Source organism: Schistocerca cancellata, chromosome 5 (genome assembly GCF_023864275.1).
Source record: "Schistocerca cancellata isolate TAMUIC-IGC-003103 chromosome 5, iqSchCanc2.1, whole genome shotgun sequence".
In the NCBI taxonomy this organism is placed as follows: domain Eukaryota; kingdom Metazoa; phylum Arthropoda; class Insecta; order Orthoptera; family Acrididae; genus Schistocerca; species Schistocerca cancellata.
The window spans coordinates 691,762,757-691,834,845 of record NC_064630.1 but is presented as its reverse complement, the minus strand read 5'-3'; the positions used below and the strand labels follow the sequence as shown (position 1 = coordinate 691,834,845).

The following is a 72,089-nucleotide window of genomic DNA, read 5'->3' as shown; positions in this document are numbered from 1 at the left end:
GCAAATGCATCAAAGTATATTTTATAAAACTAACGCTGCAACACACCTGGAAACCAGATATTAAATGAAATAAGCATTTACGCAAACCAAAACATAAAAATATCAGTCAGTAGTCATGTGACATTTCATAAATTAGTAGAAATTCTCTCAACTCTCGTAGAAAGACACTTGTCATAATCAGGTGCGCAGATGTAAGTATCCTTTCAAGTAATGAGGGTGTCGCATTTGCAATGTTTTCTCTAAAGGAATGTCAATGGCGAGGATAATGGCCTCCCTTTTTTTTCACCTAATGGCTTTCTTTTGTCAGACGACTACCTCTCAGCTGGGTGCCCAAAACGCATTACGTGCAGGTGGTCAATCAACTTTCTTACGGAAATATTTACGACAGCAGTTTCCGCTACAGTGACAGTCTCATATAAAAATATTTCACAGGTCAAGAATTTGCGTTGCAAATGTGTAGAAGCAAAATCGTACAGCATAATACACATCGTCGTCGTAAAAATATCATAACATCTCAGTCAATTCTCAAAATTGTCGTAGCTTCCTCCAATAATTTCAAAACCTAAAAAAATTCTCTGCTCATGTCAAAAGTGTCATCTGCCTCAAACGTACTTTAAAAATCGTGACCCCATACCAAATATATCATTCAAAGCTCTCATAATATCACAATGGGTCCGAAAAAATATGAACAGTTTACAAAGTACAGACAAAATACAATTTCGTAAGTGTGAAGTTATCCAACGGTGTAATCACGTAAACATCTGTCACTGACGTAATAAAAAAGTTTGTCTCTCTCAGTTAAATTATCAGATAGCTGTGTAATTTGTGTTAGAGAAATATGGTACCGATGTGTAAAGTTGTATAAGCAAATACCATATTAGCTAGGGCTCCTTGTGCTTGCCAAACACATGATACACAAAGTAAGCGTGCACCCCCCTGAGGATTATTGTAATTATACCCTCAGGTGTTACAGATTACAGCAATGGAATGAAATGTATCACGAAAAACTTTCTTTGTAATTCAAAAATCTTTAAAAATAAATGTTTTAAGTACAAAATTAATCACTCAAATACGTGTCCTGTAGCGCTAGATGTGCGTCTTGCTGTAAGATAATCTCTGTGGAAGTGTCATAGTTATCGTCCTCCAAAAGCTAAGTTCTGCAGAAGTCAATGTACTTACCTCATGATAAACAAAAGTGAAATGCTTTGCGTATAGATATCTTACTTATTACGCTTATTGCCATGATGAAGAAATTACTGTGCTGTAACGTATTGTTGTGCTACAGAAAAGGCTGTCTCCTTGTAGCTATACCACAAAAGTTACCACTAAAACATGTTTTGCTTTCCAGAAGAATTCAGAAAAACCATGCAGATATAAAACAGATACTCCGCAAAAGCAACAATGTAAATTGTGTCACACATTAGTAACGTCATGATATAATCGTGTAGCTGTCACATAAACTAACCACTGTGTCATCTGGTATCTCACAGAAAGTACTTTAAATCCGGAATGTATTTTCAAGTACACCAAAATGTTGCATTAAAATCTCATTAGCAGTACTGGTAAATGTTCTAAGTATGTGAGCCTTATAGTCGTTACGTAATCGTGCAACTAACAAGCAAGAATGTACACACACAATAACACTGTGTTGTCTGTTCGCAATAACAATGCATTCGTAATTTCTGTTTGAATAAGTTCTCTTGGTTCTTGACTGGATATTTAACTTTAAACATTGTTGCATGGTAACAGTTTCTAAAGCATACTAGTAACGTGAAGTGAAACGTTTTATGGCAAATACAAAGTTAAACAGCAGATTATCTTTCAATAAACGGTTTTGCATGTGAAATGTGGTGTAAACCTTTACTCTTCCTAGTACGCAGAGTTTCAATTTCAACGCAATTATCATGTGGTATACATCGGTAAAGAATACTGGAATTTTGCTCAAGGTTAGCGTCTATGTTATTTTTCCCTGAGCCAGCGGGCGCACGCGGCAGCCTGCGGTGCGTGTCATTGTCTGTTCCTTTGTTGGCGCGCGTCGTTATTGGGATTTGGAGACCTAACTTCTGCAAATTCACCGTGACGAGAGTGCGCTGCTCTGTTTAAATCCCGCCAGTTCTGATGCAGTTCAGGTCTGTCGTTACGATCATATCGTCTGTCGTCATGTCGGAAGTTCCTGTAGTTTCTTTCTTGTCGGTCACGTGGTGGAGAATTTCTCCCTGAATCGTAACTGCGCTGGACCATTGCGTCTGACGTTATTCTGTCTCCCGTGATAATAATGGTTCTGGTTGCCAAATTGTCTGTTTCTATGATTGTCTCTGTCATATTCATTACTACGGAAATGCGATCTTTCTCTGTAACTATTACTCTGCCAGTGGTTGTCATATGGGTGGTGTCTGTTTTGGTCACGATTTGTGTTGTAAGAATAGACTTGTCGTGTCCAGTTATTGTTTCTGTCGTCACGGAATTGTGACGGATGTGACCTGTAGTGATTATTTTCCTGTTTTCGCATCCCGCGACTGTCTGTGTCAATTTCTAATTCTTGTAAGAGTCCCTGAAAAGCTTCAATGTCGTCTTTGCAACGTCCTGCTAAAATAATATGTCGTAAATGTTCAGGTAATTTGATTAAACAAATGCGGATGAGTTCTGAGGGGCTGTATGGGTTTGACAGGTACTGATTCTTGTGCAACATGTCTTCAAAATATTTGACAAGACTGGAAAATTCAGATTGTTCAAAGTGTTTCATCATCATGATGCTATGTTTTACTCGGTCTTGTGTAGCTTGTGACCAATATACTGAGAGGAACACATGGTAAAATTCTCCTTCACTGTGACAATCGTGAATGACCGATCGCATTCTTACAGCTGGTTCATTCTCCAAGTAGCCACACATAAATTCTAACCTGTGCTCCAATGACCAGTTGGGAGGAAAACAATGAGAGAATTGATGGAGCCACGCTTGTGGATGAATGTCGTTGGCAGAATTCTTAAACGTTTTGAATTTACGTGTAGTAATGAACAGCTTATAGTCAAAATCATCGTGTCGGCGAGTAGCATATCGGTCATTGTTACGTCGTGTCGGCGGTTCCATCTCAAAATTCGGTGTACCTTGCCAATTTCTTTCATAACTTCCGAAATGCCCTGTGTTATTATTTTGTGGCAGTTCCGTATTTCTATGTCCCTCTTCCCGTGTTGAAGCGTGAGTGTCCTCTGAAATACGTAATTCTTGTATTACCTGTGTCAGCTGATCTTGTACTTCCCGGATTTCTCTTTGGTGTTGCGTATTAATTTGATTCAGATTTTGTTTCAGTTTCCTAATTTGTTCGCACTCTTCTGTGTCATTAAAGACTACCGGTTTTGTGTCATTCAGATTATCATCTACCTTTGTAGATAAGTTAGTGACCTTATCCAAAGTTCGGCTACTTTCTGTGATAATGAACTAATTTCCTCCATGTGTCTTTCTGAACCAATTTTCAGAGTATCTACTGTGTCCTTTAAGTTTTCCTGAGTTTTTGCAAGTTGCGTAACCGAATCGGTAGATGCAACTGAGTCCATTTTAGCTTGCAAGGTCTCATGATTTTCATGAACAATAGTTTGCAGTTATGTTATGGCTGCTTCGTGATTCTGTAATGCATTTTCATGACGCGAAAAAATAGGTTGGAAATGCTCACAAATTTGTCATTACAGACTTTTTGACATTTCGATTCAATGTTATGTAACTCAGTAGTTAAATCTTCACGAGTTTGTTAAAGTGTGGTGTCTAACTTCCGAAGATTTTGTTCCATTGTCTCTAACTGTTGCTGTGTTTGTCTCTGGTGTTGTTCCATTGTGTCTAACTTTTGAAGCTTTTGCTGTGTTTGTCTCTGATTTTGTTCCATTGTGTCTAACTTTTGAAGCTTTTGCTGTGTTTGTCTCTGATTTTGTTCCATTTGTTGCATTAGTTGTAATAACAATGCATTAGTGTCTGGAATCTGTTCCTCTACGCTCTTCGGCAGTGCATTTGCACCGGCAACATTCACATTTTGACAAGCTGAAAATGTGTCTTGACTTATTTGAGAAAACGGTGAGGACGCAAAACCTGAATCTACAGTATTTGTAAAATTGTGTCCTGTCATTTCGGATTCCTGAGGCGAGCTATTGCCGACCGATCGATCGATAATGCTTCCCTGTTCACAACCTGTTTCACTGTCTACACCATTATTTGCCGCCCGCTCCATTTCCCTATGCACAATTACCAAATTACTTCTTGGAATGTCTGTTAATTCACTACACAGTGGTGCTGATAAGCTACGCTCGTCGTCACTATTATTTCTCAGTTTACTTTGGAGCCTAGTGTTAGGTTTTTCACACGCCATTATTGTGACAATATTTCACACGATAACACAGAAAAACACAATTTGAAGAGCAAAAATAAGAGAACACATTAACATAGCACTGAAAATAATATCTAGTTAATTGCAGCTGCGAAATACTTGGTGCAAATCTACATGCATGCCACAACTGTTTTACTGTGCAACAATGAAAAACCACAACTACCAAGGAAATTCTCTCTATACTTACGCGCTAGCAATAAACAAAAGCTACACTAAATACACAAACTACAAGAAAAAATCAGAAGATTCCAGTGAGATATCCCTGGCTAAGGGTCGACATATGAAACGTCCCCTTAGGAACAATTATACACGACTGTGCTGATAAACCTCTTACACTATTTGCTTTTCAAACAGCTGAGCAAAACTGAACGTACTCAAACATTCACTAAAGTGACACACAATATTTTTAGCGCAACGCAATCTGACTATCAAAGATCCCTGCAAAAGAATGGCCCTGAGTAACATTAAACTATACCTTTCAGAAATCATTTACCTCACAAAAATCTTCATTACTCGAACTACTGCAATACAGCGAGCACCACTACTGCCAGCTAAATAAAAGATTCAAACTACGGAAGGCACTAACTACTGATAGGGATAGTTAGCAAATGAAAGATATTAATAGAGAACAAACAATGTATTTACCTTAATAGTCATAATATATATAGCAGTTAATGACAAATTTCAAAACTCCTCCATCTCTCTCCCCACATCCACCACTGCTGGCGGCTCACCTCCAACTGCGCAACGCTACGCGCTGTTCACATCCAGCTGCCGCTGCCCAACACTACAATGGCAGACAACAATGCAAACTAGCCACATACTGCACACAGCACAGCCAGTGATTTTCATACAGAGCGCTACGTGGCGTTACCAATAAGAAAACATAAACATCCTACTTACACAATGTGCGTTCGCCGCGATGTCACCAAACACGGATGCGATCATAATGATGCTGTAAACAGAACCTGGATTCATCTGAAAAAATGACGTTTTGCCATTGGTGCACCCAGGTTCATCGTTGAGTACACCATCGCAGGCGCTCCTGTCTGTGATGCAGCGTCAAGGGCAACTGCAGCCGTAGTCTCCGAGCTGATAGTCCATGTTGCTTCAAACGTCGTCGAACTGTTCGTGCAGATGGTTGTTGTCTTGCAAACGTCCCCATTTGTTGACTCATGGATCGAGACGTGGCTGCACGATCCGCTAAAGCCATGGGGATAAGATGCCTGTCATCTGACTGCTAGTGATTAGAGGCTGTTGGGATCCAGTACGGCGTTTCGTATTACCCTCCTGAACCCTCCCATTCCATATTCTGCCAACAGTCATTGATCTCGATCAACGCGAGCAGCAATGTCGCGATACGATAAACCGCAATAGCGATAGGCTGCACTTCAACCTTTATCAAAGTCGGAAAGGTGATGGTACGCATATCTGCTCCTTACACGAGGCATCACAACAACGTTTCACCAGGCAACGCCGGTCAACTGCTGTTTGTGTATGAGAAATCGTTTGGAAACTTTCCTCATGTCAGCACGTTGTAGGTGTCGCCACCGGTGCCAACCTTGTGTGAATGCTCTGAAAAGCTAATCATTTGCATATCACAGCATCTTCTTCCTGTCGGTTAAATTTCGCGTCTGTAGCACGTCATCTTCGTGGTGTAGCAATTTTAATGGCCAGTAGTGTATATTGCTAAATCTGATTCAATCTACAGTTTTTACCCTCTGCAGCTCCCTGCAGCGTCCTGCAGTTTCTTTTCTGATGTCTTAAGATATGTCCTGTCATCCTGTACATTCAACTCTAAAATTATTTGAGTTCAATAGATATATAAAATACCGTTAAAGTAGGAACAAAATTCATACGCTACCGGCATCAGAAGATCACTATTATATCTGTATCTGAAAACATTAACGCACTTTGTCCGGGTATCAGGCAGCCATTTTGAGTGCGTCATGGAATGAAAGGCAATGGCACATTCGGTAGGACCCGTCAGTCGGGTAGCGGCGTTAAGTTAGTTTGCTCTCCTGGTACTATTCGAGAGGATCAGGCTGTGTGCTGACGTCGGCAACGACACATTAGTATTTTTTCCATGTTTCCCTATGCCAGCAATATTATTTTCTCTAAGAACAAATATAATACCAGTGTTAGCAAAATCACTTTCTTTTCTAAAAAAAATATAAAGGCAGTAGTGATACAGAAAACAGTTCTGTATACATGTAACGTCAGTCCATAGAGTTTCAAAATGAAGAACAATCAGTCGCAATTAAGTTACTCTTCTTTTTTTTTTATCCTTGCCTCATCAGCCTTCTGGCTGGTTTGATGCGGCCCACCAGGAATTCTTCTCCTGTGACAAACTCTTCATCCAGAATAGCACTTCCAACCAAGATCCTCAATTATTTGTTGCATGTGTTCCAGTCTCTGTCTTCCTATACAGTTTTTACCCTCTACAGCCCCCACTAGTACAATAGAAGTTAATTGCTGACGTTTTACGAGATGTCCTTTCATCCTGCCCCTTCTTCTTATCTGTGTTTCCCATATTGCTCTAAGAATGGGCTTGGTGAGGAATGCCCTTTACGCCAGTGCTAGTATGCCTTTGATGACCTTCTTGCTCCCTCTGTCATTGGTTACTTTACTGCCTAGGTAGCAGAATTCCTTACCATCAGTTATGATGTTAAGTTTCTCGCTGTTCTCATTTCTGCTACTTTTCCTTATTTTCGTCTCCCTTCGATTCGCTCATTAGATTGTCTATTCAGTTCGTCAGATCTTGTAATTCTTCTTCACTTTCATTGAGGATAGCAATGTCATCAGCGGATCTTATCATTGATATCCTTTCACCTTGAATTTTAATTCTACTCGAACTTTCCTTTTATTTCCATTGTCTTTTCTTCGGTGTATAGAGGGAACAATAGGGGTGACAGACCTCATCTCTCTCTTACACCCTTTTTAGTCCGAGCACTTCGTTCTTGGTCTTCCACTTTTATTATTACATCTTTGTCTCTTGTACATGTTACATAGTACCCGTCTTTCCCTGTAGCTTACCAGTATAACTCTTAGAATTTCGAACATCTTGCATCATTTGACATCGTCGAACGCTTTTTCCATGTTGATGAATCGTATGAACATGTCTCCATTTTTCTTTAGTCTGGCTTCCATTATCAACCGCAACGTGAGAACTGCCTCTGAAGTACCTTTACCTTTCCTTAAGCCAAACTGATCGTCATCTAAAACATCCTCAATTTTCTTTTCCATTCTTCTGTTTATTATTCTTGTCAGCAACTTGGATGCCTGAGCTATTAAACTGATTGCCCGATGAATCTCGCACACGTCGGCCCTTTCAACCTTTGGAATTGTGTGCATGATACTTTTCCGAAAGTCAGATGGTATATCGCCAGACTCATACATTCTACATACCAACGCGAATAGTCCTTTTTGTTGTCGCTTCCCCAGTGATTTTAGAAATTCTGATGAAATGTTCTCTTTCCCTTCTGTCTTATTTGGATCTTTATTTTTCCAAAGTTCTTCTAACTCCTACTCCAATACTGGGTTCCCTACCTCTTCTAAATCGACTCCTCTTTCTTCTTTTAACACATCAGACAAATCTTGCCCCTCCACTTATCTGCTCTATCCGCTGCATTTACACATGGAATATGCATTACACTCTTAATGTTACCAATATTACTTATAATTTCACCGAATGTTTTCTATATGCTGAGTCAATCCTTAGGACAATCATTTCTTTTTCGATTTCTTCACTCTTTCATGCAGCCATTTCGTCTTAGCTTCCATGCACTTTCCGTTTATTTCATTCCTTAGCGACTTGTACTTCTCTATTGCTGAATTTCCCTGAACATTTTTGTACTTCCCATAGATCAACTGGAGTATTTGTTCTGTGACCCATTGTTTCTTCACAATTACCTTCTTTGTAGCTATGTTTTCTTTTCCAATTTCTGTGACTGCCCTTTCTAGAGATTTCCAGTGCTCTTCAAATGTTCTGCCTAGTTAGCTATTATTTTACGCAGTATCTATAGCCTTAGAGAACTTCAATCGCGTCTCCTCATTCGTTAGTACTTCCAAAACCCGCTGCTTTGCTTATTGATTCCCTGACTAATCTTTTAAACTTCAGCCTACTCTACATCACTATTACATTGTGACCTGAGTCTATATCTGCTCATGTGTACGCATTACAGTCCATAATTGACTGTGGAATCTCTGCCTGACCATTATGTAATCTAACTGAAATTTTCCCGTATCACCCGGTTTGTTCCAAGTATACCTCCTCCTTTTGTGATTCTTGAACGGAGTATTCGCATTTACTAGCTGAAATTCAGTGCAGAAGTCATTTTTCTCATTTCTCTTTCTTAGTTCCAAGCCGTAAGCCTTTTTTCTACTCCTACAACTGCATTCCTGTCTCCCATAACTATTAGATTTTCATCTCCCTCTAGGCACTGAATTATCCATACAATATCCTCATATACTTTTTCTATCTCTTCTTATTCATCTGCGACATCCGCATCTATATCTATCTTTGTCGGTGTTGATTTGGTGTCGATTCTGGCAAGAACAACCCTATCACTGAACTATTCACAGTAACACACTTTCTGTCCTATCTTCCTATTCGTAACGAATCCTACTCCTGTTATACCATTTTCTGCTGTTCTTATATTACCCTCTACTCATCCGACCAGAAACCCTTGTCTCCTTTCTATTTCACTTCACTGACACTATAACTAGACTGTACCTTTGCATTTCCCTTTCCAGATTTTCTAGCTTCCCTACCACATTAAAGCATCTGACGTTCCAAACTCCTAGTAGTCGAACATTATCCTTTACTTGGTTACTGAATCATTTTCTCTTTGGCACCTACTCCTTAGCTTTCTTCTCTTGGAGATCGGGAATTTTTTGCCATTGGGGAGATCATTACGACACTTTTTCAGTTACAGACCACATGTCCTGTGGATAGACATAATGTGTCTTTAAAGAAATTTTTCAGTTGCCTTCTTCATCCTCACGCCTTCGATTATTGCCGATTCTTCCTCCTTTAGGGGCAGTTTCTCAGCCAAATGGGAAGAGACTCCCTGATCCTCAGCCTGTTCCTCCATCCTCCTTAAGTAGACATTGAATCGAATTGGGGAAAAGATAAATTTATGGCGCAAATTTTCTAAGAAAAGGGTTGCACTGAAAGGACACAATATTAAATATAACGGGATGAAGCAGAGCTGGGGACTTGCATAGGATAGTCTTGCGTGGAGAGCTGCATCAAATCAATTTTCGGACTGAAGACCAATGCAGAATTTATGGGTTAACAAAAAAGGGAAACAAACCTAAAAAACAGGTAGGGTAGATTGAAATATTTGTAGGAACGATTCTGGGCTCTTGCGTTGCATATGTACGGGAAAGGTACCCAAGACTCTACTGCGACCATTTGTAGAACATTTCAACGACGTTCGGTTGAATTCAGAAATGCGCTGTTAGGATTTTCAAAAGTCGGAGTAGTATGCACAAAAGTCTACCTGGTGCTTGGGTAAAACAACATCTATAAGAAAGGCAATTTTATTCACGTGAAACCTCTTTTAATAAGCTCAGAAATTTAGATATTTAAGAAAGTTCGTTTCCAGAACTTAGGGATCGTGAGATTAGGATAAGAGAGATGGTATATAGGGAGTCATTTTTTTGTAGTTCAGTACGCAAATGGAAAAGAATAGGAAGTTACTAATATAGGTACGGAACACATTCCACCATATGCCGTCCAGCGGGATGCTGGATGTATTAGTAAATGCAGATTCAAAAAGCGCAATAGCAACTTTCCTTCAGCCGAACAGAAGCTGATAGCGACAGCTCGTCGGTGCTGCTGCATTAACTTCACCCTGGGCAGACACAACGCTGGGAATCGCCGGGGCTCGTATTTCACGTAGCGGGCTTTGGCGGTCCGGACGTAAGGCGGCGGGACTCTGGCGGCACGGCGCGCGGCTGTCAGAGCGAGATATCTCGCGGCGCCGTAATTGCTTTCGGCAAGTTGTCAGCGCCGCTCTACCTGTTGACGCCAGCGGGGACGTCTGCTGGACGTGCTGTGAATGCTGGCGGAGGCCCGCAGGGCTTAGGCGCGTCGTGGCCCAGTCGCAGCGCCGGCTGGGCGGCCCCGCAGGCTTCACGGCGGCCTATTGAGGCGGGTGCCCACATTCAAAAGCTGTAACGTCATCAGCATGGTCTTCTATCAAGTGGTATACCTCAATACAAAAGCATAGATTCAGCGCAAGTAGTCTATTAATCAGCGGTCTAAAGTGTGGTGTACCCCAAGGATCAATTCATGGACCGTTATTCTTCATCCCTTTCCCTGCCTTTACCCAAAGTTTGATGGACAATGTTTTCGTATTTTGACAAATTAATTTTATTTGGTTTTTTTCCCTTGCTGTCTGTGTTGCTTAAGCGACTGTATTATTTTCGCAAAATGAAGATCAAACCGTCTTCAGGAAAAGTCGCGATTTTTATCCCTAATTTATTGAAAACTGACATTTTTAGGTCGTAGCTGTGTAGGAAATGCAGGTTGGTTCATGCAAAGAAAACAGCAACCGGGTGATGTTGATAATACTATTTATTCACGCTAATAGCTCCGTTACCGCCTCTTCATGTTTGGATGCACACCTTTTGATGTTTACATTAGCTTTAGGCTATTTATTGCCCTTGTGATGAACGTTCTTTGGGCTGCTGATATCCTACAGCAGAAAACTACAACGATACCTACACCACAATTGAGCAGCAGACGCAACACAGTCTCATTGACTACTTCATGGTGGTAAACGACCGCAGTCACAAGAAATTTTATCTAAAGCATCTTACCATCAAAAAAGCCTTTATGCGTGTCAGATCGGCATCTGCTAGACACGACGGCATCACAGTCCAAATGATGAGGCTTATTATTGACCCACTGCTGTCCACTATAACAGATATCTTCAGCCACCCCTTAAACACCGCTGTTTTCCATCATGCCTGGAAGCAGTGACTGTTAAGCCATTACGAAAGCACCCTCTACTTACCGATCTATTTCCCTTCTTCCTGCACTGTCCAAGATGTTAAAATATATAGTCCATGACTAGGTAACAAAGGTAACAAACTACCTAACTAGAAATAACCTTCTAGACGAATAGCAGTTAGGTTTCAGTAATCATTACAGTACAGCATCTACCTTAATGAAGATAACAGATGACCTGAAGCTTGCCGTGGATGCATTAGAGGCAACTATCATGTGCTCCTTAGAATTCAACAAAGCCTCAGACCCGTCAACTTCAACATTTTACTTCCAAAATTAGCAGCCTAAATTTCTTGTGTGCAGTGCGATGTAGTGGCTTTGTTCAGGCTTAACGTCTCGTCAGCAACGCGTCATGTCCGTCGCCATCAAGTCACTATGGAAACAGGTAGTATCAAGTACCCCCAGCATTCCGTATTGTATCCTATATTCTTCTCATTGTATGTGAATGACGTATCATCAGTTTTGTCCTATTGCTAATATCACGTGTACGCTGATGACGTCCACTTATATCGAAGTGCAAAACCAATGAACTGGAAGACAGCTATCGAGAACACCAACACCGACCCGTGTGCACTACCCAAATGGGAGCAGTATATAGGGATATACCAGAACCTATCCAAAACCCAAGCGGAAGATTATTCTAGGTTATATAACACGAATTATCGGCAATCTCTATCCTTTAATGGGAAATATATACCAGAACCTATCCAAAACCCAAGCGGAAGATTATTCTAGGTTATATAACACGAATTATCGGCAATCTCTATTCTTGAATGGGAAAAATATCAATTTCTGTTCTACAGCAAAGCGTCCAGGAATAATATAGATCAAAATCTAAATTGAAATGAGCACGAAACCATTTCGTTTTAAACGTGTAAAATTCACGAATAACTTGCGTTAAGTCGTGACCGTGAACAAAACACAAGCCTAGACGCTGCGTGGTGCGGGCGTCGACATTACTGTCGGTTTCTTTTCGCACGGTCAGCTCTATGTGGGTCTCTCCCGTATTAGTAAAGAAAAAATGTTCTTCGTTCATATCCCCAATCACGTTACTTCCGACGCATTCGAAGTCGCTTTTAAATCCCACACGTACGACGTCCCGGATTCAGCAATAAATCACTAACCAGGCAACATCTGGTTTCTCAGCTAATATCTAATAAATGGACCACGGTAGGAAACGTACATCTCAGAAACACACTAACAGACACTGTTCGAGAATACATCTATTCTATTCAGATTATACATTTGGCAGGACACGTAAGATTGGAAATCTTTCGACGCATTGGGCTGGGATATCAAGCATTTACAAAACATTTGACTGTCTTCAGGTCAAACATGGCAGTAAACCTGGAAAAAATCAGTGTGTTCTCACAGTTTTGACCTACTCCTGTGATACCTGAATACTTCATGAAAACACAAAACGGGAACTTAGAACAACACAGCGAGTCATGCATAGGTCTACGATGGGATTTACAAGGAACCGCAAAAGAAAGGCAGAAGACGTATGACCAGTTACCGATGTCAAGTACTTCCTAGAGAGAACAGCCATTACGAAATGGCAATGGGCAAACCATGTGGCCAGAAGAAATGACGACCGTGAGACGAAGACGGTGTTGGAATGAAGTGGAAGAGACAGACCATGAGGAAGACTACCAGAATGATTGGACAAATATATGTGAAACATCGCCACAGTCAACTAGCTGAACATCTCCCGAGACCATTCCTCATGGAAGGAGTCTCTGAGCTCAGTGAGTGGAGAGGCCACATCACTTAATGATAGAAATGTTTACTGAAGGTGACGATGGTGATGGTGATGATGACACGAGTTTAGCATATGTCCGCAATCCTAAACTGGCTTGTATTTGTCTTTGGAAAATGGGCATTACTTCAAGACGCTTGTCACCTAGCAGTCTCAAGTATCTCTACTCAGAACTCGACAGCCAAAACGCACCTAATAGGAAGGTGATGATCTTTGCATAAGGCGAATTTTGTACAGGGTGTCTGGAAATTTCCATTGTGACCTCCTCGCATTTGTTGATGGGAGTGAGTAAATAATATTTTGAATAGGAATCCATGTCCGGAAACGTACCATTTCCGTTCTACGGCTGTTTCAGTTTATTTAATGCAGTCACTTCCACTTGAGGAATTGAACTAGGCGTGGCGCAGTACACTTATCAGGTAACATCTGGAAAGGAAACACAACGAATCATCCATTTATCACTTAAGCAAAACTGCGTGTTTATATCATTTCAAAACAAAAAGGAACCCAGCATACTGTATGTACAGAACAGTACTGTTTCATTAAAAGAGCGACTCGATTTGGAGACCACCAGCATTGTTACAGACATTGTACCTACGAAGCATGTTCTGGTACACACTCTCAGTCCCACATAGTGTCCCTTCAATTTACAGTAAAGCGGCCAGAAGTCGTGCCAGCAGATCTTCCTCTGTCTCTACAGGAGTCTCGCAAATTACACTTTGCATACTACCCGACAAGTAGTAGACAGGGGTTAAATCGGGCGATCACGGCGGCCATGTGGTTGAACTACCTCGGCCTATCCATCTATCACCATACCGTTTGTTTAGGTATCTTTGAACCGGATGTGGGAAGTGAGGTCGTGCACTGTAATGTTGAAACCACGTTTCCTGAGGGAGATTCAGTGACACAGCTTCCAAGAACGGGTCCAGTACGTTTTGTAGTAAAATCAGATATGCAGGACCAGTTAGCTCGAGTGGAAGAAGGTATGGCCCAATCACATGACCGTCCAGAATACCTGCCCACGCGTTAATATCGAACCAGTGCTGACATCCCTGAACATGGCACGAGGGTTTTCGTCTGCCCAGACATGGTTGTTTCGCGAATTCAGAACACCCCAAGTGAACTTACATTCACCTGTGAAGAGAACACTACATGGAAACTGGGAAGTGACTATGCAGCAGCGCAGGAACCATGTGTAGTAGACAATGCGTTGTGGAAAATCGGCTGGACCCACAACGTGTAGCCTTTGTAGGTGGTACAGATGTAGTTGTTGTTCACGCAGAGCGTCCCAGACGATACTGTGACTAACAGTCATAGCACGCGCGGTTGTTCCAGTACTCATTGACAGGTGCTCTTCAACGCAGTGCAGTACACCTTCTTCAAATCTGGGCGTGCGGCTTTGCTGTGGAGCACCACAGGCCTACCTCCTCACAGTGAAGGTACCTGTAACTTGGGTAAAAAGTCTGCCCGCTGGCGTGCCACGTTGCAGAAACCATTTGTAATACAGCCGACTAGCAGTTCTTCCGTAACTTCGAGTTTCGCCATTCACAAGTGAAAGGGTACAGTACCGCCCGACATTGAAAATAGGTACAACATACTTCATTATTTTTGTCAGAACAACACATTTTTTTGTAAAATAACTCAATTTCAATTAATACAGCGAAGCCGGATACCAGTGTGGGAAAGAATGACAATTTATTTATTTAATTGATCACATGTGCACTCCCACAAAGTAAATCCCTACATCCAGTTTGGTGAGATCTGTGAAATGAATGAATGTATGGTCGTCTGCTAACCGCAGATAGTGAAGCTGAATATATGATCATCTTTGAGACGATCCTTTGGCCACCTTTGGTGGGACCAAAGAGATGAAATTTACCTGAGCTTTGAGCGCCTGAAATGTGGCTGACCAATACGGTAGCAAGGTGCTCCCCCACTTCAGCAGAGGTGCGAGAGGACCTGAAGAACGGCCATGTTTCAGCACTCTGCCGCTGGATCTTGTGCTGTTAAGACCTGTCTTAGTTGTGCTCCGTAAAGACAAAAGAGTAGAGACATGGTGTGCATGTGGAATATTTAAGAGTAGTTTGAAATAATAATTTCTCTATTTCAGGAACTTTTGCGGGGAGAATTAAATGTCAGGCAGGTAATATTAATGGGATCGTAGTAATCTTCGGAAGTGACCAACGGTCACAATGAAACCACGTGTAGCAATAAGTTGAAATACTTCCGTGTGCATAAGTTAAGCTGAATTACTAGCGTATGTACTATAAGTTGAAATGTTTAAGAAACAGCGTGTGCAGGACTTGAAATTAGAGGCGAGTACTTCCACGTGGTGAATACTGTGTGAGTCTCAATCTGTTTATGAGACAAAGGATAAAGAGAAGTACTTGTCCATGGTATCAGTTGAGGATTCGTGTGTGTGATGAATATGTTCTTAATATTGCTCGTCAAGACATGTTTCCATGTGACGCTTGATTCAAACTATAACACTCTGAGAGAGAAACAAGGTGAGTCAGCCGTCTATCCAGCAACGCCACTTGGCTTGCATTGCACAGGAAGACGTGCATATATCTCCAGAGTTCATAGTAGGAAAGTAGAATTACGAAGTGGGGCAGTGTCGTGTGAAACTGGGATAAATATTAATTGAAGTGGGAAAGCGGAAAGTGATAATGTTGTGACTATTCCCTGTCTTGTATTTCATGTTGCAGTGTGGTGTATGTCATGTAATTTAAGTATGTGTGGTTTGCATTTCAGAGGTAATGGGTATGCATGTTCCTTTTGTACCGATCGGTCTGGAGGAAAGTTTCGTGATGATGGTTGTGAGGGTCGAAGTGTGAGATATAGGAAAAGATCCACCATCCTATCCAGAAAGTGCACTGTAGCGTTAAATAATTACGAGACCATAAGATAGAGATTCACCAATGTAAAGCCATGCCCACTGGGCGGAATTTCTCACGTGCTATTGTTGTAGGATATGGAATTTGTGTGTTTAGGTTATAGAATTTATCGGAATAAATAAGATAGTGAAAAGAAAAAGATTGGTGGCCTTTTCCTTCGAATTGTATGTTGTCATGATATCCAGAATTTATAATGTGTGCGCCACTCATATTCAGTGCGATGGCCACGTGCTGATAAAAGCCGTTAAATAAAAAAAAAAAAAAAAGGGAAAGATAATGTGGTACTGCCAGTGCGTCGTGAACAGTCAGAGTTCTGTAAATTACTGATAGTCAGATGTGCGTTTCCGTTGGGTATTATTCATATAGGAGGATAATTTGTAACTTAGTTGTGAATACGAGAGTTCATGTTACTCGATAAATAAGAATGAATCCACTCGTTTGGCAGACCACTGATGTTGCAGGCCTGACTGCTTGATGCCACAGTATGAGCAAGGCATGTGGGTGCCTCTCACAAGGAGCATGTCTAAATATTCCGAAAACGTGTACCTAATAAATTTTACTGTATCGGAGACCCGCAGGCATTGAACAGGTCTCACAGCAAAGCAGAGGTTAAATGAAGGGCTTATTTCAATAGTGCAAGTCCATTTTTGTTCATATTGTTATGCAGAGTCCTACAGTTAAATGAGCGCTGAAAAATGTGCAGTTGAGATACCAGAAATATTCAATCATATGGCTTCTTGCTAGAGATGGAGCTCTCTTTGTGTTTGTTTGGGTAGTTGATTTCAGAAGCGTTATAGGCAGAAAAATGGAGGTAATGGATTTGTACCACTATTGAAATAAGCCCTTCAAATAACATCAGGTGACCGTCTGACGCAGTACACGTCATCCAGTCTACCCTATTGCATAACAGTAATTGCAAGTCTGAGACTTTTCTCATTTCCTCTGCAGACGTGACGCGTCACTCTTCAGAACTGAAACCGTTGTAGAACAGCAAGGTACGTTTTCGGACATGGGAATTTATGCGTTTTTAATTTATTTCTTCGCTTCGAGTTTCAGGGTCGCAGTCCATTTCCGAGGCAATCATTCTCGCTTGAATCAGTCGAGCTGTCAGGCTGCAACCTAACATCATCAATGCCCACAGTTATACAAAGATTTCCGATGACTGTAATAAGCGTAGAATGAAAGCAAAGGGATGACTGGAGCTGGTGGTGTACTTGTTCATCTGTCGCTCAGAACAGAGTGTAGCGTACAGTACCAGCTTGGACTAGGTATGGCGGTTGTCGTTGAAACAACTGATTTTCGGTTATATCGTTTTTTTTATGCCATTTTAAAGTCAGTGTTATAACCGCTTGAAATAATTTGTTTTTTGAAATAACGAAGTTTCGATTTTTTGTTCGTATTATTTCGTGTAATAAACGTAGAAACTGAAAAAGATTAAAAAATTTTGACTCCCTCAGTACTAACATACGCTGAATCAAAATATTAAGTTAAATACTCGAATAAAAGAAAACTTATTCCACCCACCGTTCGCTAATTTTCTCAAAAATGATAAGTAGTTGAATACGACAAAAAATCACCAGTGTACACCTATTGATTCTAATTTTCGAAGCTCCGCTCAAAAATCATGTTGCAATCAGGGGTCGTACCACTCTTTGGACATTACGAATAGTCGGCGCTATAGGATGAAAACTGAGATTAAAGAACTCTGATTTCGTGTAGATTTGCCCGTTTTCAAGGGCTACAAGCAGCAAAAGGCATATTACGTACACACAGCAAGCAGATTTCTCTATTTATTATATTTATTGTATAGTTGAATGAACTGTAGTTAAGTCTTCATTACTCTATCCACAGTTTCCTTCCTCATTTTTTATGCCACGGTTCGCGCGGCTTCCACCGCCGGAGGTTCGAGTCCTCCCTCGGGCATGGCTGTGTGTGTTGTCCTTAACGTAAGTTAGTTTGAGTTAGATTAGGTCGTGTGTGAGCCTAGGGACCTATGACCTCAGCAGTTTGGTCCCATAGAACATACCAAAAATTTCCAATTTTCCTCATTTTTATTTCGTAAAAATGGCAGGCAAATCTTTAACCATTTAAAGCAAGTAAAGCACTTTACTTCAGCTTTACGTTACTTCGTAAAATATTTCCAGACTAGGGGTGGTGCCAGTCTGCAATACAACGCATGTCAAGAGACGACAGCGAGAAAATACCGTATAGGTGTACACCAGACGAGGGTAAATTTTGCACTCTGCACGTACCAGCGTACTATAAGACTCGACACGCAGAAACAAAGACATTATTGTTTCAGCACTGCTGTACCAATTCTTATGCCATGTGTTTCATGCTTTTTTCTGTCGGCATTGCCACTAAAATAGCCTTGCCCGCTTTTCCTATTTTCTATCACAATGCAATATTTCAAACTAATGCTAATTTTGCTAATAAATGTTAATCCTTTTTTTTTAAAAAAAAAGGTACATTTGAAAATGACAGATTTTAGTACTACTGCTATGATGTTTCGGTTTTTTACTCGGTTATTTGTAAAAAATAAGAAACGGCTGTTATACACGAACCCAAACAAATACAAGTTATTCAGAAGTACAATACCTGCATTGGTTTTAACCTGTCGGTTTTTCCAATCCCTAGTTCATACTCTTAACATTCCGGTGGATTTAAATATTCTCCACTTTGCTGGCTAGTTTTTTATTTTATGTCAGAGAGTACGCCGGAAAAAAATTCCAGCAGGAAAGCATAAATTTGGAGCTTTTTACAGCAGGAAGGTACCTTCCGCGTATGCAAGCCGCGGACGGCGCGAATATGCGCGCTGGGACAAGTGTTTCGGCGCGCAGTGGCGTTCCGCGCCGCGAACCTCTCGGGTGTCGGGCCTTTAATTACGGCTCTCCCTGGCCAGCGCTTCCGACAAACTGGCCGCCGTCGGCAGGTGGAAGAGCAGTGCAGGTAGCGCCAGCCGGCACGCACCGCGTGCGCGCTTTACAACTGCAGTTTATGAGGCGTAGCGGAAGCCGCAACTATTCGGGTGGTAACAAAAAGCTCGCGCCGCACGGGACGGACAAAAGCACCGTCCGGAATTTGCACCCTGCGACGCTCCGGCGCAGCGGCAACAAAGGCGTAGACAGGCCATTAGCGTATTGTAGTCGCGGGCGCTGCGTCCGGTGGGCCGACCCGCTACTAGCTGTCACTGAGGGTTACACGCACTGAAACCGGCGTCACGTCATTCGCCTGAGACTCCTACGCTTCTCTGCAGCTATTACCTCTGGTACACGAAGTGAATCATGGGTTGCGGAAAAATGGGGAAAGAATTCACGCGAAGCGGTTGAGATGTAATTTTACTGAAGGCTGGTAAAGTTAAGTGGAATTACAAGAAATGAGGAGATTCTTCGCAAAGTCTCAAAGGAAAGAAATGTGTGATAAACTTTAAGAAGGCGTAGGTAGGAATTACGTTAAGACACACAAGAGAGATAAACTGGAATACAATATGTAAAAAGGGAAAGCGGGGTAGATGATGAGATGGGATATATGATACTTCGAGAAGAATTCGATAGATCTCTGAAAGTAGGAACAAAGACCCTGGGGGGGGGGGGGGAGTAGACGATATTCCGTTAGAACTACTGATAGCCTTGGAAGAGCCAGTCATGACAAAACTTCTCCATTTGGTGCGCAGAATGTGTGAGTCAGGCTAAATGCTCTCAAGACCTTAAGAAGAATCTGGTAATTCCAGTTCCAAAGAAAGCAATTGCTGACGGATATGAAAACTTGCGAACTATCAGTTTAACATGTCATGCTTGAAAAATACTAACACGTATTCTATTCAAAAGAATGGCAAAACTTGTAGCAGCCGTAAATGTAGGAACAAGCGAGGCAATTGCTGACTCTACGACATAGGAAATAGGTTAAGGAGATCCAGACCTACGTTTATAGCCTCAGTGGACTTAGGGACAGTTTGACAATGTTGACTGGAATACGCTCTTTATAATTGTGAAGGTACCAGGAATAAAATATATGGAGCGGAAAGCTAGTTACAATTTTTACACGAACCAGACGGCAGTTATAATAGTCGAGGAGCATGGAAGGGAACCAGGGGGCGAGACAGCGTTGCAGCCCATCCCCGATGTTGTACAATCTGTACAAGAACAAGCAGTAAAGCAAACCTAAGAAAAATTTAGAGCAGGAATTAAAGATCACAGAAAAAAATAAAGACTTTGAGGTTTGCTGAAGACATTGTAATTCTGTCAGACAACAAAGGACTTGGAAAAGCAGTTGAACGGAATGGACTGTGTCTGGATCGAGACATAAGATGAACATCAACAAAGCCGAAACAACGATAATGGAATGTAGTCGAATTAAATCAGGTGATGCTAAGGGAATTAGATCAGGAAAATATCACTCTTAATGTAGTGGATGAGCTTTGCTATTTGGGCAGCAAAATACCTGACGATGGACGAAACAGAAATAAAATGGATCTAGCAATGGCAAAAAAAGCATTTCTGAAGAAGAGAAATTTCTTAACATCAAATATAGATTTACGTGTATAACTTATACGTTATCGTGTTGGAAGGCAGATCTGGAAGCTGGAGAGAATTGTAGAGATTGAATAAGAGTTCCTAACCGTTCTTTCCATCAATCTGTCGTTTTCTAAAGTTTTGTCAGATCTGGAAGCTGGAGAGAACTGCAGAGATTGAATAAGAGTTCCTAACCGTTCTTTCCATCATCCTGTCGTTTTCTAAAGTTTTGTTAGATCTGGAAGCTGGAGAGAACTGCAGAGATTGAATAAGAGTTCCTAACCGTTCTTTCCATCAAACTGTCGTCTTCTAAAGTTGTGTCCCAAGCGCAGAAGACAGCTCGTCGGTCGTGCGATCTTCATCGGCGGAGGCTGCTATGCTGACATCTCGAATTCGAACCAGCGTTTGTGCCGATCAATCAGAAGCAAGTTCAGTAAATTTGGCGGACCATCCCACGGGAATAGTACATACTGTACCATCTGCTGCTTGTACCTCAGTCCACTTTTGTACCATATGCTACGTCACGTATATCAAGCTACATCAAGGCGAGCTTCTAGCAAGATAAAATACTGGCGGCCACAGCCAGGAATATCACAAGTGTTAGCAAGTCTTTTCCGTAAGTATTTTCTGAAGTGTAGCCTTGTATCGAAGTGAAACTTGGACGATAAAGACAAAAAGAGAAAGAAGCTTTTGAAATGTGGTGCTACATAAGAATGTTGTAGATGGGTAGATGCTACGGAACAATGTTAAGGATTAGATGGGTAGATCCTACAGAAGAATTTTGAAGATTAGATGGGTAAATCCTACAGAAGAATGTTGAAGATTAGATGGGTAGATCACATAGGTAATGACGAGGTACTAAACAGAAGTGGAGACACAAGAAAACTGCATGTCACTGGCCTGCGTTTCAACTGCAATGATATTGTATTCAGTGTCCAAGCATACAGAATTTGATTCTAAAATCTCTCAAGGAGAATGCTGTGATTGTTACCTGGTGAGGGATGGGCTTTCAGAGAGTCACATCGGTCTTCATTAGCGAATGAGTTACAAATGACAAGACACATTTAGATGGCTTCGCGTTGCTTCCAAGGACTTCCAAGTGCAGGTAGTCTCATTTCCTCTCGTATCTAACTTGACAATATTTACAAGACTGCCAATGAGTATGGCGTGGACTAAACTAATTTTCAAAATTTATACAACTTTTATGGTTGTGATTTTTTCTTCTTCACTGTAGCTTTTTGTTCAAAGCGCACAGAAGTTAAAACTGATTTTAAATTGCTGCCGATCTGGAGACTTTTTAAAGCATTTGCCAAATTCTCTTCAGTCTTATTTGCTGACTTCTTTCTTCTTTTGCTATAGAAATTTAAAATTAATTCATCGAACTTGTGGTCGTGTTTCTTCACGTTTGAATGAGACTCAGATGTAACATATTTATCCTTCATTTCCCTACTTCAGAGACGTGGTGAGTGCGATGGAGCCTTCCATTGCAATACCACACATCTCGAAGCATAAACTCGTTGTCAAGCTGCTGGTACAGAAATAGTCGTAGAAATGGTGAAGCTTTTGGTATTCATACTTGCTACCTTGCCTAAAAGTGGGTTATTTTCAGTGGATAGTACTCCTCTGCATTTATTTTTTCAACGCTTATACAACATCTTCTTTATTGGTATAGTCCATTACATATTGATTCCCGTTCTAAGTCAATAAAGGCTTCCCTTTAATACTCTCTGTGAACTCCATACCCAGAACTGAAACCTGCAGTACTGAACCCTGGGAGAGCGCCACACTACCACAGACGTCTGCCAACGAAATGCTGTGCGGGCAGGTTTCTTCGGCCAGAAAGTAAACTTTCCCGGAAGTAAGCCGCTGGTACCGAAGAACAGGCTGGTGGATCCAGGCGCCGTACAAATATCAACATATTCCGTCTCCGTACAAGTGTCACTCCATACAGATGTCACAAACTCCTTTTTAGAGCCACGGGCTGGCCACGTTTGGCACACAAAGTAACCAATTCCATGAACTGTCGATGCAAGGGAGCTCGCGGTGTGACAGAATCCTAACCGTGCTCTGCGCTCGAACGACTCAAATATCGTGAGAACACCTCAGAATGGCCGTGCGGTTCTAGGCGCTTCAGTCCGGAACCGCGGGACTGCTACGGTCGCAGGTTCGAATCCTGCCTCGGCCATGGATGTGTGTGATGTCCTTAGGTTAGTTAGGTTTAAGTAGTTCTAAGTTCTAGGGGACTGATGACCTCAGATGTTAAGTCCCATGGTGCTCAGAGCCATTTGAACCATTTGAACACCTCAGAACTAGGTCGGACATTCCAACTACTTTACCTTGTCCAAGAGCGATGGAACGCTTCGTGTGTCCCAAGCTCGCTGAGTTAATGAAAACCTGGCGTAAGAAACAGACATTTGGATGTAGTCGTCAACGTTTGTGGCCGGAAAGATGTGGGGTCAGTATCGTTGCAAAACACTAATGGTTAATAGCTTAATGCCTCTAGTTAAGGCAGCAATTATCAGTATATTAATCCACTAGTTATATGCCCGTGCTTTGCAATGGTAGTTAAAGAAAGGCCATTGCATACCGCCGCTTTTAACATCTATTTAAATCGGAACTCTTACAGAAACACTGTGTCAATGAATTCGTTTTTCGTAGCTAGTGTCAGATACAAATGAAACCTATCGAAAGAAGCAAAGAAATTTTCTTAAATTTGTAATACATAAAGTGACATCAGTAAATTCGTACATCCCATCGAAGTTAGTTTGTATTCGTAAAGATAAAATTGCGGCGCTTACTTCTGTCACTGAGGTAAAATAAACCCCTGAATAAATGGTTTAAAGATAAAAAACTAATAGTGAGATGTTTCTCTTTACGGGACAAATATTCAAATGTGTGTGAAATCTTATGGGACTTAACTGATACGGTCATCAGTCCCTAAGCTTACACACTACTTAACCTAAATTATCCTAAGGACAAACACACACACCCATGCCCGAGGGAGGAATCGAACCTCCGCCGGGATCAGCCGCACAGTCCATGACTGCAGCGCCTCTGACCGCTCGGCTAATCCCACGCTGCTTTACGGGACATCCACAGCTGTTATGCATGATCATTGACAACATCCGGTGCAGTTGTAAAATTATTTATTTCTAAAAAGGAAAGCACAACCCACTTTTGGACCATGTGACCAAATTTCAGGGGCGTATTAAAATGTAAGTCCATAAACGATAATAAGTATGTAACGTTAAAAGTAGGTTAAAATACCTTAAAATACTGAATTCCTGGTAAATGGCATAAAACAGGGTATCCTCTTCTTACTTATATGCATCATTTATCTACATATTTTAATATGCACGTGAAGATGGGACAGATCCGAAACCGAGCTGTGCTTTCCTTGTTGCAAATAAAAAAATTACGACTCTAGTGAATTTTATCATTGGTTGCAGTATTGGTTCTTTGGGGTACTACGCCGTCATTAAGACAAATATCCGAAATTCTAAGTTCAGCAGTCTTCTAAAACTTTAAATTACGTTGTTTGTCCCATAATCCAGTTTTGATCTAATAAATTCTATACGTTTCTCCCAGCTGCAAAAACCCCACGAAAATTCATCTAGGGCCACTAAAGTTGTTCCAGAATTTATGTGTGCGAATGTTTTTTTCTTTTTTTCTTCTGTTATGAAACTGACAAAATCCCACCAACGCTAGAATTTCATATTTTTACTCTGCATAGCTCCCGGCGTTTTAACATTATCACGAACCATAGGACCATATATAATACATTTTCTAAACTCGAAACGTGTATAAATGTTAAACAACTTAATGTTGAACGCTTGCATGTAAAATTTTTGTAGTTCTGCTCGCCGTATTAGCACTAGCTACTCAAGTAATAACAGCTATTTCTTTGTCACAAGGAAAAAAAAGAAAGGATTGAAAATAAACACCCTGTGTAAAATCACATTTATCGAAGTATGCTGCAGCTATTGCCTCTTAGAAGTAGTTGCACTGTGTTGAAAATAAGTCTTCCTAAGTTTCCCGCACGTGCACTCTTTGGCGTATGACTCTCACTCACACACGTTCACAGAATAGCGTAGTTCTGGGGAAAGCCAGATCAAATGGTTCAAATGGCTCTGAGCACTATGGGACTCAACATCTTAGGTCATAAGTCCCCTAGAACTTAGAACTACTTAAACCTAACTAACCTAAGGACATCACACACACCCATGCCCGAGGCAGGATTCGAACCTGCGACCGTAGCAGTCCCGCGGTTCCGGACTGCAGCGCCAGAACCGCACGGCCACCGCGGCCGGCGAAAGCCAGATCACTGACAAGTTGAGTCTACTGCACTCGCGGAGCACGAGCGCGCTCCAGCAGCGCAAATCTTGGCCAGGCCTGGTCCAAAACATCATTATATCGCAGGATGTTAATGCTGTTATTCCATGTACTGCCCTCGCTCCATCCTCGACATATACTGTAGAGCTGTGTATGGCCACGTCTGTTTGTTCAGCGTTTAGCATCCGTCACTTCCGCTATCCAGAAAACTTCGCTTTGAGATGGCGATCAGTTTTGGTTTCATGTTTGGAACCACTTCAGATTATTGTCAGCACTGGGCCTTCGTCTATGTTCTGTGTTATTTACTTGGTGTTGCCTCCATGGGTTACTTGTTCTATTTTACCAGGTCTGGTTTCTGTTACCACGTGGATTGTTGTTGTACCCAGGGTTAAACCTGTAGTCCTTTTCCTTCCCTCGTTATAGTGCTGGACGTCGTTTTGATTCGGCGGTCTGCGTTTACTGGTCCGCCGTGCTGCTGTGCGCCTTTGCAACACCTGTTCCCGTTCTTAGCGTGACTGTTGTGAGTTTTACTGGATCCTCGTGAGTTAGGTCTAATGAATCTAGAACTTATATAAACCTAGATCCGCTTCCTGCACATTTGTTAATTGCTTCATTATACAGGTTGTTCGGAAATTCCAGCCGCAAAGTTCTGGGACTTGTAGAGGGGAATGAGTACATAATACACTTCTGGAAATTGAAATAAGAACACCGTGAATTCATTGTCCCAGGAAGGGGAAACTTTATTGACACATTCCTGGGGTCAGATACATCACATGATCACACTGACAGAACCACAGGCACATAGACACAGGCAACAGAGCATGCACAATGTCGGCACTAGTACAGTGTATATCCACCTTTCGCAGCAATGCAGCCTGCTATTCTCCCATGGAGACGATCGTAGAGATGCTGGATGTAGTCCTGTGGAACGGCTTGCCATGCCATTTCCACCTGGTGCCTCAGTTGGACCAGCGTTCGTGCTGGACGTGCAGACCGCGTGAGACGACGCTTCATCCAGTCCCAAACATGCTCAATGGGGGACAGATCCGGAGATCTTGCTGGCCAGGGTAGTTGACTTACACCTTCTAGAGCACGTTGGGTGGCACGGGATACATGCGGACGTGCATTGTCCTGTTGGAACAGCAAGTTCCCTTGCCGGTCTAGGAATGGTAGAACGATGGGTTCGATGACGGTTTGGATGTACCGTGCACTATTCAGTGTCCCCTCGACGATCACCAGTGGTGTACGGCCAGTGTAGGAGATCGCTCCCCACACCATGATGCCAGGTGTTGGCCCTGTGTGCCTCGGTCGTATGCAGTCCTGATTGTGGCGCTCACCTGCACGGCGCCAAACACGCATACGACCATCATTGGCACCAAGGCAGAAGCGACTCTCATCGCTGAAGACGACACGTCTCCATTCGTCCCTCCATTCACGCCTGTCGCGACACCACTGGAGGCGGGCTGCACGATGTTGGGGCGTGAGCGGAAGACGGCCTAACGGTGTGCGGGACCGTAGCCCAGCTTCATGGAGACGGTTGCGAATGGTCCTCGCCGATACCCCAGGAGCAACAGTGTCCCTAATTTGCTGGGAAGTGGCGGTGCGGTCCCCTACGGCACTGCGTAGGATCCTACGGTCTTGGCGTGCATCCGTGCGTCGCTGCGGTCCGGTCCCAGGTCGACGGGCACGTGCACCTTCCGCCGACCACTGGCGACAACATCGATGTACTGTGGAGACCTCACGCCCCACGTGTTGAGCAATTCGGCGGTACGTCCACCCGGCCTCCCGCATGCCCACTATACGCCCTCGCTCAAAGTCCGTCAACTGCACATACGGTTCACGTCCACGCTGTCGCGGCATGCTACCAGTGTTAAAGACTGCGATGGAGCTCCGTATGCTACGGCAAACTGGCTGACACTGACGGCGGCGGTGCACAAATGCTGCGCAGCTAGCGCCATTCGACGGCCAACACCACGGTTCCTGGTGTGTCCGCTGTGCCGTGCGTGTGATCATTGCTTGTACAGCCCTCTCGCAGTGTCCGGAGGAAGTATGGTGGGTCTGACACACCGGTGTCAATGTGTTCTTTTTTCCATTTCCAGGAGTGTGTTTTGGACAGGAACCCACGTCCGAAAAAGTAGCGTTTCTTTTCTACGACGGTTTCAGTTCAGACGTGTAACGCATCCAGGTTCACTGAGGGAAAGGGAAAGGGCTCAGCGTTGGTTGTCCTGGTAAGCAATGGGGTAGAAAGGATAACGTGTACTGCTTCTTGTGGGATAGTATGCAAAGTGTCATTTGAAAGACACCTGTAGAGATAAAGGAAGATATGCTAGCACGACTTCTGTCCGCTGCACTAGAAACTGAAGAGACACTAGGTGAGATGGAGAGCGTGTACCAGAACGTGCTTCGTAGGTACAATGTCTGTAACAGCGTTGGTGGTCGCCACATCGAGCTGCTGTTGTAAGGCATCAGTACTGTGCTGTACATACAGTACAGTGGGTTCTTTTCTGTTTGCAACTAATGTAAACACGTAATGTTTAAGTGTTAATACAAACAAATGCACTTAAGCGATAAATGCATGTTTCCTCGTGTTTCCTTCTGAATTGTTACCTAATAACTTTGCTCCATCACGACTAATTCAATTCCTCAAGCAGAAGTTGATGTATTAATCATGTGAATTGAAATCGTTACAGAACGGAAACGGTACATTTCCAGACATATGTTCCTATTCAAAACGTTGCACTCACTCCCCTCTACAAGTCTTACAAGTTTGTAATGGGAATTTCCGAAAACCATGTAAGTGCAGATAATTTTGATTTCCGCATTTTGATCACATCTTTTTGCGACATGTATTCATCCCAATGTCTCATCTTGTTCGTCTACCGCTCACAATATTTACTTCAGCTGCCCTGCTTTGTACTTTACTGTTCAGCGTCTTAAACCACCTTTCTGAGCCGGCCGGTGTGTTCGAGCTCTTCAGTCTGAAACCGCGCTACGGTCGCGGCTTCGAATCCTGCCTCGGGCATGGCTGTGTGTGATGTCCTTAGGTTAGTTAGGTTTAAGTAGTTTTAAGTTCTACTACCTTTGGAAGACGTTCCTGAATCGATGCAGACCAGTACTTGTTCAAGAAAGCTTCTTAGAACTCCTTAAGTTTTGTATCTTTCTGCTGCATCTGTAGCTCACGGGGCGGCATCTCCTTGTATAAATTCTGTTATTAATTTGACCTTCTGCTGGTCCCTCCAGGATTGATGTAATAAACTTTTCTTTTAGAAACAACCAGTTCTAGCAGGATGGCCGACAACGTAGGTCCAGCACCTGTTCGTTCGAATGAGCTATTGATACATGGACGGGCCGGTTTCGCTGCTTTTCTGTATCGTCTATTGTGCAGATGTGCGTTACCGTATGCGTCAGCCGCGTAAATGCTTGACGGTGACGGCTGACGCGCGGTATGTTTGATCGTGGCTAATTCTTGCCGCATGTGGCTGACTTGTGCGTTTACTTCTCCTTTAATTTGTCTTAATTTATTACTTATATCATCGTTAGATACGCTGCATTCACACATGACTTCTTGGCTTACGATCTGCGTAACCACACGTAAATCACAATTGAGTGATTCATTTATGTGTGCTTTTTTAGTTCGTGACCAAGACGAAAAGTCGTTTTATAGCTCTTGGCGCTCTCCATAAAAACTTTAATTTTCTTTTCTTGTTCCACAACTAAATTTTGGAACTGACTTGAGAGTAGATGCACAGATGTTAACAATACGGACTGCGCTGTCTGTAACTCACCGACCTCGTCAGACAATTATTTCACAATTCTAGGCATACTTCAGTACACTTTTTTCAACTAATTATTTCGGTACATATTCTTGTAAGACTTCGTTAATCAGTTCTAATAGAGTTCTTTTCCTACTTGACCTATTGTTACTTTCATCTGCTCCGACTGTTCTTTGGATGATTGATCTATTGTTAATTAAATCTAATGTCCCTGTTATATGGATATTCGATCAAAATTCTTTCTCATATCGACACCCAAACTTTTTGCTAAATGTTCGAAACTGCTTTCGTTTGGTAGTCTTGTCTCATACCATGGACATTTACTTTCGCGTCAAGATCTTGAAAGACCGTTAAAAATTACGTTTTAATTGTTCTGATTGTTTTTGTATACTTCTCCAATTTTTATTTTTATTTGATCTAACCTTTCTTTCATACGCGTATACAGACTTTTTGTGAAGTTTTGGAAATTATTTTTCATCATATTTTCTAAACTCTGACAGAGCATCGTGAATCGATCTGTTATTGGATATGGTTGTGGAACTGTCCCATGTGGGAGCAGATGTAGCTGTACCTCAGACTCAATGACAACGTAGTCTGTAATTTCGACATTAGATTCCGCCCTGTCGCTTTTTTCGACATTTTCTTCGGTTGGTATTTCATCTATGTGTTCTATGAGTGTTCGTTATAAGAAAATTGAATATTCAAAAATGTAATAATACCAGTTGCTATACACAAGCTTCCGCCCACATGCGCAATGACGTTACCAATTGTGAAGTTTCTTACAAAACTTTCCAATAGTAGCTCGTCACATTAGAAAACACAGCATAGCCGCGCCGACATTTTAACTATAAGCGCTGCAAAAGCGGCCATCTTAGTGGCCCGCACCCTTGAGCATACTGCTGTTAGTACTGTTACAAAAGTTTTGTTTCGCAAAGTGAAAAAATTCCTGGTGGATTATGATAGGCCTACGGTAAAATCTTAAGAATCGTAAATTCAAAGGCAAGCAGCCATTCAAGGATTGTTGGCAGTCGCTATGGTTGTGTTATGTTATTTTGATACTGGATATTTGTCCATTTATATTCCAATACATACTAATTGTGGATGATTGTGATTTCCATTCATTTTGTTCCTTTAATCCCACAAATCGAACAACCAGTCTCCATTTATTTTCCTCGTAGTACTTGAATTCGTTTCTACATTTTTCCTTAATCAGGCATCTTATTCAGCATCATACACGTAAGAGAAAGTATTTGTGACATATTCACATACTGTTAGCTCAGTCACTCGTCGCCATTTGTAACGTATCCTTCCTTAACGACAGCATAAAATGTAGAAAAAGTATTTAGCTGTTACCAGAGCGTATGCAATGCAGTTAAGAAACGTTTGCCTAGGGAAGGACACGTCTAAATGCAATGACACGATGTAGTTATTGACATACACCACAGACTACATTTAATTATTGTTTATTTGTAAGTAGGCTGCTTATGTTTTCTTATTGGCAACGTTACGTAGCGTTCTATATGAAAATCACTGGCTGTGCTGTGTGCAGTCTGTGGCTAGTTTGCATTGTTGTCTGCCATTGTAGTGTTAGGCAGCGGCAGCTGGATGTGAACAGCGCGTAGCGTTGCGCAGTTGGAGGTGAGCCGCCAGCAGTGGTGGATGTGGGGAGAGAGATGGCGGAGTTTTGGAATTTGTCATGAACTGCTATATATATATTATGACTATTAAGGTAAATACATTGTTTGTTCTCTATTAATATCTTTCATTTGCTAACTATCCCTATCAGTAGTTAGTGCCTTCTGTAGTTTGAATCTTTTATTTAGCTGGCAATAGTGGCGCTCGCTGTATTGCAGTAGTTCGAGTAATGAAGATTTTTGTGAGGTAAGTGATTTGTGAAAGGTATAGGTTAATGTTAGTCAGGGCCATTCTTTTGTAGGGATTTTTGAAAGTCAGATTGTGTTGCGCTAAATAATATTGTGTGTCAGGTTAAGCACAGTCGCGTATACAATTCTTCTAAGGGGACGTTTCATATGGCGACCCTGCTAGGATACCTCACTGGAATCTTCTGATTTTTTTCTTGTAGTTTGTGTATTTAGTGTAGCTTTTGTTTATTGCTAGCACGTAATTATAGACAGAATTTCCTTGGTAGTTGTGGTTTTTCATTGTTGCACAGTAAAACAGTTGTGGCATGCTTGTAGATTTGCACCAAGTATTTCGCAGCTGCACTTGCAATTAACTAGATATTATTTTCAGTTCTATGTTAATGTGTTCTCTTATTTTTGCCCTTCAAATTGTGCTTTTCTGTGTTATCGTGTGAAATATTGTGACAATAGTGGCGTGTGAAAAACGTAACACTAGGCTTCAAAGTAAACTGAGAAATAATAGTGACGACGAGCGTAGCTTATCAGCACCACTGTATAGTGAATTAACAGACATTCGAAGTAGTAATTTGGTAATTGTTGATAGGGAAATGGAGCGGGCGACAAATAATGGCATATACAGTGAAACAATTAGTGAACAGGGAAGCATTATCGATCGATCGGTCAGCAACAGCTCCCCTCAGGAATCCGAAATGACAGAACACAATATTGCAAATACTGTAGACTTAGGTTTTGGGTCCTCACTGTTTTCTCAAATGAGAAAAGACACATTTTCTGCTTGTCAAAATGTGAATGTTGCTGGTGCAAATGCACTGCCGAAAAGCGTAGAGGAACAGATTCCAGACACTAATGCATTGTTATTACAATTAATGCAACAACTGGGACAAAAGCTTCAAAAGTTAGACACAATGGAACAATACCAGAGACAAACACAGCAACAGTTAGACACAGTGGAACAAAATCTTAAAAAGTTAGACACAATGGAACAAAATCTTCAAAAGTTAGACACCACACTTGAACAAACACGTGAAGATTTAACTAGTGAGTTACATAACATCGAATCGAAATGTCAAAAGGTCTGTAATGACGTAAAAACACAAATTTGTGAGCATTTCCAACCTATTTTTTCGCGTCATGAAAATGCATTACAGAATCACGAAGCAGCCATAAAAGAACTGCAAACTATTGTTCATGAAAATCATGAGACCTTGCAAGCTAAAATTGACTCAGTTGCATCTACCGATTCGGTTACGCAACTTGCAAAAACTCAGGAAAATTTAAAGGACACAGTAGATACCCTGAAAATTGTTTCAGAAAAACACACTGAGGAAATGTGTTCACTACCGGAGAAAGTAGCCGAACTTTCGGATCAGGTCACTAACTTATCTACAAAGGTAGATGATGATCTGAATGACACAAGACCCGTAGCCTTCACTGACACAGAAGAGTATGAACAAATTAGAAAATTCAAACAAAATCAAAATGAAATCAATACACAGTACAAAAGAGAAATCCGGGAAGTACAAGATCAGTTGACGCAGGTAATACAAGAATTACATATTTCAGAGGACACTCGCGCTCCAGAACGGGTAGAGGGACATAGAAATACGGAACAACCACAAAATAATAACACAGGACAGTTCGGAAATTATGAAAGAAATTGGCAAGGCGCATTGGATTTTGAGATGGAACCGCCGGAACGAAGTAACAATGAGCGATGTGCGACTCGCCGACACGATGATTTCGACTATAAGCCGTTCATTACTACACGTAAATTCAAAACATTTAAGAATTCTGACAACGACATTCATCCACAAGCATGGCTTCATCAATTCTCTCATTGTTTTCCTCCCAACTGGTCATTGGAGTACAGGTTAGAATTTATGTGTGGCTACTTGGAGAATGAACCAGCTGTAAGAATGCGATCGCTCATTCACGATTGCCACAGTGAAGGAGAGTTTTACCATGCCTTCCTCTCAGCATATTGGTCTCAAGCCACACAAGATCGAGTAAAACATGGCATCATAATGATGAAACATTTCGAACAATCTGAATTTTCCAGTCTCATGAAATATTTTGAAGACATGTTGCATAAGAATCAGTATCTTTCAAACCCATACAGCCCTTCAGAACTCATCCGCATTTGCTTAATCAAACTGCCTGAACATTTACGACATATTATTTTAGCAGGACGTTGCAAAGACGACATTGAAGCTTTTCAGGGACTGTTACAAGAACTGGAAATTGACACTGACAATCGCGGAACGCGAAAACAGGAGTACAACAATTACAGGTCACATCTGTCACAATTCCGTGACGACAGAAAAAATAACTGGACACGACAAGCCTATTCTTACAACGTAAATCGTGACCAAAACAGACACCACCCGTATGACAACCACTGGCAGAGTAATAGTTACAGAGAAAGATCGCATTTCCGTAGTAATGAATATGACAGAGACAATCATAGAAACAGACAATTAGGCAACCAGAACTATTATTATCACGGGAGACAGAATAACTTCAGACGCAACAGTTCAGTGCGCAGTTATTACTCAGGAAGAAATTCTCCACCACATGACCGACAAGAAAGAAATTATGAAATCTACCGACATGACGACAGACGAGATAATCATAACGACAGACCTGAATTTCATCAGAACTGGCGGGATTCAAACAGAGCAGGGCACTTTCGACAACATGAATTTGTGGAAGCTAGGTCTCCTAATCCCTATAACGACGCGCGCCAACAAAGGAACAGACAATGACTCGCACCGCAGGCAGCCGCATGCGCTGGCTGGCCCAGAGAAAAATAACATAGAGGCTAACCTTGAGAAAAATTCCAGTATTCTTTACCGACGTATATAACATGATAATTACTTTGAAGTTGAAATTCTGCGTACTAGGAAGAGTAAAGGCTTGCACCATATTTCACATGTAAAACCGTTTATTGAAAGATAATCTGCTTTTTAACTTTGTCTTTGCCATAAAACTTTTCACTTCACATTTCTAGTATGCTTTGTCAGACTTAAGAAATTGTTAAAATGCAACAATGTTTGAAGTTAAATATCTAGTCAAGAACCAAGAGAACTTATTGAAACAGAAATTACGAATGCATTGTTATTGCAAACAGACGACACAGTGTTATTGTGTGTGTACATTCTTGCTTGTTAGTTGCACGATTATGTAACGACTATAAGGCTCACATACTTAGAACATATACTGGTACTGCTAATGAGATTCTAATGCAACATTTTGATTTACTTGAAAATACATTCTGTGAGATACCAGATGAGACAGTGGTTAGTTTATGTGACAGCTACACGATTTTATCATGACGCTACATTTGAGTGACAATTTACAATGTTGCTTTTGCGGTGTTTCTGTTTCATATCTGCACAGTTTTTCTGTACTATTCTGGAAAGTAAAACATGTTTTAGTAGTAACTTTTGCAGTACAGCTACAATGAGACAGCCTTTTCCGTAGCACAACAATACGTTACAGCACAGTACTTTCTTCATCACAACAATAAGCGTAATAACTAAGATATCTATACGCAAAGCATTTCACTTTTGTTTATCATGAGGTAAGTACATTGGCTTCTGCAGAACTTAGCTTTCGGAGGACAATAACTACGACACTTCCACAGAGATTATCTTACAGCAAGACGCACATTTAGCGCTACAGGACACGTATTTGAGTGATTAATTTTGTACTTAAATCATTTATTTTTAAAGATATTTGAAGTACAATGATACAAAGGTTTTCCGTAATACATTTCATTCCATTCTTGTAATCTGTAACACCTGAGGGTATAAATACATTAATCCTCAGGGGGGTACACGCCTACTTTGTGTACCATGTGTTTAGCAAGCACAAGGATCCCTAGCTAATATGGTATTTGCTTATACAACTTTACACATCAGTACCATATTCCTCTAAAACAGAATTACACAGTTATCTGATCATTTAACTGAGAGAGACAAACTTTTTTACTACGCCAGTGACAGATGTTTACGTAATTACACCGTTGGATAACTTCACACTTACGAAATTGTATTTTGTCTGTACTTTGTGAATTGTTCATATTTTTTCGGACCCATTGTGATATTATGAGAGCATTGAATGATGTATTTGGTATGGGATCATGATTTTTAAAGAACGTTTGAGGTAGACGACACTTTTCACATGGGCAGAGAATTTTCTTTAGGTTTTGAAATTATTGCAGAAAGCTACAACGTTTTTGAGATTTGACTGAGGTGTTATGATGTTATTTTTATGACGACGATGTGTATTATGCTGTTGCGGTAAGTTTATGATCCATAAGCTGATGCTATATGAGTTATTTGATTATGCTATGTATCTGTTATGATGAAATATTGAAGAAGTGTCGACGAATAAGGTAAGGAATAATGAGTAGTGTTTAGGAACTCTGACTTGTGAAAAAGGATGTTGGAAACCAAGAATCGTACTTTAAGAGTTATGAAATGTGTATGTAAATGCGTGAATGTATTACAATGCCGACGAAAATTTTTTGGACACTTTTATATCAATAGCATTTGCTTTCTACAGAATTGTAACGAAAATTCTTGACCTGTGAAATATTTTTATATGAGACTGTCACTGTAGCGGAAACTGCTGTAGTAAATATTTCCGTAAGAAAGTTAAGTGACCACCTGCACGTAATGCATCATGGGCACCCAGCTGAGAGGTAGTCGTCTGACAAAAGAAAGCCATTAGGTGGAGGAAAAAAAGAGGCCATTAACCTTGCTGTTGACATTCCTTTGTAGAAAGCATCGCAAAAACGACATGGTCGAACTTGAAAACATATGATTACACTGTGGAGCTCTTAATTTATGATATTTACTGAAATGCCTAATGAAATGACGAGAAATATTTTTATGTCTATACACCTGATTAATACTACTGTCTCTCTAGTTGAGAGATTTTTCTACTAACTTATGAAATGCCTCATGACTACTGAATGATGTTCTTATGCTTTACTTTGTACATATTTGCTCATTTTCTTTAATATCTAGTTTCTAGCTGCACTGCAGCATTGGTTAAAATTAAATTTAATATATGTACTAATATAGTTATTTTATGCCTACAGATCCAGTCAATAAGAAATTTATGATTTACTTCCAAGAAAACGAGGGCACATAAATAGACATTTCCCTTCACAGGAATTGCATAAATAATTTCTTTACGTTTTGGTAACTTATCTGCTAGTGTAAGTTCTCGTGATGCATCACTCTAGTGTTAAGACGTGACATAGGTATTAGACATGGCCATTTTAGTGTAATATTTTTTCTGCTTGAGCTTTGTCATGTATAGATATAAGTTTTATATTTTTTATATTTTTTATATTTGCTGCTGCTGTTTGCCAGGCATAATGTTACAGAATTTGACTTTGTATTATGCTGTTAAGCCAGTTTTACTACGGATTTAGTTTTCTTGTTTGCTGCACAGTGCCTTATATTAGTTGCAATATTGCAATTGCTTTGCCAATTTGAATTTCTTTGTCATTGCTGTTCGTGTTAATTGTTTTGTGTTTTGTACTGCTGCATTGCCTCATCCCTTAGTTTAGCATCTGAGCTCAGTAGATTTAAGTTAGCTTAAGAGGGGGTAGCCCATATATGAAACTAACTATGATGGATTGGAAGAAATGCATTGAGAAGCTATAAGAAAATGGTTTGGCCAAAAAAGTAATGTACAGTGGAGAAAAACTATTTTTGAAAGAGGATATGAACAAAAAAATATGGTTTAAGGACGACAGGTTTGGGTAGGATTTTCTTGGAAATAAATGATGAGGTAAGATAATGGAAAATAAATAATGAGGTAAGAAAGATGTGAACAAAATACAGAAAGCATGCTTGGATAGGATTTTTTTGGTGGAAGCAAAGGTTGAAATAAGACGAAAGATCTATGGAATGAAGTTTTGGGTTGGACTGCAGTACCAAATGTTACACTGAAAACGAATCCTGTCCTTTCCTTTTGTGTTATCCCACTATGTGTTTGTGTACCCTTGTGTATTTATGTTCTTCCTGTCTTTATATGTTTATCTGATAAGACTTATGTTGTAGAATTTTTCAAATACTCAGCTACATGAACTATGATGAGGAATACTGTTATCCTCAAATATAATTTGCATTAATAATATGTTATTTACTTTGTAAAGATGTTTAGACATTATTTATTCTGTTTTGTTTTAATGCTCATGTGTGAAGTTGATGTTTCAAAAATTATTCTGATCTTTTATGTATTTACTTATGTCATAATTCCTGTAACACTGATGTATATGTTTATTTCTTTTCTTTTGTAAAGCTTGTACTACAAATGTTATCTGTATTGTTATGTTCTTTAATGATGTATTTTGTACCTTTGTAATTGTATTCTCATGTTATAAAATGGTAATTGACACCAGTTCATCATATTAGTAACTTGTAAGTTACATTTCACTGCACATGTTTCCGCTAGTCATAGTATATGGACAATATGTGAGAAGTAGGGACTGTTAGTGTTTGCACGTGTGTTAATAATTCAGCAAGGGACTGGATAACAGCGTTGCTGGTTCTAAGGACATTTCAAAAAAAAAAAAATTGTGAGTGCACAAGTGGTGGTTCATGGACTTGCTATATTGTCCACAATACTCTTCGATGGTGATTGTGGCACCTGCACAGTCGCAACAGATGGCTGGTGGCCATCTCTACAAGGACTACAGTGGGTCTACACCTTTGATGATCCATCTATACCGTTATTTCTACAAGGACTGCAGTGGGTCTGCAGCTCTGGTGGCCCACCAATACCATAATCTCTACCAGGACTACAGTGGGTCTACTCTGTGATGACCTATCTACCAATCTTCTTCAAAACGTCGAATGACTCTGCTGTGGGTTTGCTCTGTTGTGGCCCATTACCTGTCAGCATGTCAAGAGTCAGCACTGTCTTTCAGTTGGAAGGACAACACTACTTCTTCAAGACTGCATGGAAATCCACTACTTCCGTGTGCATTGTCTTTTACTGCTCAGACTTAGAAAAAAAAAACACTGAAATTTTACTGTGATGAACAATCTGGACTGTCTTTATGGACTGTGAGAAAATTTTAGCTTTTGACCAACATTGTGTAAATAAGTGTGTGCATTTGATATCTTTGTTATTGTAATTATGAAAAATTTTTTCAAATCATTATTGGCCACTGCCCAAAACGATTTGTAAAATTTTTTTTGGGGATCATGGGGGCTATGTAAGTAGGCTGCTTATGTTTTCTTATTGGCAACGTTACGTAGCGCTCTATATGAAAATCACTGGCTGTGCTGTGTGCAGTCTGTGGCTAGTTTGCATTGTTGTCTGCCATTGTAGTGTTAGGCAGCGGCAGCTGGATGTGAACAGCGCGTAGCGTTGCGCAGTTGGAGGTGAGCCGCCAGCAGTGGTGGATGTGGGGAGAGAGATGGCGGAGTTTTGGAATTTGTCATGAACTGCTATATATATATTATGACTATTAAGGTAAATACATTGTTTGTTCTCTATTAATATCTTTCATTTGCTAACTATCCCTATCAGTAGTTAGTGCCTTCTGTAGTTTGAATCTTTTATTTAGCTGGCAATAGTGGCGCTCGCTGTGTTGCAGTAGTTCGAGTAATGAAGATTTTTGTGAGGTAAGTGATTTGTGAAAGGTATAGGTTAATGTTAGTCAGGGCCATTCTTTTGTAGGGATTTTTGAAAGTCAGATTGCGTTGCGCTAAATAATATTGTGTGTCAGGTTAAGCACAGTCGCGTATACAATTCTTCTAAGGGGACGTTTCACATTATCTCTCATGAACTTAGTTGTTTTACTTGTGCCATAGCACTTCTCTATGTATCATGCCATGGTGGCTATTGAAATCGTCATTGTTTGAAAGCACTGACCGTGAAAATATTTTATTTTGACTTCCAAGCAGAAGTTGGAAAAAAGCATCTATTCAGACTTCATAGAAAAATAATGCAGCGGTTCGATTCCTTATATATTTAATGATCAAATGACACGATCTAATAAGTTAACGACGGTTTTGCTTCCAAACAATATTTGCACAGTCCCGAAACACAGACCTTAAATATTAAAATCCATGAAGCATATTTTCGTCAGTTAGCCTAACACATACAGATAATAAACGAATCTTAGAACATTTTTGTATTTACAAATTTCGCTTCAAGGAGACAAAACATAAATTAACTTTAGGAGACATTTCTCAAACTTAATGTGGTGTATTGTAGCTACTAGAGTACTTCAGGAGGATGTCAAGCAGGTAGTACAACACATTCATTAATTCACTAATAGGTAATTTATTAAACAGAGAACATGGTTACGTCGAAAAAGCTTCTGTCAATACAGATGATATGTATCTGATGCTGTGGCTGACACAACGTTTAGCACTTCATTCATTGCAAAATGATAGTTTCACATCAGAGTACAACGGTCTTTAACTGGATACCAAGCTCAGAATTACTATTCTACTAGCACGCAGCCAGATCTGTTGTAAGAAGAAGTCGCGTCGTTAACGATGATTGGGGTCAGCGGCTCTGCACTCTGGAGTGTCCGCGCCGATGTCTCAACGAGACTTCGTTCCGCTGATAACACCACACTTAATTTCTGAGAAAGTGACAAACTGAACCACATTCTTTCAGACGATTTTTTTTACAGTCTTATGTTAATTTCGGTGGTTCGTTGGTTAAGTGATTCGATCCCCGCTCAGTCTTAGGGCTTTTAGCTGCATCTGCTACTAAGAAAATTGCTGACGAGGGGATCGTGCGAACTTCTTCTCATCGACTTGATTCATGTTGGTAACTTGTAAAGGGCACGAATATGACTTCGTCGTGTGCAAGCGGAGCCGGCCGGGGTGGCAGAGCGGTTCTAGGCGCTACAGTCTGGAACCGCGCGGCCGCTACGGTCGCAGGTTCGAATCCTGCCTCGGGCATGGATGTGTGTGACGTCCTTAGGTTAGTTAGGTTTAAGTAGTTCTAAGTTCTAGGTGACTGATAACCTCAAAAGTTAAGTCCCATAGTGCTCGGAGCCATTTGAACCATTTTTGTGTAAACGGGAGGCGTAATTTTCAACGGTTTAAGAGAAAATCTAATTAGAAAATTTTAGAAGTGCTTATATGCATCGTATGATGAAGAAATCTGCAGCCGAGCGACTAAGCGTTTAATTTCATTATCGCCAGGCATTTGGATCGAGTCGTGCTTTTGGTATTTTCTTTTCTTTCATTCCCCGTAATTCTAAAAAGACATGTGTGGTATGCGACGAGATTGTGTGATGAACGAGAATCGTAAAGCCGGCTTTCCAGTAGGCATATTGAAAAACTCATGCAAATGGATAAATTCGGCTTACAGTATATGTGCTGTATGCCGCAATGTTTATTGTTTCCCACGTTTTTATGATCAGTATCTCCCGATTCATGCAGTGCTCCATAGGTGAGCCATTATACTTTCCACAGTTCTAGATACGATAACATCAATAAAAGTTGCAGCTTCCTGCTTCCATCCCTGCACACCCTATCGAAGTGAATTAAGTCGGTAAGTGAAGTTCTCACGTCCCCTTGCAATTTACTACGTGGTTGAGAGTCTACGTTAAAGTTCTTGACCAAAAATTCTTGTGTATCCGATTTTTAAAGCTAGTCTCTTAAACAAAATTCTCCTTTCTTCAAGATAATAGCATGAAAATAATAAATGAATCATAAAGTAATGATAATTTACAAAGTCATAATTTATCTGTTGTTAGAATCACGTGGGAATGAAAAGAAGGGTATCCCGGCAGTGATGTTCGATCCCAGATCTTGTGCTTATGAATGTAACCGCTTACTCCCTAGCAGACAGACATAACAGAAAGATAGCTGTGTGTTTTCTACTTCGAAGAAGCTTAAGTGTTTAGCAGTATTTCTCATGCCTCTGTGAGACCTCATGTATCCTCTATATGGTGAGTAGCGGTCTATCCCTCTCATAACAGTGTTGTTACTCCATTCTGGGCTTTCCATTGTATGGAGTTACTTGCAAATTTAATCTCAATTGCTTCCTTAATGCCACTATTCAAAAACATGGAAGTGCATACTGGAATCTGTGTTGTTATATTTCATAGAACGAACGGTGTCAAGGCAGTGTTCTGTAGTAGCTGGCTTCCTAGGCTGTTCAAGCGTGAGTGATGCTTATGCTCAATACTCCGGGCCCCACAGTCCTGATCAGTATATGACATGCCACATCCGCAAGGAATAAGGCAGACATCCACCCTACGCATATAAAAATCATCCTTTACTCATCCTAAAAATCCTTGGTTTTAGACTGTAGATGAAAATCACTTTTCACATCATGTTGCCGCAAGGATGCGACCAATTCTGTTTGAAATGTTACCTGCGTAAGCCAAAAAAGACCGTAGACTTTGGTGCCACCTCATTATTATCATCACTTACCCGATTGACAGTTGGTCGATAGCATAAAGTGCGTTTGATCTGTCTTTCACAATAAACATTCTGAAGAAAGGTCACATCGAAGTGGGGTAACTCAACTGAGAAACTCTGAGGGTCTGAGATGATGTGAGTTCCATGAACGAAAATAGGAAGTATCCCTTCATGCTCAGTCGAATAGTGACAACTATCAGACTGTAGATACGTATGAGTGTGAGTCGGTTTCCTGCAGACAACATGTTGCAAAGTACCCTCAACCTTTCTCCTGACCAACAAATCAAGGAAAGGAAGGCAGTCACACTTTCCCACCTCCAACGCGAAGCGAATATTCAGGTAGATTGAACTCGATATTCTAGAACCCCGTCTCTGACGCTGGTCACCTTTAGTTGTGAGGTGACGGTTGTGTTCACAGAGTGTCCATGTCTCATCTCTCCACATATCCTCTCATACACAGTTTTTAAATTTATTTGCACAGCGCTCTCTAGTCGCATTTGTGCCTGACAGGGTGTGCAACTGTCAACATGTGGGTGGTTGCCGAAGACGTAACCAGGCCGTATTCGCGTAAGTCATTTGAATGTTGTGCTGTACTTCTACACGGCGCATATAGCGGAAATTTACATTTTCTTGAGCAATGCAACAACACTTTCTCAAGATATGATGCTTAATGACTTCAGTCCAGCCTATGGTCAGTTAAGGTAGTTGCGACCTAACTGCTAATATGATTTGAACAATGAATAATGAAGCCATTAGTTACGAAATTAAACAATAATCACTATTATTTCAGTTTATTGCACTGAAAGCGCTCAATGAAACATCTGACAAAAATTGACAAACTAATACCTTGGCAAGACTAACCTCCCGTTACCAAGCTTTTTCACACCTCTATTTTACCAAGCGGGGTATTTGGACTACCCCAAAAGAGTTTTGTGTTTTATTGTAATATTTGTTCTCGGATTTCGTTATTTCCATTGAATCTGTTTATTTAGTATTGGAAAACAGCTTTTCAAGTTATTAGACGTATTTAAGCAGACCACAGATACAAAGCACAAAAAACATTTTTAAATCTCTCACTAAATTCAGTACTCAACGAACAGAAAATTAATAATCTATGTACCTCAACAGTCACTGCAGTAAAATAACACAAGTCTCATTTCAACTTTTCAGTCAAGTACATTTTTGCAGTGCATGCACTTCACAGTAACAGTTTCTTCTCTATGTATATTACAAACAGGTTTTTTGCACGTTGCACGACAGAATCTTGTTTTCCGATCCTCGTTTCTCTTGCAATCTTGACATCGTTGTGACGTTGGTAACTTGGTACACTGGATCGGGATCACTGCTGTACGGATTGCAGTACCACAAGCTTTCAGTGCATCTTGTACATCTTTATGAAGTCCGTTGATATTTTTGGCTCTTTCTTCCATGTTGCCTTTGCTGAGTCCAAATGCCAGTTCAGTCGTGAAGAGTTTACGTCGGCTTCGGCTATTCTTCTGCCATTCAGCAAATCTTCGAGTGTACAAAATATATGCATTCAGTGCTGCAATATCTATCATTTCCATGAAAATTCTTAGTGACCACAGCCTCGTTCCTCTAACACAACTGTGTTCTCATGTCGTTTTGTCACCATTATCTACAGCATTTTTGGCATTGTTGTAGTGCAGTATGATTTCGGGTTTGTGTTTACTTTCTTCACCACTCACTTGTCTCTCATTATGCTGAGTAGAGAGTAGTATTACTGCCTTTCCCTTCTGTGGAACATAGAGAACTAGGATCAAGTCATTTGTGAAACCAAACATTGAAGAGTGAACTTCTCTCTTTCTGTTTGGCAAGAATTCCTTCGGAATCTCTTTCTTATTGGAACGCAAGGTACCAACCAATGTCGTGTTTCGTTTTAGTAGTTCAGCAGCCACTGGAAAATTGGTGAAAAATTATCAATTGTTACACCATGACCGTTATTCAGAAATGGTTCCATCAGATCGAAAACAACTCTCTGTCGTTGATTCATTTCCCGAGTATTGTCCACCATTCCTGTGTAAATTTGGATCCGTAAAAAGTAAGATGTCTTCACATCAGCACAAACCAAAATTTTAATGCCATACTTGCCAGGCTTGCTCTTCATATGAACTCTAAAAGGGCAGTTTCCTTGGCACGTTGCTAATCGTTCATCAATAGTCACGTATTCATAAGGATAGAAGTTCTTGCACAAGTTAGATTGAAATTTGTCGAACACTACCCTCATGGCTTGTAGCTTGTCCTTGGTTTCTTCAGTTCTCTGTGCTCTTGTGTCTCTGTTGTCAAATCGCAAGAATTTCAGTATAGACAAAAATAGGTTTCTTGACATGGCAGCAGAAAAGAATGGTTGCCGAAAGGAAACATTACCTCCCCACAGATCCGAAGCACTTGTGAGATGTCCATGAGTTCGACCAGGTCCTATTAGAATTGCTAATATAGCGTACACTTCAGTTGCATTTATATCTCTCCATGTCGTTTTGTTCGAAGAATGAGCTGCATTCCACAAGAAAGTTACTCGTTTGGCTTCCCTGTTCGTTTCTTCTACAGTGATGCTCACGATTTCCGGTGAGATAAATAATAAAAATGACTCTGTTATTATTTTGATTGTTTTTCCGTCATTCACTGGGCCAGCTGTTACATTCAAACTTTTGTGACGTCGACGCCGCCCACCTTTTGGTGGTTCACTAGAAAATTGTAGTCCATTTCTAGAAACAAACAAATCTCCGGTGTCTTCGTCATCTTCTTCTTCTTCTTCTTCATCCTCTTCTTCTTCTTCTTCTTCTTCTTCTTCTACTTGTTCACGTGAATATGTAATGCGAGAGTTAAAGGATGTGGCGGTCTCATACTAATAAATGTGTAGCAGCGATAAATTATAAACGTGATGTCGTACCGTGATTGCCGGAGTGAAGGTATTAAAAGGCAGATAGCGCTATAGAAGAGTATACGTTTCCAAATGCAGTCGGAGTTGAAAGCATATTGATCGTGAAATCTACAGGCAAGTCTTCAGAATGAGGCCTCAAGGTACTGAAACGCAGAAAAATTATTTGACTGTCTCTATGGCTCGCATAACCTCACTCGCTAGATCTCATCACGTTAATCTGCAGCAAGTCCTCAGCTCATCTGCTCGGGCAGGAACCCACCTGCTGCGAGAAGTAGATGGGCCATGGCGGTGAAGGCCCTTGGCGATGAAAATGATTTTGTGTTGATTGCTTCCTAAAAGGAAGATTCGTATTTTCGTATCTTCTTTCTTCATCTCATTTCGGATGGCTAAACTATCGATGTACCGAGTGACTCTGATTTCAGGCTGTTAACCAGTAACACACACTGTAACAATTGGCGCTGAAAAGCTGTGTCAAGCACTACCTCAGTCACTTTCTATGGCCAGTGAGGTGGGTTCTTGGCAGCACAGCCGAGCCTCTCTCTCCAATTTCAAATGTATTTACGTTACCCACTTATGGCGGCATTTACATTTTGCTAGACAGTAGGTTTTTGCAGTGCCCCAGTTTGGCAGCATGCTACACCCTCAGATGTGGCCTAACTATGGGTTATCAGCCCACATTTCAATAAGTAAGGTCAATGTGATTCGAACAAAGCCCTGTTTACTGTATTATCTTCACGAAAAGCTTCCTTCCAGACCTAGCAAGAAACAGCATTTCTCCTCCTCCCACGTTCAAATTGTAAAACAGACTCTGTTGGCGGCCCTATAGGAGATTGTGTCCGTATCGTGACTTCAGTGACTGGTGCCCAGCGGCAGTTCCTCAGAGAAAAAGGCCGGTTGGTCGAGTGGCATTGACCAAGGCAGCTGCCGGCGAGTGCCTTCCGGGAATCCTCCTAGGTGTGGGCTCCTTTGTTTGGCTAACGTGACCTGCTGCACACCTGTCACTTGTAGCTCAGTTTAATTTGCTTCCAGAGTGACAGTTCAGTATAAAAGGGTTAACTGTGTTAATTGAGCATTTGAAATCTTCAGTAATGATACAAATCTCATTTATCAATGGGAACTAATTATTCAGATTTGATTGGTAATTTTAACTCCGGTTTATATGAATTAAAGGACAGTTTTGGAAAATTTGGAAATTTGTGGTAACTTCCTATGGGACCAAACTGCGAGTTACGAGTAGTCTTTCAATAAGATAGGTTTATCTCTGGCCTGAGCTCTTCTTGGTGAGACTATGCAGACGTCACGGACTGTCAGTCGTGAGTTGCCAGTTAGCGGGGTAGTATGGAGATGAGAGGCAAGGTCACCCGTATTATCTATAAACAGGGTAGTGCGTTCTGTTCTGAAGTTAATGATAAAAGTGTATACTTCCTTGAAGTGAGATAATAAGTGAGTTACAAAACAGAAGAAATGCGTATCAGAAATTGTTTCAAATTGCGTCCCGAAAGAGCCTTACAGAAAAATAAATCTGCGACAAGGGAATGAAGTCCATATAACTGCACCTCGACCGGACTACTACATTTTTTTTTTTAAAAAAAGAGGCGGAACCCATCCACGCCCATACCGGCATGATGGCCAACTCAATAGGTCTACTGCCATCTCTGCATAAAGGTTCGTTTTCACTAAAGTGAGGTGCCGCAGGATGTGGATACTGCGATGTTTGCGTACGTCTGGTTAAGGTTAACCATTTATAGGCGCTCATCTGGAGATAGTTTGGGTCAAAGTCGAGCGAAGGGTAGCGGTTTGAAGGGCAGAGGAAAAAAAGTTCCAAGGCAAGAGCCAAGGGAAAAAAACCTCTGCGATAGTTAGGTCGGGTGGTAAGAGCAGTAGCGGATGTATTGCTGGCTGCGATAGGTCGTGCAAGGGTAGGCTTTGTAAGTAGTGGGTATCATGCATGTCGATACCTTTGACGTTGTGCGGTTGTGTTGCCCGAAGGCTGCCGCTGGGTGCCTATGCAGAGCTCTCGTTCAGCGTCAGCAACCTGCTACAGTTAGGTTTATTATCGTTTTTGTGTCCGATAGGTCGTATATCGGATGCACAGTGTGGGGTGATGTTGGCGGATTGTTTGTGCGTCAGTGGGCGAGCTCGTCGGTGTCCCTGCTGTGGCCTTTTGGTCGGCTTTAATAGCAGCTGGTAAGTACCAGTCAGTGTTGCTGATATGCAGGGGCTTGCCGACGTTTGTCGCTTGTTAGTGTATGTTAGTTTAACATAAGTGGCTATGCCCTAGCTAGTAGTGTCTTTGGCCTCTTGTGCTTCCACCTATGGTTGTGATCGTAGTTTCCCAGAGCGAGGATGAAAGAATTGTTCGAGTGTCTCGAGTTCCTGTGTAGTCGTGTGGCGTGTTTTTCGAATATTTCCTTGAGGGTATCAAGGCGGTATTCATGGTGAAGATCCAGAACTTCTACATAGGATCCGAGGAACAATTGACACATCATCACATCTTAGATAAAATAAGGGATACTGGAAACTATCATAACTGTTTAGCAGAAGTTATAACAATACCGAACAGTTCTGTATAAAAAATTATTATGTAGGAAGCCGGTTTTAATTACGCTGCGATTGGGAACTAAATGGCAGGTACGTCACGTAAGACACATCCCAATGCAAATCTGTAACGAAACCATCTGTGGAGCGTGCCTTTAATTATGTATTATTTATATTTTAGGACAACTAATCAATAAAAAACGCACCACATGTTCTAATGAAAGCCATGTGACGATGAATTGTAATGATACTAAACCGGTAACGGTACCTTTTCAGTAAAGGAACTTAAAATAAATTTGTGGCTGGTTGCTATCTCGACATCATCAACATTTGTCTTCTGATAACAGCCACAGTTTCCAACCATGTCACCATATGACAAAATTGCACTAAATATTTGGTTGTCGGAGGTATAAGTATTGCGGGTGACGGATCCATAGTTTAGTCGATCACGTAAATATTTGAGGACACTCACTTGGGCAAGGGTGGAAGCAACGAGGAAATAAAGCACAGAATAAGAAAGAGAAGAATGGCAATCAAGCAGCAACATTCCATTGTTCAGAATAAAAATAAGTCAACAAATTTTAAAGAATGATTTGCGAGACAATAACTGAGAGCACTGCTCTCTGTGATGATGAACTGCGGAAACTCTCCAAGATAAATGAGAAGAAATTAAAGGAAACTGAAGTGCAGTTCTCCTTTTTTTGAAGAAAAAGGGAGAAACCAAATAAGAAATGAAGTGCTACGAGAACAGGTGGGAGTTACTCAGGATATCGTACATACAATTGAAAACTAATCCTTAACGTACTATGGCCATCTTATAAGAATGCCCTTAAAAATAGGAGCACTGGAGATCGCCACGACACAGAAAAAAAGGCCTCCAGCCACACTAAAACGATGGAGTGAGGCGTGCTATGCGGCACAGAGGTACGCAAGAAGTGGGCTGGCGACACAGACGAAGATGTGAAGTTTGATGTTAAAGACGCCGCACGGTGTAGGAAACTCGGAGACAGAAGAAGAGTTCACGTATTAACTAAACGGTACTATAGTTTTGACAAGATGATGATGTCAAGACATACGTATTAAGAGAGGAACTAGACTTAATCATCTCTGATGAAAGAAATGCACCAATTAAAAATTGTAAGTAGGCTGGAATGAGATTTTCACTCTGCAGCGGAGTGTGCGCTGATACGAAACTTCCTGGCAGATTAAAACTGTGTGCCGGGGCGAGACTCGAACTCGGGACCTTTGCATTTCGAGTCTCGGCCCGGCACACAGTTTTAATCTGCCAGGAAGTTTCATATCAGCGCACACTCCGCTGCAGAGTGAAAATCTCCTTCTGGAAACATCCCCCAGGCTGTGACTAAGCCATGTCTCAGCAATATCCTTTCTTTCAGGAGTGCTAGTTCTGCAAGGTTCGCAGGAGAGCTGCTGCGAAGTTTGGAAGGTAGGAGGCGAGGTACTGGAAGAAGTAAAGCTGTGAGGACGGGGCGTGAGTCGTGCTTGGGTAGCTCAGTTGGTAGAGCACTTGCCCGCGAAAGGCAAAGGTCCCGAGTTCGAGTCTCGGCCCGGCACACAGTTTTAATATGCCAGGAAGTTTGTAAGTAGGCTGTTTAGGATTTTATGTTGGTAACGCCGCGTAGCGCTCTGTATGAAAATCACTGACTGTGCTGTGTGCAGTCTGTGGCTGGTTGGCATTGTTGGCATATCCTGTATTACAGTGTTGGGCAGTTGGATGTGAACAGCGCATAGCGTTGTGTAGGTGGAGGTGAGCCGCTAGCAGTGGTGGATGTTAATATGGTCGGACGAGCTGGACATGTGTCCGTCAGAAAAAGGAAATTTGCCAAACTGGATGTCACAAATGATAAATATATATTATGACTTTTGAAGACTATTAAAGTAAATACATTGTTTGTTCTCTATCAAAATCTTTCATTTGCTAACTATACCTATCAGTAGTTAGTACCCTCAGTAGTTAGAATCTTTTATTTAGCTGGCAGTATTGGCGCTCACTATATTGCAGTAGATCGAGTAACTAAGATTTTTGTGAGGTAAGTTATTCATGAAAGGTATAGGTTATTGTTAGTCAGGGCCATTCTTTTGTAGGGATTATTAAAAGTCAGATTGCGTTGCGCTGAAGATATTGTGTGTCAGTTTAGTGTTGATCAGAATTAGTAAAGAGAGAAATGTCTGAGTACGTTCAGTTTTGCTCAGCTGTTTGAAAATCAAATAACGTAAGAAGTTTACCAGCAGAGTAACTCATATTTTTTCTAAGGGGACGTTTCAAAATATACAGGTAAGCTAACGTAAATACTGTGTAATGATAATTACAAATACACACGTCTTGCACGTCTTGTCACATTTCAATTGACAAGTCACTTTTCTCTTCCGTGTCGTCAGTTAAGGCCTGCGGAGGTGATGGAGGCACCAACTAGCTGAAGGGGATTTGCATTGCTGTCCTGGCGTCGTTTTTATTCGTAGTACACAAAAAAAGCTTTTGCAGTGTTGCCAACGTGGAATACAGAACTCCGCGGCGATTTTCCACTCTGCCGTTTCGGTTGTATCTCCGTCATTTCGTAGCAGCGCAGGCACCAGGGCGGGACGTCCGCGAGGCGTATGCTTCACGAAGCAGAGTGGGCTATATCGTCGGATGCCGAGATAAGGAGCGCTCGTCGTCGAGAGCTTATCTGCCGGAGAAAAGTTTACGAAATACGCCGGTCTGCATCCGCCCGACTCCACCCCCGCCTCGTGGCTGTCTCGCGACACCTCTGCGAGCTTATCAGAGGGCGGAACGAGTTATGCCAGTCGTCGAATTAGCATATCTGTGACAGGACAAAAATGGGGCACTGCCAACCATAGCCCGACTTGGAGGAAGAGTCACATCTGATAATCCACTCAGTAAGCAAGGCGCCTCTTGTGCAAGAAATAAACCTTTCATCCACTAAACAGGTTAAGTTCTCGAGATACTGTCTATCAAACTCTGTTTCGAGTACTACGATAAGAACACTGCAGAAAATCTGCAGCCCCAGTTGTGTAACAACTTCTCTAGCCTTGATAATGTCCTCGACGAGGCACGGAGTCTGTAAGTTGCTTCAGGAATGTCATATACAGCTGAAGCCACTTGAGCAGTGCGAGGGCTTTAATCGTTATCTGCCCCTGTAGTGTGAAGACTTGCGCCCGTTGCCTGTTAACTGCGACTCGGGCGTCCCACTAGGGGGTTGCGACGTTGCGCTTCATGAGGATATGGCCTCGCGCATGAGCTGCGGGAGGAGGTTGATGGGGTCCCACCTGCAGTACTGCGACTGGTGAGCGACATTTTGCTGACGGCTCCGTGTAGCTTCACGAAGTAGAGTGGGTTATATGGTCGAGAGCTTATCTGCTCCGTGTAGCCGGCCGATGTGGCCGAGCGGTTCTAGGAGCTTCAATTCGGAAATGCAATGCTGCTACGGTCGCAGGTTCGAATGCTGGCTCGGGCATGGATGTGTGTGATGCCCTTAGGTTAGTTAGGTTTAAGTAGTTCTAAGTCTAGCGGACTGATGACCTCATATGTTGAGTCCCATAATGCTTAGAGCCATTTCAACCATTTGGCTTCGTGTAACGACCGGGGGACGAGTTCGGCACTTGGGTGCGCTTTGGGAATCAACACGGACGTGTTGACCGTTAACAGGGCCGGCACGCTAGTGGTTTGCTAGGGCAGTGGAATGTTGCTGGTTGCAGACGGGGTACCTGAATACTCTATCTTGTCTGGTGGACAGGAGGCTTGTGGCAGTTTTCATTTCATCTAGGAATAATACTGATACTATAGTGAGCATCTGCTTTTCAGCCATCGGTTGGCAGAGAAAGACTTTTGGAAGATACCTGATTCCTATTGTAGAATTCTGCTACCCTGGTTATCGCCCGAGCGAGGTGGCGCAGTGGTTAGACGCTGGACTCGCATTCGGGAGGACGACGGTTCAATCCCGCGTCCGGCCATCCTGATTTAGGTTTTCCGTGATTTCCCTAAATCGCTCCAGGCAAATGCCGGGATGGTTCCTTTCAAAGGGCACGGCCGACTTCCTTCCCCGTCCTTCCCTAATCCGATGAGACCGATGACCTCGCTGTCTGGTCTCCTTCCCCGAAACAACCAACCAACCAACCTGGTTATCGCGACACACTGCGCTGTAACATCGTGAACCCGCGACCTGTGAGGGTGCGCTGATTATATTCTGTTCATGGAATAAGCAAGTGTTGCCCCCTGTTAAATTTTAATGAAGATCTGGTTCACATTTTGCGGAGGGTTGCCTTTTTAGTAGACGCCCAGTAGGCTGGAGAGTGGACATTGTTTATTCGTAATCTGTGTTTTACATTCAATATAAAACTGAGGGATGCCGGTGGCACTGACAGAACTACTGCTCACGTTTATCCTTACTTGGCTTTCGAGTTGTTCTCTAAAACTTTGACATTAACTGGCATTTATATTTTCATTCTTGTGTCCTCTCATTCTGGTGGTCGTTTGTTGGTCGCTTTTTGGTGTAGTCGTTATTTTTGTTCAAATAGTTCAAATGGCGCTGAGCACTATGGGACTTAACATCTGAGGTCATCAGTCCCCTAGAACTTAGAACTACTTAAACCGAACTTACTTAAGGACATCACACACATCCATGCCTCAGGCAGGATTCGAACCTGCGACAGTAGCGGTCACGCGGTTCCAGACTGAAGCGCCTAGAACCGCACGGCCACACTGGCCGGTGTTACTTTTGTTTTACTGTCTGAAGACTCAGTATTTGATCTGAATTGTGTATTATGTGTTCAGGTTTAATTCTTTGTGGTTGTCGAAGTAGTATTTTTAAAAGCGCAAAGACATTTGGTTGTATATCAAGCGACCTCCTACTGTTTATGGGCCTTAACATTTCTAAAGAATTTAATGATAAAAAATAGCCTAGTGGAGCGCCTTGTCTCCTAAACGTTTCTGTTCAAGAGCTACTTTCTGAGTTTTGGTAACTCATATGAAACGTAGTTGGACACCTGCAATGGATAGTTAAGTTGTGATGCTCTTTGTTTTGGTAATTTAATCTGACTGATCACACGGTTAGGTGGCAGATGCTATTTTTTTAAATTTTGCTTATCTTGGTTGCCGACTAAGGCGAACTACTAATTCTAACTATTTCAATAATTGTACTTACACACATAGGACCGGGTGAAGGCGGTTATTTAATTAGTGTGTTTCTTTATTCCGTTGCCTTTTAAGGCGGCTAATAGCTATAATTGGTTACTTGTACATTTATTATTTTGTGTTTGTCATAGTGCAAAAGGTAATAGGATGTAAATTGCTTCTCTAAAGTGTCCGCCTGGAATACAGGAGTGCTAAGAGTTCTTATTGTTTTTGATGAGTGATCATATCGTTAAGTAAATTTATTGAAAATGCATCACTTCATTTGATTCGACAACTTATCAGTCGAAACTTCCTGGCACATTAAAACTGTGTGCCGGACCGAGACTCGAACTCAGGACCTTTGCCTTTTGCCGGCAAGTGCTCTACCATCCGAGCTACCGAAGCACGACTCACGCCCAGTTCTCACGCTTTACTTCTGCCAGTACCTCGTCTCCCACCGTCCAAACTTTACAGAAGCTCTCCTGCGAACCTTGCAGAACTGGCACTCCTGAAAGAAAGGATATTGCGGAGACATGGCTTAGCCACAGCCTAGGGGATGTTTCCAGAATGAGATTTCCACTCTGCAGCGGAGTGTGCGCTGATATGGAACTTCCTAGCAGATTAAAACTGTGTGACGGACCGCGACTCGAACTAGGGACCTTTGCCTTTCGCGGGCAAGTGCTCTACCATCTGAGCTACCGAAGCACGACTCACGCCCCGTCCTCACAGCTTTACTTCTGCCAGTACCTCCCATTCTGGAAACATCCACCAGGCTGTGGCTAAGCCATGTCTCCGCAATATCCTTTCTTTCAGGAGTGCTAGTTCTGCAAGGTTCACAGTAGAGCTTCTGTAAAGTTTGGAAGGTAGGAGACGAGGTACTGGCAAAAGTAAAGGTGTGAGGACGGGGCGTGAGTCGTGCTTCGGTAGCTCAGATGGTAGAGCACTTGCCCGCAAAAGGCAAAGGTCCCGATTTCGAGTCTCGGTCCGGCACACAGTTTTAATCTGTCAGGAAGTTTCATATCAGCGCGCATTTCGTTGCAGAGGGAAAATATCAGTCTGGAAACCTGATCACTCACCAAACTAGCTCCATAACGTTTCACCTCTCATTAATAACTAACTCCAGTAGACTAACATAATTGAAAAGATGTCGATTGGTACGTTCCAGTCATTACTGCAGACAGTCCATAACATTTTCAATGGGACATAGATTGCGTAGTTTAGCGGGCCAGTAGAAGACCCATAGGGTATCCGAGAATATGTTAAACAAGGAACATACGTGTGCATCCCTGTGAAAGCAGCTTTTGTCGTCTTGGAACACGAGAGTGTACACAGCGTTCTCGTAATGATGATGTGGAAGGAATGGCAACGTTTGGTCACTGTGAATGTTGAAATAAACATCACGGTTTATGTTCATGTTAAAATGAATGCGTGAGCCCCACGATACGAAAAACTTTTAAAAGGTACAAACGAACTGCTTACGACATGAACTACAACTTCCACACACTGCGAATTAAACACATCATTACCAAGATAGGTGGCGCAGTGGTTTGCTCACTGGATTCTCATTCAGGAGGACGACGGTTCAAACCCCCGTCTGGCCAACCTCTTTTAGGTTTTCCGTGATTTCCCTAAATCGCTTCAGGCAAAGGTCGGGGTGGTTCCTGCGGAAGGGCATGGCCGGTTTACTACCCCATCCTTCCTCATTCTATGGGACCGAAGAGCTCGTTGTTTAGTCCTCTCCCCCAACCAACCACCAACCAACCAACCACTTCAAGAGTCGTCACTGCAGTCGACGCATCGTATCATAAGTAGAGAGGCAAAATCGCGACTCTTCAGACAACTCTATAACCACGACAAATCCAGCCCACCACCCCCGCACCCCCAGTCTGTTACTGTCCAGTTTCTTTGTTATTGGCCGGCCGGAGTGGCCGAGCGGTTAACGGCGCTACAGTCTGGAACCGCACGACCGCTACGGTCGCAGGTTCGAATCCTGCCTTGGGCATGGATGTGTGTGATGTCCTTAGGTTAGTTAAGTTTAAGTAGTTCTAAGTTCTAGGGGACTTATGACCACAGCAGTTGAGTCCCATAGTGCTCAGAGCCATTTGAACCATTTTTTTTCTTTGTTATTTGGTTCGTCGAAAACGCTACTTTTATATGCCGTTGTAAGCAACGGCATTTTATGATGTACTCGACTCAAAATGTGGATTGCATTCAGTTTCCTTCTTAACGTAGACTCAGATGGACATTCATTTGTTGCCAGGAGCAATTCCTATCGGGTTTCTAACGACTGTTATTGACAAGACGTAATATACCTTTCGAGTCGCTGTTGGCTAGAACATTTTTTTACAACCACTGTTCTTAGGTCGTGTTACACGACGGCCGAGTTATACAGCATTCCTTGTAGAGATCTTGGGCAGTCCATGTTGATACAAAAACATATTACACAACTATATTTACGGTGTAGGCACACTTAAGTCCAAACATACCACCTACTTTCTACCACGACTCCACGTTGGCTCATGTGTGCATGGATTTCATACAACCCATTGGTACGTAACCTAGCACTTCAATGCAAAGTTCTACGTTAGTTGAAGAGGGTAGCCTGACCGCATGATATCAGGACTAGACTATCCATAGCACTCGAAAGGGAACAATATGACCCTTTTATAGGGTGACCTCTGTTTTGCTCAGTGAGCTTACGTTCACACGTTAGTAGCACACTCGTGTGGCACCACAGCCTCCTGCAAGTGTTTCATTCAGACGCCACTTCCGTGACTTGCGCGTCATTAAAACCAACGGTACACGGTTTTTCCAAATAGTCACCCATCCAAGTACTAGCCAGGCCCAAAGCTACTTAAGGTTCGGTGATAGTGACAAAACTTCCTACGTTAGTTCCGAGTCTGGTGTCGAACTTCTCTCTCTGATTGTGTCGGTGTTGTATTTTACATGTCCATCTACTTTCACGATACTATGGAACTTAGTAGTTTTTTTTATAAATTTGAATTTCTATTCCACTTTTTCTTTGAGTGTTGTGATTCTAGGACTTGGCGCGCCCTTAGAAGCCATTCTGTGGGTAAAATATTTAATTTCTCCTTTTATTCATTTCGTGTTGATCATAAACTGAATTACTGAGAAAGAGCCTGAGAGGAAAGCAAAGGGAACATGTACACAATTCGAAACACTGTATCAACTATGATACTTTATGCTTCCTAGATCCGACCTCCAGGCCGTTCTAGTATTTTTTTCACTGATCTCTTTTTCGACGCCTGATAGTGTTTTGGTAATGTGACTTACAATGTTTCGCCGTGGTTCGGGATCGATGTTAAACTATAGGTCCTCCTGTACACTTGAATAAGTCATTTCGAAGGTCTAAAGAAGGCAAGAGCGTATCACTTCCAGTACCACACTGCCTAGCGTAGCACTGCAGTGTTCAAACCTTTGTGTTGACATCAGCTTCACTTACGATATATTTGTGTAATATGTTTTGTAATTATATGTGTGTAAGATTATTATACGTCCACCACACCATCGCCGTTGGTGCTCATCTAAAAGGTACTGTCAACTACGGGCAGCTGACAACACAATAAACGTAATGATAGCAAAAACATATTTCGCACTACCGACTACCAATTATCCCCATACAGATGCTAAATGTCGCATTAACTTTGGTTGTTTCTTGTTGTCTAAGTAAAACGTATGTTTCTGTATATACCTGTAGTTACCATAATTGAGGTTTCATGTGGTTAGAGAATATCTCTGTATACTGTAGTACATTGTAGCAGGTTAACTCACGCTGTAGGTTCGTAAGTGTAATACATAAGAGATTTTACATTAAGGGCGTATAGATTTCTTTATTTAGAGCTTCTGCAAGAAAGGTGGGTAAAATTTATAAATGCAGCAGTGTCCTTTGTATGTAGAAACTATCGCTGCTCAGTTATCGTTTGGTATGGATATGACCTCTGAATCAGCTGATAGGGCATATCAGTTATATGTCAATCACCTGTATCTGACAAGCGTTCGTGGAAAGTATGCTGGGGGGGGGGGGGGCGATGTTCTACCAGATTTATTTCTGTTTGAACGTTGTTCTGATCTACTCTGAAGGCATAATGCAAGTTAACCTTGTGTACTCAAATGTGTAGCAGATGGAGTTAAGGAAAGTCAGGGTCGATACACATTGCTGAAATGAATCACATTTACTTCGTTTTCCGTTTCTGTGTGACACCAACGTAATTAGTACAGTATGACTCACTTTTTTACTTCTGTAGATGTAAGTTTCACGTTTACTGAGCCCTAATTATTTAATGTTGGCATCTTTACACGTTATGATCTTTTATTACGTACATAAATAAAGAACAGTGCTACCAGTCAATTTTTCTAAAATAGTTATCTAATGCGCAAAAAAAAGGGTTTCGGACTTTCTCAGGCTCATCTTCAGATGGTACACAGGAGGTTACATGACTGTTTCAAAGGGTAATGCTGGTTGCTGACACGGTGATAAAAACATGGAATGTGCCTTAATATACAGCCGTGAGTGCTGTTTATGGGGCGATTTGTCTCCAAAAATGATTTCTGCACTTACTGACACGATATGGTATCTGAAGGAAGCCGCATGTCTGTTTTCAGTAAAGGAATGACTAGGGCGTGAAATGCCTGGGCTAACAGGACAGAGCGGATTAGATGGTGGAAAGGGGCCAAAATGAGTTCCTGTCAGTTGCACTCAACATACAAACTTTATTTATCAACGCACAATATTACAACAAAGACGCAAAACACTCAACACTAATCGACCTCCTTTGATTAACTTTAGATCTGCTGAAGGTCACGTTCAAAATCCAAGACACAAGGATTAAACAAAATTGAAATACAAGGTTGTTCTGGAGGTTTCACCCAAGAATATTTCTAAATCTTCAATCTAATCGGCTGAAGAACTTAGCAATTTAATTTTAATGGAACTAGGCTGCAGGTCGCAGATTAAGCAATAAGAGGAGTTTCAATCAAAGGGCAGAAGGCCTTATCTTAAAATATTTCATGCAAACTGGGCTGAAGGCCCCATTCAAAATAATAACAATATTAAGTCTTAAGGGGAAGAGAAGAAGATTAATATAAAATATATTAAAACTCGGCTGAAGGCCGCTCACCAACAAATAATTTAACAGCTTAAGCCCTAGAAAGAAGAGTTTCAATTTTAAAGGACAGAATGCCGTATCTTGAAACCTTTCATATAAATAAAGAATAACAATCTCATGCCTTAAGGGCAAGACAAGGACATTAATTTAAGAGATATTAATACTCGGCTGAAGGCCACACATCAACCAAATAACTAAAATCCAAACAGGGAAATTACTACATAACACACAAGGAACGGCACTCAGAAGGGTCGGCCTGGGATTGTAACACTAACGCCCGTTTAGATAAGACAGGCAGTCTGTCCAAAGACTTCTTAATCTGGAGGCAACCCAACCGACAGACAGCCGACCGACCAATCAACCATATCAGTTCCGCTCCACGCAACCAGCAAAACGACCACAAGATTTCAATACACGACACACAGAATATTGGCGCCCACAACGACCAACAACACCCCAGCTGTCGAACTACACGCTGGATAGTAACAACACAAGGAGGAAAATACACTGCCGAAAAGTACGTCAACGACCAGGGCAGGTAACCGGAAGGTCAACGGCCACAAGGCAGAAGATACCGCCGGTGAACTTCCATAACAGGGAATAAATAAAGTTAAATTTCACAGGAAGACGGCTGAATTCGAACACAGGTTGTTGTTCACGGGAATGTCCCAAAAGCGACAACCAGGATCAAACGAAGAAATGTAAACAGCTGAGGCTCGATAGTAAGTTAAGTGAGGACTCAACTTTCATGTCCAAGATCGTTGGGCGACGGACTTCGCAACACTCGCAAGCAACACCTCACACTCCAACCGCGCGTGCACGCCGCCAGCGGCTCCAGGTTGACACCGCGCGACGGGGGTTCGTGCTGCTCCACGCTGCTCCGACCGACTGGACTGCTGGTCCGTCCGCGACTGCTGGTCCGTCGCGACTGCACTGCTGGAGCGTCTCCCACTCACTGACCACTCGACACACGACGACCCGGAAATACTGTCGGTCGCTCCAGAGATGGTACGACAGTGCACTTATCGATATGCGCTGCTGCTGCCGCTCACAAGCAAGTAAGGCAGGAAGCTATTGACGCCAGTAAGTGGAATAAGAAAACGAGGCGGCACCACCGTAATAGAAGATGACAAACAATTAATGGGATGAACACGAGCCAACCACGGCTCAGACGTTGCCAAGCAGCAAAAAACCGTCCATAATATCACCAGGCGATTTTGGTTGTATACTACTTTGACGTGGAAGGTGACCCGTAAGTGAGAAGTGAGATGGAGGGGGGGGGGGGGGGACAGCAGGAGGCTGGCCGATCTGAATAAACTGAGCTGAGCTCATTAGTACCGATTGCCCCCAAGAGTCTGCACACATAGTGTTACGCAAGGATTTCAGTACGTGAGTTCACTTGTTGGCCTTGTGCGACGTTATAGCCGTTAGAAAAATTAATTGATATCACCTGAAATCTGTGATCAGGGAATGGGAATGCAAACTATGTTTCACTGCTGACATTTCATGATTTCTTGACATCATAAAGAGATTTAAAAAAAAGGTCCCGAGTTCGAGTCTCGATCGGGCACACAGTTTTAATCTGCCAGGAAGTTTCATATCAGCGCACACTCCGCTGCAGAGTGAAAATCTCATTCTGGAAACCTCCCCCAGGCTGTGGCTAAGCCATGTCTCCGCAATATCCTTTCTTTCAGGAGTGCTAGTTCTGCAAGGTTCGCAGGAGAGCTTCTGTAAAGTTTGGAAGGTAGGAGACGAGATATTGGCAGAAGTAAAGCAGTGAGTATCGGGCGTGAGTCGTGCTTCGGTAGCTGAGATGGTAGAGCACCTGCGCGCGAAAGGCAAAGGTCCCGAGCTCGAGTCTCGGTCGGGCACACAGTTTTAATCTGCCAGGAAGTTTCATATCAGCGCACACTCCGCTGCAGAGTGAAAATCTCATTCTATAAAGAGATTTAGTTAAATCAAACAAGTTCATGTGAGTGGTAATTAAAGGAACATAAGTCTTAATTAAAGGAAAATAAGTCTTAAACATAAAAACGGACACTATACAATTGACAAGATTAGCCACAGTTAATAAATGCTCTCTGTGAGGTGCTTTGCAACCTAGGAGCAACGAGATCAGACATGAATAATTAGAATAGTGTGCACCGATGATTGATGACTCGGGAAAGACTGCTATGGAGCATGCACAACTGATTTGTACTGCTGTCTTGCGAGTCTACTACAGCGGAGCATTTGAGCAACCCATTAACTCCCAAAACGCCAGAGTTTTGTGTATTACTACGTGCGTGAGGGCGACGGCTGCCTTGGGTGGTAGTCGATGCTGCTATCAGGGCGGCAGCGCACCTGGTCGATCAAGGTTAGGTTAGGTTAATGTTTAACGTCCCGTCGACAACGAGGTCATTAGAGACGGAGCGCAAGCTCGGGTTGGGGAAGGATTGGGAAGGAAATCGCCCGTGCCCTTTCAAAGGAACCATCCCGGCATTTCCCTGAAACGATTTAGGCTGGAGACGGGATGGAACCGTCGTCCTCCAGAATGCGAGTACAGTGTGCTACCACTGCGCCACCTCGCTCGGTGGTTGATCAAGGGCCTCCAGATCGAAGTCCCCCAAAAACGGCGTCAGCGAAATTTTAAAGTTTTGAGTCCGTCTCTCCGGATGATGCACAAGCTAGTCTCCCCATCAGCCGACAGGAGATCTGCTCCTCGTTTGTAAAGCAGCCATCAAAATGAATGACGTTGGGTCTGCTAAAAGCCTGTAACTGCCAGTCCTGCATGAGCAGCGAACGCCGCGATAATTGCACCTCCGAAACTAGTGTGTTGGGCTCACAGCATACATATTTTTAAACATCACAACACCCTGCAATTAATTAGCTTTCCACCAGAGTAAATGGTGCCTGCAGATGTGAGCTGTCATCACATCCATGCAACCAATCACTGAGTTCGCAGATTGCACATACGGGAACGTATATTTATGGGAGCATGCCAGTGCAGCATGCGAAGAAGGCGGCATAACTGTGGCGCCTGCAGAACCGTACATACAGTCCTAGGAAGGACAGAAAACAAAGCCTGCTGGCTCTGTAGCCCGAACCTCGTCATTTCCCACACAAACATGGTGAGTCCATGCCAACAAGCCATTTCCAATGTAAAACAATTAGCGAAGGCGCCAGGGTGGCGTGGTATGTTGATCCTGAAATAGAGTTGCATACTACCAGCCAGCGTGCAGCAGCGGCCGCGAGGTAATGGCTGCAGTCGCCAGTCCTTCGGCCGGCGAACAACCCAAGCCTACAGTAACCTCAGCGCCAGGCTGGCCTGGTACTGTCCATTCTTCCTGCACTTTCGGGAACTTGTACAACGCTCTTCCAGGCGACAACATCACCGAAGACAGAAAAAAAAACAGCGGGAAGAAGAGGGTTCCACAACAAAAAGTAATTGAAAGATCAAATCATTATGCTCAGTCACTTTATATGCGTATATAAATGAACTTTGCATAATATATAAAATGAAACAAGGTAAAATGAAAGAGGGTTGGGCCTGAAGAGTATTACATTTGGTAAATGGACATCAGTCTTCTGACTGGCTTGATGCGGCCCGCCACGAATTCCTCTCCTGTGCCAACCTCTTCATCTCAGAGTAGCACTTGCTACCTACGTCCTGAATTATCTGCTGGATGTACTCTAATCTCTGTCTTCCTCTACAGTTTCTGCCCACAACATCTCCCTCTAGTGCCATGTAAGTTATCCCCTGGTGTCTTAACGCATGTCCCTTCTCCTTGTCAGTGTTTTCCACACATTCCTTTCCTCTCCGATTCTGTGCAGAGCCTCCTCATTCCTTAACTTATCAGTCCACCAAATTTTCAGCGTTCGTCTGCAGCACCACATCTCAAATGCTTCGATTCTCTTATGTTCCGGTTTTCCCACAGTCCATGTTCCACTGCTGTACAGTGCTGTGTTCCAAACGTTCATTCTCAGATATTTCTTCCTCAACTTAAGGCCTGCTGGAACCATTAGACTTATCTTGGCCAGGAATGCCCTTTCTCCCAGTGCTAGTCTACATTTGATGTCCTTCATCCTCCGTCTGCCATTGGTTATTTTGTTCGCTAGTTAGCAGACTTTCTTAACTTCATCTACTTCGTAACCATCAATCCTGATGTTAAGTTTCTCGTTGTTCAAAATGGTTCAAATGGCTCAGAGTACTATGGGACTTAACATCTGAGGTCATCAGTCCCCTAGACTTAGAACTACTCAAACCTAACTAATCTAAGGACATCACACACATCCATGCCCAAGGCAGGATTCGAACTTGCGACCGTAGCAGCAGCGCGGGTCTGGACTGAAGCGCCTAGAACCGCTCGGCCACAACGGCCGTCTTCTCGCTGTTCCCATTTCTCCTACTTCTCATTACTTTCGTCTTTATTGTATTAACTCTCAGTCGATATTCTGTTCCCATTAGGCTGTTCATTCCAATCAGCAATCATGTAATTCTTCTTCACTTTCAGTCAGGATAGCAATGTCATCAGCGAATGGTATCATTGTTATCTCTCCCTATATCTTCCCCCTATTTTTCCCAGAATTTCGAACATCGTGCACAATTTGACATAGACGAACGCTTTTTCGAGGTCGACAAATCCTATGAACGTGTCTTGATTTTTCTTTAGTCTTGCTCCCAGTATCAACCGCAACGTCAGAATTGCCTCTCTGGTGCCTTTACCTTTCCAATAGCCAAACTGATCGACATCTAACATGTCCTCAACTTTCATTCCCTTTCTTCTGTATTTAATTCTGTCAGAAACTTGGATGCATGAGATGTCAAGCTGATTCTGCCATAATTCTAGCACTTGTCAGCTCTTTCAGTCTACGTAATTGTGTGGATGATATTTTCCAAAAGTCAGAAGGTATGTCTCTAGACTCATACATTCTACACACCAACCTGAACAGTCGGATTGTTGCCATTTTCCACAATAATGTTAGAAATTCTGATGGAATGATTATCTCTTCTGCCTTATTCGATCTTGAATCCTTCAAAGTTCTCTTAAATACTGATTCTAATATTGGATCCCACTAGCTCTTCTAAATCGACTGCTGTTTCTTCTTCTACAACATCAGACAACTCTTTCTCTTCATAGATGCACTCTTTTCACCTATGCGCTTTCTCCTTTGCATTTAGAGTGGAATTCCCGTGGCACTCTTAATGTTATCAACCTTGTTTTTAATTTCATCGAAGGTTGTTTTGATTTTCCTATATGCTGAGTGAGTCCTTCCGACAATCATTTCTTTTTCGACTTCTTCACATATTTCATGCAGCCATTTCGTCTTAGCTTCCCTACACATCCTACTTATTTCATTCCTCAGCGGCTTGTATTTCTGTATTCTTGCATTTCCCTAAACATTATTGTACTTGCTTCTTTCGCCGATCAACTGAAGTATTTCTTTTATTATCGATTGTTTCTTCGCAGTTCAAAAACGGCTCTGAGCACTATGGGACTTAACATCTATGGTCATCAGTCCCCTAGAACTTAGAACTACTTAAACCTAACTAACCTAAGGACATCACACAACACCCAGCCATCACGAGCCAGAGAAAATCCCTGACCCCGCCGGAATCTCTTCGCAGTTACCTTCTTGGTACCTATGCTTTTCTTTCCAACTTCTGTGATGGCCATTTTTAGAGATGTCATTCCAATTCAACTGTACTGCCTACTGAGCTATTCGTTACTGCTGTATCTTTAGCCTTAGAGAACTTCAAGCATATCCCGACATTCCTCGGTACTTCCGTATCCCACCTCTTTGCGTATTGATTATTCCTGACCAATCTCTTAACTTGAGCCTACTCTTCATCACTACTACATTGCGATTTTCGTTTATATCTGCTCCTGGTTAAGCCTTACAATCCAATATCTGATTTCGGAAACTCTGTCTGACTATGATGTAATCTAATGAAATCTTCCAGTATCCTCCTCCTGCGATGCTTGAACATAGTATTCGCTACTATTAGCTGAAATTTATTACAACTCAATTAGTCTTTCTCCTCTCTCATTCCTTGTTCAAAGCCAATATTCTCCTGTAATCTTTTCTTCTACACCTTCCCTACAACTGCATTCCAGTGCCCCATGACTATTAGATTTTCATCTCCCTTTGCGTATTTTATTACCCTTTCAATATCCTCCTATACTTTCTTTATCTCCTCATCTTCAGCTCGCGACGTCTTCATCTATACCTGAACTATCGTTGTTGGTGATGGTTTGCTGTCGACTCTGATAAGAACTATCCTATCACTAAAACGTTCCGCCCTCACTTTGGCAGAATGAGAGTGACTTCTTATGCCGGAAGTCTTCGGCTACCAGTGCTGATGATTAATCAAAATTTAAGCAGTGGCGGGTTCGAACCCGGGATCAAGAACGTTTTGATTACTATTCAAGGACGGTACCCTTTTTTTCATTTTGTTCGGTACTGTTCGTTGCGTTTGGTCTGTTGGTCTGGGCGGACGTCAGATGACATCCGTTCATTTATTTATATATATAAATAATTTTTTTTTGTTACAGAGTGGAATCAGCCCTCTGACCGAACACGCTGAGCTATCGTGCCGGCTGCCCCTAGACCACGGTATGCTCCTTATGAGCGAGAAGCTCTGGCAGACCAAAACATTCTTAACACTCCTTTCACGATTATGGTTGAGTGTTTCCACTGATTCCTTTGTTCCTCTCTCTCAGGGGTGTTGGTGATACACACTCATTCAAAAATAATCAGGAATGTTATGACCTAAGTTCAATGTTTTCGTTGTTTACTTTCTTGGCAAGCTTTTTGAATGTGTGTGAGCAGTCGCAGAAGCCAGCGGGCGGCGACCTTTTCCACGACCAGAATGTCATCCAAAATCTAGAAATCTGACCCATGACCGATTTTCACTTTTTTCACTATCGCGTTGACTGTGATACTCCAGCGGTCTATCGCTAGGATCTTCACAAATGCGGCTTTTCGCAAACAGCTGATTGATCATCTCCATCTTCGTCATTTTAGACGTGTTTGACTGTACTGGAAGTAGCTGCGCAACATGAGCAATGTGTCTTATGACTGGAAATTGTTTCTGTACACATGCAAAAATGCAGGTGACGAAGCTGCATGGATCCACGCACAAATGCAGTATGTATACTTGCAGCTTTGTCACTTCAAAAGCGGGAAAATAAAGGGACTTTATCTTTTTGTTTGGCACTTCTAGTGGCACACTGGAGCGAGGGGATGTGAATGTATTCCATGACCGCAGACATGTATCTTCAAAGAAATTAAAATTCCATAATGAATAATCGCTCTGGAGTGATGTGTGCGCTGATTTGAAATATCCTTGTGGTTTAAAACGGTGTGCCGCACCGGGACTAGAAACTAAGATCTTTGCCTTCCGCGGGGCATTGCTTTAGAAACTGAGATATTCCGTCACGATTCTGCATCCACCCTTGGAGTACTTCTCCTGCTTTCCAAACGACAGAATTTCTGCTACATATCTCGCAGGACTACCACTCTGGAAAGAAAGTTTGTCTAGGGGCCCATCAATATCCCTCTTTACTTGAGTACTAACCTTGCGAGGTATGCAGGAGGACTTATGTGAAGTTCGGAAGGTAGAAGAAGAGGTACTATGAGGGCAACTGATATTTCGTGCTGCGCTAGCTCTGTCAGTAAGGAAAAGATCGTGGGTTTGACTCCCGCTCTCACGCACACTTTTTGTCTTACAGGAAGTTTCAAACAAAATTTAATCGAACAAGTTTGTTATTTCCAATTGCTTTTGTAGATTAGCGGTTAGAGCCGTTGGAGGTCGCGAGTTGAATCCCGGCTAGGGGCGGAGGAATTTCCTTGCACAAGTCTCTCCAGGATGGCCCTAGATCCACTCGTCATGCAGTTAAAATGAGTACCGAGGACCTTAACCAGGGGCAAAATGCGGGCAGGGGGAGAAGCTCGCCACCCTTCCACTTCCTGGTGCCGCGGTGATTAGGAAGACAGCGCTCCACTGGTAATCAAGCCGATAGTGCGACCACGGTCCTGCGCCACAGACTCCGCATTACTTCAAGTTGATAATTTAGATGTTGTGACTGTCTGTTGTAAGTTCAAGGTTCAAAGAGTAAATGGTAGTATCACAAGTATCCTCTACGATCTGTGTACCAGGTGGTTATAATTAAAGTAGAACTACTCATGGAGATGCAGTGTCGGCTGTAATTATCGTATGGCAGCGAAACGTGGTAGATATGCTAATGTGATACTGTGGAACCGACTTACGCTGGAAAATAATTAGTTCCAGTTTTAGTCACGAGGTGCAAATCTAGCGTTGTAGACTGTTTGTATGACGGCATGACGCCAACGCTGTCAATTGACAGGCCATAACGTGAGTGAACAGTACGGTTATTGAGAAGAAGGACCAACTCCGTTGGTGAACCTGTTTTATGTGAACGGCAGCAATTACAGTGCTGCATTGCGAGAATTCCGCCGACGGAAAGATCTCACGAGAGACCCGATGTCATAAACTATTTAAAGAAGATGTTAAGGAAACAAGGTGTGGCATCTGGAAGAGGAAGGCATCCTATCTCGGTTGAAGTTACTGACGATGTTGCTGCTGCTGTAACTGACCATGAAGTAGGTGGCCCGGGTAGAGCTAGACTCGCGTAGCGTCACGAAAATATCCATTCCATGCTGAACACTATAAACACTTTTGCGGCCCGTTTTACATTGGTACACGCACAAGATCCAGATAGTGCAGGAACCGAATTCTCATGATCCGCAGCAACGTTTTGAATTTACTCTTTGTTTTCTGGTACGGATCGAAGTAGACGGTTTGTGGTCGGGCACTATTCTATGGAGTGACGAGTCACATTTTACAGTACGGGGGGAAGTGAATACCAAAACTGCCGATTTTCGTGTACTTTTAAACCGCGTATTGTGTACGAAGAACCGTTGCGCTTGCTGTTTTTAACTGTATGTTGTGGATACACAATCACCTTTAATCCCGGTCCGTTCTTCTTCGAACAGAAAACACTCAGAGGGCCTGCCATGTCTAACGTGATGTCTGCACGTTATCGAGACCTGCTTGTGCAGATTGTGATTCCTGAACTGAAAGAGCGCAACTATGCGGAAGCCACTATTTTCATATGAAGTGGGGTCACACCTCATGATCGAGCGAGGTGGCGCAGTGATTAGCACACTGGACTCGCATTCGGGAGGACGACGATTCAAACCCGCGCCCGGCCATCCTGTTTGAGGTTTTCCATGATTTCCCTAAATCGCCGCAGGCAAATGCCGGGATGATTCCTTTGAAAGGGCACGGTCGACTTCCTTCCCCATCCTTCCATAATCCGATGGGACGTAAGACCTCGCTGTCTGGCCGGCCTGTGTGGCCGAGCGGTTTCAGGCACTACAGTCTGGAACCGCGCGACCGCTGCGGTCGCAGGTTCGAATCCTGCCTCGGGCATGGATGTCTGTGATGTTCTTAGGTTAGTTAGGTTTAAGTAGTTCTAAGTTCTAGAGGACGGATGACCTCAGAAGTTTAGTCCCATAGTGCTCAGAGCCATTTCATTTGAACCTAGCTGCCTGGTCCCCTCCCCCAATCAACCAAACCACCAACCACACCCCATGTCGCTCGCTCACTGCTTAATACAGTCTTCCACGAACGTGCTATCTCTACAGGTTTTCCAGATGCATGTTCTGTAAGTTCACGTGATCTGCATTCCTATGAATTTTGGCTCTTGGTATATATAAAACAACTCGTTTACCAGGGAAACGTTTGGTCTCTGCCTGAATTTCTGAATTCGAAGCAAGAACAACTGCGAAGATGAGAAACATAGAAGTAGTTATCCTCGGTGTAACAAAGCAGCTTAAATCAGTTAATAAAGGCAAGGCCTCCGGTCCAGACTGTATACCAGTCAGATTCCTCTCAGAGTATGCTGATAAAATAACTCCATATTTAGCAATTATATACAACCACTCGCTCACACAAGGATCCGTACCTAAAGACCGGAAAATTGTTCAAGTCACGCCAATACCCAAAAAAGGAAGTAGGAGTAATCCGCTGAATTACATGCCTAGATCACTAACGTCGATTTGCAGTAGGGTTTTGGAACATATACTGTATTCGAACATTATGAAGTACCTCGAAGAAAACGATTTATTGACACATAGTCAGCGCGGATTCAGAAAATATCGTTCTTGTGAAACACAACTAGCTCTTTATACTCATGAAGTAATGAGTGCTATCGACAGGGGATGTCAAATGGATTCCATATTTTTAGATTTCCTGAAGGCTTTTGACACCGTTCCTCACAAGCGTCTTCTAACCAAACTGCTTGCCTACGGAGTATCGCTTCAGTTGTGCGACTGGATTCGTGATTTCCTGCCAGTAGGGTCACAGTTGGTAGTAATAGACGGAAAGTCATCGAGTAAAACAGAAGTAATGTCCGGCGTTCCCCAAGGAAGTGTTGTAGGCCCTCTATTGTTGCTGATCTATATTAACGACATAGGAGATAATCTGAGTAGCCGTCTTAGATTGTTTGCAGATGATGCTGTCATTTACCGTCTTGTAAAGTCATCAGATGATCAAAACGACTTGCAAAATGATTTAGATAAGATATCTGTATGGTGCGAAAAGTGGCAATTGACCCTGAATAAAGGGAAGTGGGAAGTTATTCACATGAGTACTAAAAGAAATAAGCTAAATTTCGAATACGCGATAAGTCATACAAATCTGACGGCTGTAAATTCAGCTAATTATTTAGGGATTACAATTACAAATAACCTAACTTGGAACAATCACATAGATAATATTGTGGGTATAGCAAACCAAAGACTGCGATTCATTGGCAGAATACTTAGAAGGTGCAACAGGTATACTAAAGAGACTGCTTACACCACGCTTGTCCGCCCTATTCTCAAGTATTGCTGTGCGGTGTGGGATCCGCATTGGGTGGGACTGACGGATGACAACGAAAAAGCACAAAGAAGGGCAGCTCGTTTTGTATTATCGCGAAATAGGGGAGATAGTATCGCAGACATGATACGTGAATTGGAGTGCCAATCATTAAAACAAAGGCGTTTTTCGTTGCGACGGGATCTTCTCATGAAATTTCAATCACCAGTTTTCTCTTCCGATTGCGAAAACATTCTGTTGCCACCACCTACATAGGGGGAAATGATCATCACAATAAAATAAGAGAAATCAGGTCTCACACAGAAAAATTTAAGTGCTCGTTTTTCCCGCGTGCCTTCGAGAGTGGAACGGTAGAGAGACAGCTTGAAGGTGGTTCATTCAACCCTCTGCCAGGCACTTTATTGTGAATAGCAGAGTAATCACGTAGATGTAGATGTAGATTTGAAGGCCGGTTGAAAGAAACGCGTCTCTCAGATTCCACCAGATATTCTGCTAGCAACTTTTGATCTCGTCGTTTTACGGATGCAGCATTTCGCCGACATCTCCGGTGCACTAATAGAAAAAATTCTGTAAGCGACGGTCAGTACTGAACATTACATTTGACCTTATCTGCCCACCTCCCGCTCCTAATCTGTTACACATTGAAACATTTGTGTACGTCTTTTCCGCATGCACAACGCCAGATTTGCATCTGGTGGCCAAAATTGAAACTGTTTTCTTACAGCGTAAATTTATTTCGCATTAACCCATTAGAAAATCACAATTTGTCCATTATATTTGGACTGTTGAGCTCCGTGGCCGTGGATAATGATATTTCACTGTAAAAATACAGCAACCAGCCACTTTTTAATGCGTTTTATTTATGCCAATAAGCATTTCGGGTTTGCACCCATCTTCAGCTGGCAAATTACATGGATCTTCAGTTACTACAGTAGTACAATCTCGACAGCAGTTCGGATGATGCAGCAGGCCTGTGCAAAAGCAACGATTCCAATCATTTACTTCAATTTCGCGAGTTTAAAGTTACGCACTATCAGTTGTTCATTTTACTTACATTCTCCTCTCCTTGTTTTTTCTTGGCTTTTCTTCTTTTTCGCAACAACACAAACACTTTTTCTCACGTATTTTACACAGGCGCACTGCGTTATCCGCCATGTTGTCGACTGACAGTTTTTGTCATGGACGTAGAATAAGGGGAGATGGCGCTACAGACTTACCCTGTAAGTTGTTTTGAAGCCAGTGGGCGGGGCCTGCCGCCATCTTGGATCCCCCAAAACATTAGCAGACGAGTGTTTACAATTGCTTCTTGTTCGTTATTTCTGTCTTGTGCAAGCGATATTTATTTTATATAGTAAATGTTACACTGTTTTAGTGAACAACACAGCATAAGGAACGCAACTTCATACGTTTTTCTGGTCTTAAATGCGTATTCGATACAGTACTACGACACGAAAACATGACGCTTCTGGTCTCAGTACTGTAATTCCTTTTTGTTTATACACTTCGAATAACCGAGAAGAGAAGTATGTGCTGTGAATAGCGTGCTTTCTTAATCCATTTCTATTCACTTTCATTGTGTTTGTGTCGATAATTGATAGAGCCAGAACTCCAAAAGCAATTATTGATAGTTTAGAGGCACCGATTTGTATTCGTTGCATTTTCAAGTCGAATGCAAATTTTAAATGTTCAAGTTTGCAAGAAACTTACCTTATTTCCTTTGGTGTCCCATAGATGTCTGCAGGGATGATATAAACAAGACAGCTGTCATGTCAACAAAGTGAAAGATTCGTTAAATTACGAAGTAAAAGAACGGAATTTAAGATTGTCAGGCCCATTATAGTTTACACATCTGCTTTGTTCATAAACTGTACCTACCAAGTGACATTCAGTGTGGCAAATAACAGCAATTTACAGGGTAACACGACAACACAGTGATTAATGTAATGATCTAAATAGCCTGAACTTAGATAGGGAATTTGCTTTAACAAATATATATTTAACCACTGTAACAGGTGTTTCGCACATTTTACTTAAGATTTAACTAACTACATGTAGTTACATTACTTTTATATTAAATTATCGAATTTTAAAACATTAGTCCCCATTTCCAGGATATTTCTTGCCAGGACTTTTCAGTTACTTGGGAATAACAAAACAATGAAAATCAAGTGTATTGCTCACCTCCAGATAGTTCTTCGTGTTGGATTGATAAGAAATCTTAAGTCTAATCACAGAAATAAAACCATACTGTATAACTTACAGTGCATCAGAATTTCAAGTATATATAAGAAAATAGCGCTTAAATAAGTCCACTTACGAATGAAACGTGATTTGTTTAAACTTTAGACTACAATCAGAACGATTAGTACACCCATAAGCGACACAAGCTGGCGTTTTTTATCAAAACACTTCACAATTACACGGAATCAAACCACCAGAAGCGAATGTTTTGGGGTAGGTAACATGGCGGATCTTCACTTGGGTTGGCTTCAAGTTTGTGACGTCATGACAACTCCTCTTATTTTTACCTCCATGGTTTTTGTTCACATACAAACGGTTTATCTATGGACAGAGTTATTCGGTTTATCTATGGACAGAGTTATATTTTACGAAAATATACGGTTTATCTATGGACAGAGTTATATTTTACGAAAATATAACTCTGTCCATAGATAAACCGTTTGTATGTGAACAAAAACTGTCAGTCGCCAACATGGCGGATAACGCAGTGCGCCTGTGTAAAATACGTGATAAAAAGTGTTTATGTTGTTGCGAAAAAGAAGAAAAGCCAAGAAAAAACAAGGAGAGGAGAATGTAAGTAAAATGAACAACTGATAGTGCGTAACTTTAAACTCGCGAAATTGAAGTAAATGATTGGAATCGTTGCTTTTGCACAGGCCTGCTGCATCATCCGAACTGCTGTCGAGATTGTACTACTGTAGTAACTGAAGATCCATGTAATTTGCCAGCTGAAGATGGGTGCAAACCCGAAATGCATATTGGCATAAATAAAACGCATTAAAAAGTGGCTGGTTGCTGTATTTTTACAGTGAAATATCATTAGAAAATCCATGGAGCTTCGCTGCCGTACGGTGATTACAGACCACGCCGTGAGTAGCACTAGTTTTTTAGTCACAAACACCCGGTAACTCATGCAGATGTGGAAATATTGGTTTTGGAAGCATGAGGCACGATCAACAGCGACAGTGACGATGTCAGGCTGTCGACATACGGAAGCGTTAGAGAACCGTGAGGAGCGAGAAGTTCTTTCGATGGCTAGACTGCAAAGCGCCATTCCGTTTCCGTATCTTTCTTTTTTTCTGACCGCCTGTCGCTCTCCTAAGAACAGCGGCGACTGCGCGGGTCCGCCTTTCCCGGAAGGAGCGGACCCGGCTGTGTCTGCGGCCGTTCCTCGCTGGGAGTCGAGGCCGACCGGCGCCGTCCCGGGCCAGCACGTGGCAGGGCGTGCGGCAAAAAGGCGGCGCCAGATAACGGCGCAACGCCACTTTCGCTGCCAGCGCTACACACTTTTTGCTCGCCTGGTCCAGAGCGATCGCCTCTGCCATCGTGATCGACGGCGATCACGCTACTCGTGATCTCGGCGCACCTCCATCGCGTCCGCTGAGATTTCGACAAAAAGCCCTAGCACTAATGTAAGCGCTCAATCACGCTTCACGGTATTTCGTTTTACAGTCGTCACAGCAATAACAAAAATAAAAAATTTAAAAAAATGTTGGCAGTTTTTGAGCAATCGTAACACACATAGGTGTATGCTGTAGCAAAGGTAAGAATGAAGTTATTTAACATGCGGGTGCTTCTCTGTTTGTGCGTAATACGATTCCGTACGGTGGTGTAGGATCCATATCGGGGATCTGGTGGTATAACGGGGTAGCTGATCACAATGGGATTGTGGTGCGCTCTAAACTGGAGAGTGCTGCGACCTATTGTAGCGACATGTAACTATATCTGTGAAAAGGAGGTAATGGGCGACCCACATTTTGACTTCCTTTGGAGAGCGACTTGTACGGGAATGGTTGTCCTCTACATTCCCAATTGTGTTTTTATAACATCTGAAGAATATAAACGGAACATAAGGCTTTCATTCTTAAGTGTACGGCCTTAAATGACATGTAATCTTGAAGTTCATTGCATTCGCTATAAACCAGTTACATAATACAGTTACATCTGTCAGTTATTATGCTCCATAAAAATTGCTAATATTAAACGTGCTTTTGAGATGGAAAGGGGCAGGGCAGAATGGGATAGTATCCCGTTCTGCCTCTTTATTTTTTAATGCATGTAAATTTCAAACTACCTGTTTCTCTTGCTTCTCCAGATTTTATGAACTTACATTAGAAAGGCTGATATACAGGTTTTGGGTATTGAACCGAGGGAAATGTCAATTTCAGCCGTTCTGTCTGCTGATTTAAGAGTTTCAAAAGCTTTTAAAAAGTCTAACGCACCCAAATCAACATCGGAAACACCGTACGTTCGTAAAGCAAAGAATAAGCCCGACTACCGAATTGACAAATCGGAT

General features: G+C 42.1%; 1 non-coding gene across 1 annotated transcript; it reads left to right on the top strand.

Annotated features, from left to right (window-relative positions):
* The first annotated feature begins 47,904 nt into the window (after positions 1-47,904).
* Trnas-cga (transfer RNA serine (anticodon CGA)) lies at positions 47,905-47,979 on the top strand. The gene has a single exon. It is a non-coding gene; the product is annotated as a tRNA-Ser (tRNA).
* Positions 47,980-72,089: the final 24,110 nt, after the last annotated feature.